We start from the raw sequence: 72089 nt of genomic DNA, 5'->3' as shown, positions 1-72089 counted from the left end.
CCAGTCTGTCCTTTGTCCTTGTGTTTTGTCCCCATCACTCCAGTCTCTGCCCCATTGGCTTGTAGTCTTCTCCCCTCCATGTCTAGGTCTCTGGGTCTCTCTTCTCTTTCTATAAGGACACGATTCATATTGGATTGGGGCCCACACTTCATGAGAGTCCCTACACTGGTCTCACACCATGGGGATTGCAGGGGAGTCTATGGGACCCAATCACTGGGAATTGGACTATGGTGGAGAAAGGGGGAGGGGCTTGCAACAATCAGCACATGGACCTTGGCAGGCTGAATTCATACCTGCAGTGTCCAAGTCGTAATTCCAAACAGTGGCTTTGCTCATCTTTGCAGAACCAGGTCAGAGAACTTGTTGGAGTGCAAATCTTCCTGATTCATATCTAGAACAAGGAATTTTGCTGTCCCTTGAACCTCGTTTTCTCCCACCCAGGCAAGGAGCTGAGTTATAGCACCATCCACTGGGAAGAGGGGACTGGTGAGAGCACCTGGAAGCTGTGTAGCCCAGCAACACTCAGGCTGAGGGGCAGAGGGGCTGCTGATCCCCTCAGAGCAAACCCAGTGTTGGGTGTGCTATGCCTAGGCAGGGGGATTAATTCATAGCCAAGGCTAAGGGTAGCTCCTGGCCCCTCTCACCTAGAAAGAGAACAACTCACTTCGGCAGGAAAATGAGAGGGGAAGACGGAAACTCCAGACACTATGTTCCATCCCTAACTAGTAGCCAAGGGAATCCTGGGGACCAAGACCTGGGCTCCCTTGAGTCCTGAACCCACTGCCCTGTGTCGGGTAAGTCCCTCACCTTTTGAACCCATTTTCAATTCTGTAAACTTGAAATAAATCTCACCAAAGCAATGTGAAAATCACACAAGACACAAAGGGGGAAGATACGAAAGTAGGCCACTGTAATAATTATAATTCATCAGAGTAATATTTTCCCAGCACTTTACACTCTCCATGAATTTTTCACATCTTCCTTCCTTTGATAAGAACAAAAGCAAGGACAACACACCCAGGTGCTTGTGCTGCCCTTGTGACTCAGCTCATTCTTTTAATTAGTCAGCAATTGTGGCTGGGGCTGGATTAACCCTGCTACCACCAGCAGAACCAGACTTGGTGGGGGGTTTTCAGAGGAGATCTGGGTGATGGGCTGGGAATGGGATCTAGGATACAGAGACAGTGTCCTGGGAGGAGTGAAACTGAACATGGATAAACAGCCCCTTATTCATACTCTGTGGTCCAGCTCTGCACAGTCCAATAGGGTAGCCACTACCCATGTAAGATTATTTAAGTTTAAATGTGAAATAATTAAAATTAAATTAAATAGAAGTCAGCTCCTCAGCCCCACTAGCCATATGCTCAACAGTCACATGAGACTGGTGGCTACCACATTCGACAGTGGAGATACAGAAATGACCATCATGGCAGCATATTGGACAGCATTATTTTCCACTGCAAAATGATTACCAGGTGTTTTTTCTCTGCCTGGTTCTAGGGTTACAGAGGCAATGCCCACACCCAAGAGAGCCCATTCCTGTATTATGGTATAGAGAGAAGAGTGAGGCAAGCCTGCAGGGCACAGGTCCCACACAATGGGAGGCACTTTGACTAAACCACCTGCAAGTGTCTCTTAGAGTCAGATGTCATTGTCTCATTTGATGGATTATAAAAACAGATGCTATTAAGCATAATAGGATGCATCAACTTGGCTCTGAGTGCAAATTCCATCCCTTTGCTGAGCCTTCTCGAATAGGCTCTTGTCTCAGGATAGTGTTTCTGCCCTCAATACTTACACTTTGGTAGGAGGCTGTGAATTGACACACTCCAGCCCAGACAGCACATATTGCTTGTTGAGGAAAGTGTCAGTCCTGTGGGTATTTCACAGAACAGCTCACACATTGCCAGGCACACAGTAAGAGATCACACTGTCCACCTTATGCATACTTGGTCTTTTTGCTTCCCAGATGGCTGTTTAAATTGAGGTAAGATACTTGATATTTCTGTAGTTTGATTCCTGCCAGTGATACTGGGCATCGGTCTATTCCAGATTTCTGATAATAATAGATCCAGTAATGTGTAAATGAGTTGTTTGAGGTTCTGAGCAAAGCTGTATTATAAGGGTTACCCAAGTCACTACCAAAGTCATAATGTTCTGACTACTAAGGAGGTTAATGAAACCCAAATCAAAGACATAAAGTACAAACAAAAGCTCTTTCTCTTTTCTTTTTTTGAGTGTTCTCAAAGAAGTACTCTACTTTCTTCTAGTTGTTCCTGTGTGTTTTATAGCTCCTGCCCAGAGATGCAGCACCTAGGTAAAAAATTGGCCCTGTCCGATGATACCAAGAAAGGCCAAGGGACTCAGACACCTTCTAGAGACTATGAGGGGTAGCCCTGGTATTGTAATAGTGCACATGGCCTTGAGTACACTACTCTATGAACCTGAGTTTTATTATATGTGAAGTGGGACAACAAACTGGTGAATGATACAGGGGAGGAGGTAGGGAATGGGCAAAATAGGTTAAGAGGAGTCGGAGATCTAGGCTTATAGTTTTGATCTGTATATAGGGGTGTAAGGTACAGCATAGGGAATATAGTCAATAATGTTGTAATAATGTTGTATGGTGACAAATGGCAGCTATACTTGTAGTGAGCACAGTATAATATACAGACTTGTCCAATCGCTATGTTGTACACCTGAAACTTATGTAACATTGTGTGCCAATCATATTAAAAAAAAAATACAAAGACATAGAATTAGCAGCTGTGAGACCAGGCCCTAATCCATGGGCCTTCTTCAGGAAGACAAAGGGAAACCCAAGTTCATTTCTCCATTTGTACAAAGCTATTGCCACCTAGGGAAAGGTCTTCTTCACTAGCTTACATATTAAAAAACAAGAAACAAAATAACAAAACTACTGGAGCAATGGTGATACTGGATTTGAATGATTTTTAATTCTTACTTTTGGTCCTATTAAAATCCATGCAAAGAGAATGAATAGAGAACAGAATTAGGTGGAGAATGATAGACCAGTTTCAAGCTAAACGTCAGTAGCTCTTCCTTGTTTTGAAAATGACATTTAAGTTCTGATACATCTGTAGACATGAAAATCAATAATTTTAGTTTAAATATAGGGAAGAAAAATCCACAAATGACAAAGGAAAGCAAATCAGACTATTTCCTCTATTGTATTTACACTAACTTTAAACATAGATTCAAGGGGGGAAATGTCCCCCAAATGAAGCTAAAAATTTAAGCTGCATCTTTAAAATCATCTTACAAAGATACCTGCTTTCAGTGGGTAACACTTTGAACTCTAGAACTGTAAGCTGCCTTGTGCCTCAGTTTGGTCAGTTTATCCTTCTGCAATTGCTAGTTCAGATTGCATTTGGATACAAGTGACAGAAAACCTGAAACAATACCCTAAACAAAAAGTGGTTGTTTTGCTTCATATGAGAAGTCAAAGTAAGTGGTTCTTGCCATTGGTTCAGTGATTAACAATGTCAAAACTGATGGATCTCACAGTCTTTGGACCCTTCCTTCACATTTGCAAAATGGTGGCTGCAACTCCAACAATCACAATTGTACTCAAGGTGGGGAAAAAAAGGTGGGAAAAAGGAAAGTCAGTGTACGACACATCTGTTTCCTATTATTGATAAAGCAGAAGGTTTCTGAGAAGTCTCCAGAGAGTTCCTTTGGCTTTTGTTGGCCAGAACTGGGTCATATAACTTCCCACTCAGCTGCAAGGTAAGCTGGGAAAGCTAAAAACAGGATGATTGATTGCCTGGGGCTACAGGAATAAACTTCTAAAATTATGGTCCTGATAGCAAAGAGGACAAGGGATGTATGTTAGGTTGACACTTTCAGTCATGTTTCTTAGAAACAGAGTTATGGGTGCTTGGGTGGTTCAGTCTGTTGGGCATTCGACTTTGGCTCAGATCATGATTTCTTGGTTTGTGGGTTTGAGCCCCACATCGGGCTCTGTGCTGACAGTTCAGACCCTGGAGCCTGCTTTGGATTTTGTGTCTCCCTCTCTCTCTGCCCCTCCCCTGCTACAGGTCTGTCTCTCTCTGTCTCTCAGTAATAATTAAATGTTAAAAAATTTTAAAAAAGAAGCAGAGTCTTAGATAGGGGTTCTTGAGAACTGACTTATTGAGGGAGGGCTCACAGGAGAAAACCATGAAGAAGTGAAGGAATCAAGATGGGGGTAGGCAACATGTGATTTCATCAGAAACCTAGCCTCTGCCTAACACTGAGAACTACATTCTGTGACTTCTCACATAAAGAGGCAAGACCTGTGGTTCCTCCCCTGGCATCTGGGTGCATCTCTGACTATTTTGACAAGAGGATGTGGTAAGAATGATGTTATGCTAGTTTCCAAGCCAGGCCTCAAGAAACTGGTGGTTGGCACTCCCTGTCTCTTGGAAGGCCTGCTCTTGGAGTCCTGAGCTGTTACATAACACGAAGCCCAAATGGGGGTGCCTGGGTGGCTCAGTTGGTTAAGCTTCCGACTTCAGCTCAGATCACAATCTCGCAGTTCGTGAGTTCAAGCCCTGAGATGGGCTCTGTGTTAACACCTCAGAGCATGGAGTCTGCTTCAGATTCTGTTTCTCTCTCTCTCTGCCCCTCCCCCACTTGTGCTATCTCATTTTCTCTCTGAAAAATAAATATTAAAAAAAAAAGAAGACCAAACACCCTCCTGGAGATACCACATAGAGAGATCCTGAGGTACCATGAAGAGGGAGAGGGGCCCATCCAGGCCCAACTTTCCAACTGTCCCCATCAAGGCATTAGATAATCGACTGAAGATGTCTGACCCTGGGGACTAGTACATTTATCAGATAAACACCCCTTAAACTGCAGTCAACACTATGTGGAACAGAATTGCCCACCTGAGCCCTTCCTGAATCCCTCACTTATGAACCATGATATGTAATAAAATGTTTTAAGCTGCTTAGTTTGGGGTGGCTGTTGGGCCACAAAGGAAATAGATCCATGGGGAACTCAAGATTATAAATGACATCTGAGGGTTGTCCCACCTGAGGCACGAAGCCAGGCCCTTGTGCCCCAGGATTCTTTACAAACAAGAAGGCCCTGGGGTGAGGGAAACAAACCAAGGGCAACTCCAGGACAGGCATTTCCCACCAGCCGAGGGCAGCTCTCTATTAACCCAAGGTAGTTTTACAGAAAGGGTATGGCTCAGGAGCTTACTGGTACACCTCCTGGTGGAAGGGAATGGGCACACCAGTTGAGTAATGGGGATCTGGGTGGGGGCATCAGTGACATTTCCACAGGGGATGACTAACAGTGCCAGCCAGAGGTGGATGCACACACACACATGCATGTATATACACACACATCTACATGTATACACACATGTGTGTACATATCTACATACATACATGCATGTTTATTTAGGTAAGCACACATAAGTGTATACCAACATCAATAAAAATACTTAATTGCATTCTTTTTCAGTTCTGAGAATCAAACAGTATATGTTTAGTCTTCATTGTCTTTGCTATTTGCTTGCTTTGTGTGTCACCTCTGTCTCTGTCTCCCTGTCTCCCTGTCTCCTTCTGTGTGTGTTTGTGTGTGTGTGTGTCTGTCTGTCTGTCTCCATGTATCTCTGTCCCTCTATTTTTTACTCTTTCTCATTCTTATGATCTCTTTCTCATTTCTTTGCTTTTTCTCAGCCAACTATGGTAATTCACTAGGCAGGAGGAGGTGCTTGTCCATAAGGAGTGAACAACAGTGGGCTGATTTTTCTGAATACACCTGCTTGGTGAACACAGTGATGAACACTAACATATTGATTTCATTACAGAGGCTGAATCCAAGGCATCAGAAGAAAGGAGCAATGCTCCAGGGACCTTGACATATTATCACTTAAAATATATATTCCCATGTGGGAAATTCCAAGGTGGACTACACATCTGATAATAAGATTACTTGAATGATTCTATCATTCATACACTTATATATTCATTCATAGGTCTTTTTACTGAGGTCTTACTTGCTACTGTTGAGGGAGGTCATTAAGAGGACAAGACCGCTGGTTTCACCCATGAGCTGGACCCTGGAGGTTCCTCACCATCCCTGTCCTTGGAATGTGCATTCCGCTTGCCTTCCCTGTCCCCAGAGGCTTGCCCAAGGACACAGACTTGATATAATAATGTCATATTGAACTCATCTGTATGGTATAACTGGAAGAACCCAGTTAAGGCCTGTATATAAATTTAGGATTATGGTGGGCAGGTGCAGACATCTACTCATCTTGCAGTGGTCCAAGATAAGTCTCATATGTAAGTTCCCTTGCTTAATAAAACTGACATCTACCAATCTGGAGTGACTTGCCTCTTTCTTTTGTCTCTCCCCACCCTCCATGAATGGAGACCAGTTTCAGATTTTGTCAGGGAAGCTACAGAGGAGCTTACAAACCACCAAATACCTACCCAGAAGGTCAGAATAATGTTCACACTCTGTACGGTGCAGAAAATGCTATGTTTAGGTGTTAGTGTCTACTGAGCACCAGGTCTGACTTAAAGAGACAGACTTGCAGGTGGCTCTATTGCTTTCATGCCATGTAACCAACTCTTCTCTCCTTTGCAGAGTTTTGTGCAGATTTAGTACAACATGGGTGTGGTGTCTAGTGCAGTTTCTAAAATACAAGAGGGACTTAAATGATTATCCTGCTCTTTCTTATTATATTTTACATGATGCCAACTCATAAAAATATAGAAGACCCAAGACCTCACAAGGAATCCTGCTTCCAGTCTTAAGATTGGTGGTAACTTCTTTTTAAATAAAATCTTTAAAAAATAGATCAACTTTGCTTCTCATTTTATACAAGGTGAAAGATGTTGCATAAAATAAAGCCAAAGTGAAGAAGGTGAAAACAGAGAAAATCAGTAAACAGATCAAGAAGGTATAATTTATTGTATAGAAAATGGCAGTAAGGTATATACTCATTTTCTTGGGCTATTTAAATACATGTTTGTAAGTATGGCCTGTGACAACACTATGCCTTATCTTTAAAATGGAATGCTGGACTGGGATCCTGGGTGGCTCGGTCAGTTGATCATCCAACTCTTAATCAGGTTACAATTCCAGGATTGTGGGGTTGTGGGATCAAGCCCCATGTTAGCATTCTCTCTCTTCCTCTAACCCTCTCTCCAGCTCTTTCTCTCTCTCTCTCTCCCTCTCTGTCTCAAATTAATTTTAAAAAAACAGCGTGCTAGAGATTTTGTGCTTAAATTAAAAACAAAAAGAGAGATTTGCTTTTGAAAAGAGGGAAATTATAAGAGCTCCTGAGTGGGGTAATCAATTAAACCCTTCAGATCAGCACCTCTGCCCCTTGGATGGACTCCCATGTGGATGGGAGTGGTCTCCTGAAGATATTGGGAAGCACTGAGGAGAACATACATGATTCTTCTCTCTGACATTCATTGAGACAAACTCTGCTCCTCTTCACAGGCAAGTTCCCTCAGAGAGCAAAGGCCAGAGGGTAGGAGAAGCTCTGGAAATTAGTTTTCCCCCACATGCCTCTCTTTATCTCACAGAGAAGGGACCAGGGTCCTGCAGAAGGTCCTCTGTTAGCCACCATGGTAGCACACAGTTTTTATCAGCACTTACTACAAGTAAACCATTTCAAGAGCAGTGCACCAGGATACACAAGAGCATCAACACAAGAGACAACTAACCCTATACTTCAGGATCTGAAGGAAAACCAAGTTTGGTTTTTTTCTCCTTTTCTGACCTCTCATTTCTAATAGTCTACCCAATTTTCAGCACATGGCACCAATGGATCCTCAAAAATCATGAATTGATGGTGGTAGTCCTTATATAGCCAATTCTACATGAGCTTGAGGCGTGGTCCCACACAAATATCGAAAAGGTTGTCATAATTTTCATATAGGAACAGGAATGGGACTGACTTGGCCCTTGAAAAAAATTGTAAGTGGATGCCAGCATTTTCATTTCTAGCTATTTATCTCACTAGTCTCTCTTCAAGTAATTCAAATATTCAGAAAACCCTTTAAGCTCCTCTCTCTTCCCCTCCCATCCATGTCAGGTTGTGTGTTGTTGTTTTTTTTTTTCCAAATGTCAAGCACCTGCCCAGATAAGCCCCTAACTCACTCACTGTTACAATCAGCTTTCATCTTCATTCATTTGGATGTGTAGGTTAACACATCATTGTACCTTCCCTCCTATAAGTTTAATAGACTTTTATAAACAAGGATGGTTCTGATTCCTAACCTCAGTGAATGTCAGAGTGCTGTCTCAAGTAGATCAAGTAAATTTATAGGATCAAGTAAATTAGCATGGCCATGATAAGTCCTAGAACCCATCCTTATTGCTACATCCAGCCAATGGTGGATTTCACTGTCTCCTCCCCATTTTTCAGAATCTGGAAGAATTGTAGCACCTGCTTAGGCTGTCAGCAGAATAGCATCCTCAGATAACCTGCTTTGTCCACATTCCGGCAGTGACAGGAGGGAGAGGTGACATTCATTTTGTCAAAACACATGGGGACTTAATCTTTGGCTGATGACTATATTACTACCTGTTACTTAAAAATAATATTGCTAATTTATTCAAAGTCAATCTCTTGCATGATGAATGATTGGATGTTACTTTTGCTCTGGGCAAAACTAGAAAGAAGAAAACTCAACCCACATGGTTTAAATGGGGGAAAGGATACCAAAATTATAAGATTAGACCCAACTGTTTACCTGAGGGGCAAAAAAAAGATCTTTCTCTTTAAGCCAAGTGATTGGACAACAATCTTCATTGAAAAGCTGGTAGGAAGAAAATGGATATTCCATTTGCCCTAGTAAATGACTTGTGTGTATGCTCAACTTACCACTTTCACTTCTACTGATAAGTGTGTCCCCTCCTTATTTCTCTCCAGCCCCTGAAATCTGGTCTCAACAATTTTAATCTCTTCCTTCCATCCTGTCTCCAAGAAACTGAGGCAGTGGAAAAGACCACTTTTATGGCTCTTATGAAGCACCAGCCAGGAGTGCTGGGCACACAGCCAGCTCCTCATTCCTTGCTTGTCGCTGGAGATTTATTCACATCAGAAAAGAGGATCCTCAAAGGCAATCACAGTTTAAGCAAAAGCTGTGTGTGTGTGATATATTATATTCAGTATGAAAATAAAACTCATAAGACAGGTTGATTTTGGCTTATGTTAGACAAAACTCAGGTTTCTTTATAACCATGTTCTACTTTATAGGGTAAACAAATAATGAATCAAGTGTGGATGGGGATGTAGGGATCAATTTTTTCCAAAATCTGAATGCCCATTATGAAGCCCTTCACCTGTATTGGACTCCCATAGTCCTATATGAGGAGAGAAGATTGGGGGTTGATATGGGAGATAGTATTACAGAGCTGCATTAATTTTCCCATAGCTTTTTTAATCTACTTATGGTCAAGATGTTCTCTTATGAAGCTGTTGCATTGTAGGCCTGGGTGATATCTCCAATCCTGGGCCTGGGTGCCTGGTGCTACCAGAGCATCCAGCACTGCTGTTTGTCGATCCCCTGATGTCTGCCTCATCAACTTACCCAGATCCTGCAGCTTCTTCAAATCAGTGGCATTTTTTGAAGTTACTTTGCATTTTTTTGACCTATCAAAAATTAACAACTATCAACAGAAGGGTTGTGACACAAATATTAGGGGATTAGTAGAGAAAATATGAGGATTGAGCAGAGAGAATGATGGAATAGAGTCTCATTTTCCAATTAACTTACAGCTCATGGTGGATTGTATTCAAGCTATAATGCTTCCCTGTGAAACCATGTAACTGTGTGGCATCAGAAAAAAACAAAATGTTGTCCAATCCTGAGAGCAACTGGCAAAATTCAGGCATCCACTCCCATTATACAGAAGAAAAACGGACTTAGAAGTTAAAGGCCTTGTATAAGTTTGTTCTGCTTGCCCTTGCTTCCTTGCCAGAGGCCAAAATGAAACCCTCCACGTCTGCACTGTAATAAGCCAGACCTCCTTACCATGACTAAGCAGTCATCTTGAGCACTCTAACCCACACCTTCCCAGCTCACTCAGCATCTCCATCCTCCAACATGATCTGTCTCACCAAATCTGAATGCCTCCAGAGGGAACATCCTCACCTGGGTGCCCCAACTCCCCCAAACTGCAAGTGACCCAGACAATAATAAGCACCTTCCACCCAAAACAAGTACCTGACCCCACTCTTCCAATCTATCCCTTTAGCAAAATGGCACCAACATTTACTCAGTGCCTGACCAAGAGACCAGGGGTCTTCCTTCCTCCCTCTTACCCATCCCCACCAACTCTCTGTTTAATCTTGTGTTTTCACCTTATGCTTATGCAGTCCATGCCTTCCCCTCTAAGCATCATCTGTCACCCAGACAATCCTGATCATCATAGATAATTAGTCAACATGTCTTAAGTCTTTTCTTTTTTTTTTTTTTTTTTTTGATTAAGAGTTGTGGGCAGTTAAATTTTTAAATATGAAATTTATTGTTAAATTTATTTCCATACAACACCCAGTGCTGACCCAACAGGTGCCCTCCTCAATATCCACCACCAACTCTCCCCTCCCTCCCTCCCTCCCACCATCAACCCTCAGTTTGTTCTCAATTTTTAAGAGTCTCTTATGGTTTGGCTCCCTCCCTCTCTAACCTCTATTTTTTTCCTTCCCTCACCCATGGTCTTCTGTTAAGTTTCTCAGAATCCACATAAGAGTGAAAACATATGGTATCTGTCTTTCTCTGTATGATTTATTTCACTTAGCATAACACTCTCCAGTTCCATCCACGTTGCTACAAAAGGCCATATTTCATTCTTTCTCATTGCCACGTAGTATTCCATTGTGTATATAAACCACAATTTCTTTATCCATATATCAGTTGATGGACATTTAGGCTCTTTCCATAATTTGCCTATTGTTGAAAGTGCTGCTATAAACATTAGGGTACAAGTTTCCCTATGCATCAGTACTCCTGTATCCCTTGGGTAAATTCCTAGCAGTGCTATTGCTGGGTCATAGCGTAGATCTATTTTTAATTTTTAGAGGAACCTCCACACTGTGTTCCAGAGTGGCTGCACCAGTTTGCATTCCCACCAACAGTGCAAGAGGGTTCCCGTTTCTCCACATCCTCCCCAGCATCTATATTCTCCTGATTTGTTCATTTAAGACACTCTGATTGGAGTGAGGTGATATCTCAGTGCGGTTTTGATTTATACTTCCCTGATGAGGAGTGATGTTGAGCATCTTTTCATGCACCTGTTGGCCATCTGGATGTCTTCTTTAGAGAAGTGTCTATTCATGTTTTCTGCCCATTTCTTCACTGGGTTATTTGTTTTTCGGGTGTGGAGTTTGGTAAGCTCTTTATAGATTTTGGATACTAGCCTTTTGTCCGATATGTCATTTGCAAATATCTTTTCCCATTCCGTCGGTTACCTTTTAGTTTGGTTGATTGTTTCCTTTGCACTGCAGAAGCTTTTTATCATCATGAGGTCCCAATAGTTCATTTTTGCTTTTAATTCCCTTGCCTTTGGAGATGTGTCAAGTAAGAATTTGCTGCAGCTGAGGTCAGAGAGGTTTTTTTTCCTTCCTTTTCCTCTAGGGTTTTGATAGTTTCCTGTCTCGCATTCAGGTCCTTTATCCATTTTGAGTTTATTTTTGTGAATGCTGTAAGAAAATGGTCTAGTTTCAACCTTCTGCATATTGCTGTCCAGTTCTCCCAGCACCATTTGTTAAAGAGACTGTCTTTTTTCCATTGGATGTTCTTTCCTGCTTTGTCAAAGATGAGTTGGCCATACGTTTGTGGGTCTAGTTCTGGGGTTTCTACTCTATTCCATTGGTCTATGTGTCTGTTTTTGTGCCAATACCATGCTGTCTTGATGATTACAGCTTTGTAGTAGAGGCTAAAGTCTGGGATTGTGATGCCTCCTGCTTTGGTCTTCTTCAAAATTACTTTGGCTATTCGGGACCTTTTGTAGTTCCATACAAATTTTAGGATTAATTGTTCTAACTTTGAGAAGAAAGCTGGTGAAATTTTGACTGGGATTGCATTGAATGTGTAGATAGCTTTGGGTAGTATTGACATTTTAACAATATTTATTCTTCCAATCCATGGGCACAGAATGTTTTTCCATTTCTTTGTATATTCTTCAATTCCCTTCATAAGCTTTCTATGGCTTTTAGCATACAGATCTTTTACATCTTTGGTTAGATTTATTCCTAGGTATTTTATGCTTCTTGGTGCAATTGTGAATGGGATCAGTTTCTTTATTTGTCTTTCGGTTGTTTCATTATTAGTGTATAAGAATGCAACTGATTTCTGTACATTGATTTTGTATCCTGCTACTTTGCTGAATTCATGTATACGTTCTAGTAGACGTTTGGTGGAGTCTATCGGGTTTTCCATGTATAATATCATGTCATCTGCAAAAAGTGAAAGCTTGACTTCATCTTTGCCAGTTTTGATGCCTTTGATTTCCTTCTGTTGTCTCATTGCTGATGCTAGCACTTCCAACACTATGTTAGACAACAGCGGTGAGAGTGGACATCCCTGTCGTGTTCCTGATCTCACAGAGAAAGCTCTCCACTTTTTCCCATTGAGGATGATATTAGCTATGGGCTTTTCATAAATGGCTTTTATGGTGTTTAAGTATGTTCCTTCTATCCCAACACTCTCCCAGGTTTTTATTAATAAAGGATGCTGAATTTTGTGAAAACCTTTTTCTGCATCTATTGACAGTATCATATGGTTCTTATCTTTCTTTTATTAACGTGATGTACCACATTTATTGATTTGCAAATGTTGAACCAGCCCTGCAACCCAGGAAGGAATCCCACTTGATCATGGTGAATAATTCTTTTTATATGCTGTTGCATTTGATTTGCTAGTATCTTATTGAGAATTTTTGCATCCATATTCATCAGGGACATTGGCCTGTAGTTCTCTTTTTTTGCTGGCTTTCTGTCCGGTTTAGGAATCAAAGTAATACTGGCTTCATAAAATGAGTCTGGATGTTTTCCTTCCCTTTCTATTTCTTGGAATAGCTTGAGAAGGATAGGTATTATCTCTGCTTTAAATGTCTGGTAGAACTCCCCTGGGAAGCCATCTGGTCCTGCACTCTTATTTGTTGGGAGATTTTTGGTAACTGATTCAATTTCTTTGCTGGTTATGGGTTAGTTCAAGCTTTCTATTTCCTCCTGTTTGAATTTTGGTAGTGTGTGGGTGTTTAGGAATTTGTCCATTTCTTCCAGGTTGTCCAGTTCGTTGGCATATAATTTTTCATAGTATTCCCTGATAATTGTTTGTATCTCTGAGAGATTGGTTGTAATAATTCCATTTTCATTCATGATTTTATCTGTTTGGGTCATCTCCCTTTCCTTTTTGAGAAGCCTGGCTAGAGGTTTATCAATTTTGTTTATTTTTTCTAAAAAACAAGTCTTGGTTTCATTGATCTGATCTACGTTTTTTTTTTTTTTTGTAGATTCTGTATTGTTTATTTCTGCTCCGATCATTATTATTTCTCTTCTTCTCCTGGGTTTGGGGTGTCTTTGCTTTTCTGCTTCTAGTTCCTTTAGGTGTGCTCTTGGGTTTTGTATTTGGGATTTTTCTTGTTTCTTGAGATAGGCCTGGATTGCAATGTATTTTCCTCTCAGGACTGCCTTCGCTGCATCCCAAAGTGTTTGGATGGTTGACTTTTCATTTTCATTTGTTTCCATATATTTTTTAATTTCTTCTCTAATTGCCTGGTTGACCCATTCATTCTTTAGTAGGGTGTTCTTTAACCTCCATGCTTTTGGAGGTTTTCCAGACTTTTTCCTGTGGTTGATTTCAAGTTTCATAGCATTGTGGTCTGAAAGTGTGCAGGGTATGATCTCAATTCTTGTATACTTATGAAGGGCTGTTTTGTGACCCAGTATGTGATCTTGGAGAATGTTCCATGTGCACTCGAGAAGAAAGTATATTCTGTTGTGTCGGGATGCAGAGATCTAAATATATCTGTCAAATCCATCTGATCCAATGTATCATTCAGGGTTCTTGTTTCTTTATTGATCCTGTGTCTAGATGATCTATCCATTTCTGTAAGTGGAGTGTTAAAGTCCCGTGCAATTACCACATTCTTATCAATAAGGTTTCTTATGTTTGTGATTAATTGCTTTATGTATTTGGGGGCTCCCGTATTCAACACATAGACATTTATAATTATTAGCTGTTCCTGATGGATGGACTCTGTAGTTATTATATAATGTCCTTCTTCATCCCTTGTTACAGCCTTTAATTTAAAGCCTAGTTTGTCTGATGTAAGTATGGCTACTCCCGCTTTCTTTTGACTTCCAGTAGCATGATAGATAGTTCTCCATCCCCTCACTTTCAATCTGAATGTGTCCTCAGGTCTAAAATGAATCTCTTGTAGACAGCAAAGAGATGGGTCTTGTTTTTTGTTTTTTTTTAATCCATTCTGATACCCTATGTCTTTTGGTTGGAGCATGTAGTCCATTTACATTCAGTTTTATTATGGACAAATATGGGTTTAGAGTCATTGTGATGTCTGTAGGTTTCATGCTTGTAGTGCTGTCTGGTACTTTGTGGTCCTGGGAGCATTTCACTCACAGACTCCCCCTTAGGATCTCTTATAGGGCTGGTTTAGTGGTGATGAATTCCTTCAGTTTTGGGAAGACCTTTATCTCTCCTTCTATTCTGAATGACAGACTTGCTGGTTAAAGGATTCTCAGCTGCATATTTTTGCTGTTCATCAAATTGAAGATTTCCTGCCATTCCTTTCTGGTCTGCCGAGTTTCAGCAGATAGATCCATCACTAGTCTTATTGGTCTCCTTTATATGTTAGAGCATGTTTATTCCCAGCTGCTTTCAGAATTTTCTCTTTATCCTTGCATTTTGCCAGTTTCCCTATGATATGTCGTGCAGATCAATTCAAGTTATGTCTGAAGGGAGTTCTCTGTGACTCTTGAATTTCAATGCCTTTTTCCTTCCCCAGATCAGGGAAGTTCTCAGCTATGATTTGTTCAAGTACAGGTTCAGCCCCTTTCTCTCTCTCTTCCTCTTCTGGAATTCCTATTATACGAATATTGTTCCGCTTCATTGCATCACTTAGTTCTGAAATTCTCCCCTCAGACTCCTGGATTTTTTTAACCTCTCTTTTTCTCAGCTTCCTCTTTTTCCATAATTTTACCTTCTAATTCACCTATTCTCTCCTCTGCCTCTTCAATCCAAGCTGTGGTCACCTCCATTTTATTTTGCACCTCATTTATAGCATTTTTTAACTCCTCCTGACTATTTCTTAGGCCCTTGATCTCTGTAGCAATAGATTCTCTTCTGTCCTTTATACTTTTTTCAAGCCCAGCAATTAATTTTATGACTATTATTCTAAATTCTTGTTCTTTATATTGCTTAAATCAGTTTTACTCAATTTGTCAGCTCTCGCTACTTTCTGGAATTTCTTTTGAGGAAAATTCTTCCATTTCATCATTTTGGATAGTCCCTGGAGTGGTGCAGAACTGCAGGGCACTTCCCCTGTGCTGTCTGGAATAACTTGTGTTGATGGGCAGGGCCGCAGTCAGACATGATGTTTGTCCCCAGCCCCCGGCTGGGGCTACAGTCAGACTTGTGTGTACCTTATCATCCCCTCTCCCAGGGGCAGGACTCACTGTGGAGTGGTGTGGCCCCTGTCTGGGCTACTTGCACACTGACAGGCTTGTGGTAGTGCTTTGATGGGATCTGGTGTATTAGCCGGGGTGGATCCACAACATGCACAGGGCCTGGAGGGGCAGGCTTAGCTCGCTTTTCCATTGGTGGTACCCTGTGGGAGAGGTCCTGCAGCACAGGGAGGGAGGCCGGCAGACCCGTCCGAGGGATGGATCCACAGAAGCACAGCATTGGGTGTTTGCACAGTGCAAGCAAGTTCTGTGACGGAAACTGGTTCCTTTTGGGATTTCAGCTGGGGGATGGGAGAGGGAGATGGCGCTGGCCAGTGCCTTTGTTCTCCACCAAGCTGAGCTCTGTCTTCCAGGGCTCAACACGTCTCGCTCCTGCTGACTTCTTACCCTCTTGCTCTCTGAGCAGAGCTGTTGACTAACATTCTAGATGTTAAGTCCCACTGGCTGTCAGAACTCAGGCAGTCCGGCCCCCCCCCCACTTTTGCAAGCCAGACTCGGGGTCCTGCCTTGCAGGGCGGGCTGCCCCTCCACCACCCCAGCTCCCTCCCACTAGTCTGTGTAGCACACACCTCCTCTCCACCCTTCCTAACTTCTTCCATGGGCCTCTTGTCCACGCTTGGCTCCAGAGAGTCTGTTCTGCTAGTCTTCTGCCAGTTTTATGGGTTATTTAGGCAGATGTGGGTGGAATCTAAGTGATCAGCAGGACGCGGTGAGCCCAATGTCTTCTATGCTGCCATCTTTTCCTCATTCCCCTGTCTAACTTTTTTTATTTCTCCTTCCCCTCTCCCATTGTCTTCTGTTAAGTTTCTCAGGATCCACATAAGATTGAAAACATATGGTATCTGTCTTTCTCTGTATGACTTATTTCACTTAGCATAACACTCTACAGTTCCATCCACATTGCTATCATGATATTTATATTTTTAATTGAAGTTTAGTTGACACACAATATTACATTAGTTTCAGTTGTAAAACATAGAGATTCAATAATTCTACATATTATGCAATGCTCACCTCAATAAGTGTAGTTGCCTTCTGTCACCGTGCAACATTATTACAATATTATTGACTGCATTTCCTATGTTGTACTTTTCATCTCTGTGGCTCATTTATTTTATAATTGGAATTTCATACTTCTTAATCCCCTTAACCTATTTTACCCATCCTTCCCAACCTTTCTGCTGGCAACACCAGTTTGTTCTTCACATTTTTAAGTCTGTTTCTCTTTTTTGTTTGTTCTTAATATTGTTAAAATATTCATACTACCCAAAGCATACTACAGATTCAATGCAATCCCTATTAAATACCAGTAATACATTCCTTCCTTCCTTCCTTCCTTCCTTCCTTCCTTCCTTCCTTCTTCCCTCCCTCCCTCTGTTTCTTTTTCTTTCTTTCTTTCTTTCTTTCTTTCTTTCTTTCTTTCTTTCTTTCCTTCTTTCCAAAAGTAAAACAAATAATCCTAAAATTTGTATGGCGTTACAAAAGATCCTGGAGAGAGAGCAAACTTTAGAGGTATCACAAGCTCCGGTTTCAAACTATGGTACAAATCTATAGAAATCAAAACAATATGGTACCGGAACAAAAATACACACATAGACCAAGAGAACAGAGTAGAGAGGCCAGAAATGTACCACTTATATGACCAATCACTTTTAAACCCCCATCCCATAAAATATAAACCACAGTCTTGTGAATAATACAAAACTTTTATTTCCTGCTGAAGCCCACCCTCTTAAGCTTCCTCTCCTATTGGCCCCATCTCCACACCCAGACTTGTCTCCTGAGATGGTCCCCCTCTTCCCAGAGCTCCCAAGTGTCAGTACAGGCTGACTCTGTCCACGTCACCTTCCAGAGACTACCTGGCATCACCATTGGGTTTATTACCTGCTGCAGCTCAGGAGACCACAGGCCAGGAGGACCTGGCATATCCCATTCGGAGGGTGCCAGGAAGAGTCTGTAACCAGGTCTGGGCTGGTGTTATGTGACCTGAAAGGGGTCAAGAAAACAAAGGTGTCTGGATTGGATGCTGTCAGAGGATGGGGTCACTCCATAATTGAGTCTCTTTTTTTGTCCAAGAGGTGGGAATATAGAGCACGACTTGAGCTAGAACAGGTAGAGAAGCAGCAGTCACTTCTCTGGAAGCAGAGAGAATGTGTGGCCCTGCCTCTGTTTTGCACAGTGTTCCTATTTGTGTCTGTGCTCATACATGATGACAGAGGGGTATTGATTTTGATTGATCCTTCATGGCTGCTAAATGGCCTTTCCTGATGTTGGTTTCTGTGAAATGGTTTAGGTTCATCCTGTCCTGGCCCTTAGCACCAGGTGAGCTGCCAGCTGTGCACAGGCTTTTTCCTTCTCTTACCTCTTTGATTTTCAGCTTCTTCTTTGTTTTTGGCGCCTTGGGATTTTCCTTATTTCTGAACGAGGTTAACTTTGCATGAAGAGGATGTTACTTGCATTTTGTCAAGTGTTCTTGGGTGTATTACAGTGAAAGGTAGTCTCAGGATATCTCGTCCCCATGTATTTGGAAATGGAAGTCTGATGTGCAGTGTTTTTCCCTCACATGCCATGGCTTAATGGGGTGGCTTCCATAGGCAACTTGGAGAGTCATGTTCTGTACACCTGAGAGCTAGCATCGCTCCTGAAAACTCACATGCACACCATTTTTTTTCTTTTCCCAACTTTTTATCATTGCTACCACTGCTAATCTAGATCAGAGAAGCTATTGGTTTATTATTTACTACTACACTGGTGGCTTTTTGTTTTGTTTTTAATGTCTTGGTTTCTCTAGTTAAGTTAGAAATCTGTATAAATTTAGTGTCGTGTATTGCAGGTTATAAATGGCCCCACTTTGTTCCATTTTTATTCACTTGTTGATTTCCAAAGTACATAATCATCTTCTTAATGAAGAGTAAAAAAAAAGTGGAAGTTGTAGTCGTGAATAACAAAATGCACCAATAAATTCTATCTGAAAGCAATGACATATTTAAGAGAATATATATTCACTACCGAGTGAAAAGAATTTGTCATGAAAAAAAATACTCTTATTTTTAAAGAATCACAAAACCAGGATTTCAAAGAGATTAATGAGAAGCTGCAGAAAAGGGGGCTGAAATAAATTAAAGGTAAATTATGTCATGCACATAGGGGCATTTAAAAAAATCAGCATGTGTTTATTTTATTCACAAATAAGGCAGCTGGGAGAAACAGATGAAGCAAAAGCAGGCAGAGGAACTGAAGAGTATGCATCAGGGAAAAAGAATCTAAATTGCCCAAAACCCTCCAGTTTAAATGGAACATATTTTCTTTGCCCTTTTTATTTTCTTTTATTTTCTTTGCTTTGTTTTTCTAATTTATTTATTTAAATTCAAGTCAGTTAACATACAATATATTATTGGTTTTAGGAGTAGAACTCAGTGATTCATCACTTACATATCACACCCAGTGCTCATCCCAAAAGTGCCCTCCTTAGTGCCCATCACCATTTAGCCCATCCCCTACCCACCTCCCCTCCAAAAACCTCAGTTTGTTCTCTATATTTAAAAGTCTCTTATGGTTTTACTCCTTCTCTGTTTTTATCTTATTTTTCCTTTCCTTCCCTCTATGTTCATCTGTTGTGTTACTTAAATTCCACATATGAGTGAAATCAAATGATATTTATCTTTCTCTGACTTATTTCACTTAGCATAATACACTCTAGTTCCATCTACGTTGTTGCAAATGGCAAGATTTCATTCTTTTTGATCATCTCCAGGATTTTTCTGTTGGGCATCTAAGGATATAAATGATAAAGGCCTTATTTTAAAAAAATTCTTTCTAATTCATAAAAGAATCACCTGTCCCAGGAGTTACCTCTCCACCTGTGCCTGGGATATAGGCTGGCATCTGTGGCCATGAGGGGCCTGCCAATATGTTCGGACAGAAAAACATGCAGGGGAAGGGTCAGCATGAGGGAACTGCATATTTATTGGAAGGTTTCTAGAGATAAGATTTCAGCTTTCACATCTTTAGGTCATTAATGACTTTAATAATTATGATTTAAGCCCAAATTGGAAAACTTTGGATCAGTGATGGAGAAAACATTTTGGGAAAGAAAAAGCACCTTTCGAACAGATTTAAGTCACCCTAGTGAAGGCAACTATCTGTGGAGTTGATTTTCTGGGTCTTCACAGCTCTGTCCCAGAGTCTTTCTGGCAAAGACAGGTCTTCTCTCTCATTGCGCTTCTTCCCTGAAATACATGTTGTCTCTTCAAAAGCCACCACCCACCATTGGGTCTCCCTCTCCCTGAGATCTGGGTTATCTCACAGATAAGGGACAGTTCCTTGGGTAACCTTGTTAGAATCAGCTTTCTGGGAAATTCCTTCTGAGGGCTTCAGTGAGTGGGAAAACATAGAGGCTTTCCTCCTCCTCTCCTCTTTCTGAACCCCTCTCTGAGTTGTCGCTGCTGCTACCTATGTGGGGGCTGCCATGGTCAGTGTCATGTGTGGAGGGGATCTCTTCCATCTTCAGTGGGGGGTGGGGTCTGGCTGGTTGTGGAGGAAATGCTCCTACCCCACTGACTCCTCCTCAGATAGGGAAAGGGGGGCAGAGGCTGTGGGACTGATCAGAAGGGGCCTCCATTGCTTCTCTTCTTCTCTGAAGATTCATGTGGGACATTCCATCCACTGTCCTCCTTCTGCTTCTCTTTCACTTTTCTGTTAGCAAAAACTGTCCAGTTCCACAGGCAGAGGACAGGAAGCCCTCTGCTTTCTCAGAGCTCCTTGTCAAATCCATATTCCCCAACAGCTTATCTCCAAGCTGCCCTTGCCTAGAGGGTCATTTGATACTTGCTGGGTGTCAACAAGATGGAATATTAATGCCTTAATCAGCTCTCATCTTTGTGAATAAGCTCCCTTGGTGTTAAACCCAAGGGGTGGGCAGTCAGAAGCAGACATCAAACCCTACCTTAAAGCTGTAACAAGACTCTTATTGAGCACATGTGGGAACCTGACATTTGTGTTCTCATTTATCACTCACAATACCAAGCAGGCCATTATCATCTTCATTGTCACCCATTTCACAGATGAAGACACTGAGGGCAGGGCATCTCAGTGACTTCACCACAGTTATGTGGCTGACAAGTGGCAGATTTAGGTTGCCAAAGCCTCTGATGGTTACACTATGCCGTCCTCCTGTCCTCCTTTCTGTCCTCCATTCCTCTGGACCCTGACCAATGTGAGACACAGCTAAACTGCTAGCCCCTTGTCCTGTCTAATGGCATGGCTTTCAGCTCTGCCTAAACTGCCCTGTAGACCAGTGCCTTCTTTTAGAATCACTGTTTTCTAGAGAAGGAAACCCATCTTCTTTCATGGTCTATTGACTCTGGGGCAAAGTTGGGGCTAAGCCATGCCTGGGAATGTTGTTACTAATCCTGTCCTGGAATGAGTGGTCAGGAACATATGGTCACTTGTACTCTGGCCTCTCCTTTACAGAGTGAGATCCACCAGGGAGATGGGGCTGGGTTCACTGTTCTCTTGATTTCCCATGAAACTGCAGTCACATCTGTTCCTCTTCCATTCCATTACCTCCATTACTGCCAAAACTCCATTTCTTTTTTTTTCTTTTTATAATTTATTGTCAAATTGGCTTCCATACAACACCCAGTGCTCATCCCAACAAGTACCCTCCTCAATGCCCATCACCCACTTTCCCCTCTCCCCAACCTTCCATCAACCCTCAGTTTGTTCTCTGTATTTAAGAGTCTCTTATGGTTTGCCTCCCTCCCTCTCTGCTTGTAGCTTTTTTTCCCTTTACCCCCCGCATGATCTTCTGTTAAGTTTCTCAAGATCCACATATGAGTGAAAGTGTATGGTATCTGTCTTTCTCTGACTGACTTATTTCCCTTAGAATAATACCTTCCAGTTCCATCCATGTTGCTGCAAATGGCCAGATTTAATTCTTTGTCATTGTCAAATAGTATTCCATTGTATATATAAACCACATCTTTTTTATCCATAAAACTCCATCTCTAAAGAAACAAAAAACAGACTAAATCTCCCCATGGTGCTGACTACTTATAGACCTCCAATCTTCAGTAAACAACACTGACCACTCATATAAAATTTAATGTCTGCAGGATACAACTCAGAGAGTGAATCCTCAGAACAACCCTACTGGGTGGGTGTTACTATGGCCACCATTTTGCATGTGGGAACTGAAGGACAGAGATGCTCTATAACTTGCCCATGCTCACACAGCCAGTAGGCCACAGCATTAGAACTGGGAAACAGGCTGCCTGTCTACAGAGCTACACTCTCAGTCAGGACACATCCCACCACACCACCTGCTAATTCAAGGATGGGTCACATCCTAGCACCTGACCAACTCTCCTGCCTCCAGGATGCCACTGCTACCTTGGATGGCGTCTGCTCCATTACACCAAACTACTTTAGTTCCCAGAACAAATTGATACCTTTAGCAGCTTCCTCTGTTTGAACAAGATGCTTCCTTCGACGATAATACTCTCCCCTTTCTGGGATGGCAAATTCTGATTCCTTCTTCAACTTGGGGACTCAGTTCTGCCTTCACCTCCTCAGGAAGTCGCCTTCAATCATGTCATAACCATGAGCCTTGCTCCTTTTGGGGGCAGAACCAGGGCTTCTCAAACTGTAATGTGCATGTGAATCATCCAGGGAGCTTGTTAAAATGCAGGATCTCAGGGTCTGACTGCTGGTCTGGGGCAGAGTCTGAACTTCTGCATTTTTAACAAGATCCCAGGTGAGTCCAGTGTGGCTGCTCCAGGACCACACTTTGAGCATCTCAGGTGGTCTGTAGCACCTTCTGTCACCACTCCCCCTGTTGTTGTGCTTGGACCTGCATGCTATCCCTGGAGAGCCTCTGAGACAGATGCCAAACTCATTATATTTCTACTACTAAGTCACCTATATCGGTACCTGGCACACTGGAGGAGTAAAACACGCACTTCAATTTCTTCCAAATAATTCTAAAAGGCATCTCAACACTGAAAGCTAAACAGCATCTCGATGAAATATAAATAATGGAGGGAGCATAAGCAACTTGCTCTTAAATTCATCTTTTTTCATGAGAACCAAAAATATGAGAAGAGACAGGAGTCTATTAAACATAATAAATCAAGAGTGGAAGCTAAGGAAACCAACATGAGACTTTTGGATATGGAAAGCCCAAACTTAATACATCTGCCCATAATTATCTTAGCCAGCAGCCCATGAAATAAAGACCTTCTGGTTTATAATTTATTCTATTTGTTTAACTTAAAGGCCTATGTACAACCATAAAATGTATTCTGTGTTGAGCAGCCAGAACTGATAAAAAGAACAAACATGAATTGTAACCACTAAAGCTTAAGAACCAATTTTAGCTAATCATGCTTCACACATCAGAAGAATTAGCTCACTGGTTTCCCCTTGAGGTTCCCCAAAGTGCACACCAGGAAGAGAAACAGGGTAGAAATTCACCTGCCACGTGGAAGGAGAAAGCAAGGAGAACTCATCTGTGTTTTAACTCAGCGATTGGAAACCCTCTACCCCCTGGAAAATTTGGCAGGCCCAGAGTCTGCATGGTCAGAGGCCCCAGGTGGAGACATCCTGGGAGCTATAGCATGTGAATTCTGGGATGAAGGCCTTGGAACAACAGAAGGGGTCTAGATACCAGAAAGGACTCCCTTAAACATATTATTTGGACAAAAGCTGCCTTGGGAACTTTGTTAAACCACAGACTTCTGTTCACAGAAATACTTTTATTATTTTAGGTAGTAGTGATTTTTCCATTTTAGGGTCACTGAGTTAATTGCATCTGATGTAGTAAACATCATATACCACCCTATGATTCACAGAGCTGTAGCTTTATGGAAGAAAAGAATGTTAGAAATAGAAAGGATCCAGAAATCACATTTTATTTTCCTCAAATGAGAAAAAAAATCCTGGGAAGGATGAAGTAGAGTCCCCAAGGTCACATCATCAGTGAAGGACAAAATCAAAGGATGGATCTAAATTTCTGAACTAATCCCTATTCTCATCTTGTCATAAGAAACTGAATGTAGAGTTAATTCTGAGGGAAATAAAGAATTGGAGATTTGAAGAACTTGAGAGTTATCTCTCTGCCTGTTGCCACAAGCCATGCACTGCATCCCCCAGCAGACTAACCGCCTCCTCCCTCTGTCTCTCATAATCACAGAATCCTGCAGCTGGCACCTTCCTCCTAGCTTTATTCCTATTATTTTATAGTCAAGACCATCTTGAATGTCAGAGGGGGAGCACTAGGCCATGTAACTAGGTAAAGGGCAACCTCCGACTTAGAAACAAACATTGTTCCCCATGTACTCAGTGTCATTGAATTATAAGACATGATAAAATGAGGAAAGTTTCCACACTAGCCACCCTCATGCTTTGTGAGCAGCTGTTCCTCCCTACAGTGGCGCCTCAGCACAGTGCCAGTCCTTCCCACAGTGAGCCTAATGAGGCCCTAATAATCCCTAACACTGACAAGTAGGGGAAGCTGCCCATCAGGTGTCACTAATGTCACTACAGGACCTGCCACTAAGCTGGAAAACTGTATTAGGAAAATTAAGCCTAGTCTACCTTGCTGGATGCATAAATCATATTATCAGAGAAAATGTGTTCAATCCAGTTTCAACTTTGTATCAGAATGCTACTGTGCTTTGTGATGCAGAAAATAAGCTAAAGTAAAATCATGGCCACAGAAGCTCAGAGAGGTGTGTGTGTGTGGTGGGAGCAAGCAGAGGCAGGGGTGCCTGTGGGCTTCAAGGGGTTGAGGAGGATGTTGTTGTGGTGTGATGCATGGGGGTGAGTGTCAGTGGTAGGAGAGTATGTGCGTGCTTTTCCCCCTTTCTGAAGCCTGACCTGAAGCAAACTTGGGCTGCATCAGCTCTGAGTGAAGTAGAGAGTGCTCTGATGGCAGTTCTCTCTTTCTGTCTAGCTTGCCCCTTCTTCCACACTTCATACAAATCAACAGGTCCCTTTGGAGCACTCTAAACCTACCCCTGGTTTGTTCCAGAAAAAAAAAAGTTACATATCTCCAGGAATAAACAGTTCTTAAGTCAGTCTGAACTTAGCCTAGGTGAAATATTTCACAGGTGGATCTTTATTATTATCAATAAGAGTAAGCCTCTATCAGGCACTTGTTCCATTCCAGGTGCTGAAATATGAAGGCCACCTCTTTTCTTCACTACAGTCCTACATGTGGAACCAGATTATACCATTATCCACGTGGGGAGACAGAGTCTGAGGCAGATGGGAGGCCAAGTTGACAGATGAGCCCAGAAGTGTTTGATGCCCAATCCCAGGCTTGAAAACCACAGACAAGGCAGAGATAGCAGGGCAGACCTGAGATCAAATCCTGTGGATTTGATTCCACAGAGTCAACCCCCAATTTGACAAAATGCTGTCAAGAATTTGTTGAAAATATTTCTGAGCCCCAGACCTCACACTTGTGAAAATGGGCCTGAACACACCAGTCCTGTGGTTTCCCATTCTGATGCATGTTAAGTCAGCTGTGGAGCATCAGCCCCAAAGGCTCTAGGCCTCCCTGACTGGAGAAGCAGGATGTGTGGTGAGCATACTGAAAAGCAAAAGTTAAGAACAAGGATCACTAAGCTCTGTGGCTCTCAAACCTGAATGACAGTCACCCTGAGGGCTCAGTATAGACCCAGACTGGTCTGGACTGGTCTGGAGTTGGTCCAGAGAATCTGCATTCTAAGTGCCAAGTGATGCTAATACTGCTGCTCTAGGGACTACTGCTATCATGTGAGGAATAAATGAAAAAAGGCAAGTAAAATACTAGTGCAAGGTCTGGAGAAAGTGGGTCAGGTAATGAACTGTGCAGGTGCTCTCCCTGCGCAAACTCCACCATGTTGTTGGCTCCTGGATGGACATGACCCAGCCTTGAGTACCATGTTTTTACTCCATTTTAAAGAAAGAATTCCAAGTCATTGGTTAATTCATAAGATCTCAGGAATATTTCAGGAGCACCTGTGTGGCTCACTTGGTTGAGCATCAGCTCTTGTTTTCAGTTCAGGTAATGAACTTGAAGTTTGTGAGTTTGAGCCCCGTGTTGGACTCTTCATTGGCAGTGTGGAGCCTGCTTGGGTTTTTCTCTCTCCCTTTCTCTCTGCCCCTCCCCTGCTAGCTCTTTCTGTCTCTCTCTCAAAATAAACAAACTTAAAAAATTAAAAAAAGAAGATCTCATGAATATTTCAGAAAGTAGAATATCTGTGCTCAAAAAGACAGTTTTTTTAACAAAATTTATTTACCTTCTTTAATGAGTCACTGGTGATTCAGAGAAAAAAAATGACTTGAAGGAAAGCAGATAGATAGCTACCAAAATGTTTGGACTAGAATCCAGCCTTTCTGGTTTCCAGATCTCTAAGAAAGTGAATCTGGCACTGGGTGCCTGAGATGCTCCTGGCTGGAATTCTCCATGGCCATGGCCCCTTGGACATGTCAGAGTGCTGTCTGATCTGTGGCCACTGACTGAGGCCCAGAGGCTCTGCTGTTCCTCAGGAATCAGTACACTTGGGTACTGATATATTTGTTGTCTCTCAAAGGGGGAAGTGTGGACACAACATGCACTCTCTGCCTGTCGTCCCATGGAGGTGACTCTAGAAGTCAGGAGCTAACCATCCTGCTCTGGCTCACATGCTTCTGGCTCATCTTTGCCTTCTTGTGCTCACTTCCTTCATATAATATTAGATATTTGTGACATTGTCAGTCGTCAGTCTGCTTAATTCACTCTCCCAGTATGCCTGAGATGGTGTATTTTTCCATTCTATTCATCTTAAACTCGTGTTTAAATTAGGCTGATCTGAAATGTCTTGTCTGAGCCTGTCTGGCCAATTTGCTAGTAATTACTTCTGCTCCCGAATACACTGACCACAAGGATGTGAAACCTATTTTGTTTGATCAGGAAGTGAGAGACTGCCACAGACCCAAACCTTTGGAAAGTGCTTTTAGGCACGCACAGAACACCCACATGGAAGGTGACCCTGGAGCCCAGAAAAAGGGCAATTAGCTACATGGGCACAGAGAGGTGGAAGAAATAAATGCTGCCTATGCCCTGAAAGAGTACGTGGGAAGGAAAACAGTGACTCACTTGAGAGAGTATGCAGACACACTGCCTTATCCACTGGGTCACAACTCCCTAGGACACCCTCTCAGTCTCAGTCTCCCCAGGGGGCTCTCCATCTGCCAGAGGTTGGGCTCCTGGTGTCAGAGCTAGATGCATGTCTCTGTCCATGAATACAATGCTTTCTCTGTCTGTAGGGACAGAGAGGCCTTGAAGTCACATCCTGAGGAACATGCTCTGTACCTTCACATGCTCATCATCTCTCTGAGCCTCAGTTTCCCCATCCATCCTCTGAAGCTGGTGGACTGATGACTGACTGCTGACTCTCATTGCCATATTCTTAAAGGTAAACCCTCAGGGTTTGTCCCTGGTAAGCATCATTGAACATCATTTGATGGCAAGGAGAGCCCTGTGGGGAGGGAGGGGTGAGGCGAAAGGGAAAGGGATGGTCAAATAGGGCCTGAATTAATCCCACAGTTCCTTCTCTTTCTTCAGAAAAGAGACAAAGACCACCATTGTTTTTATACAACTAAGATATGAGAGCTGTCATTTTACCCTCCCAACACCCCAACAGGCAGTGGGGTAATTGCAATTTTGTGAACAAGGGCTATGAAGCAGGAGAGTTTAGTATTGTGTTCAGGATGCCCAGTTGAGGGGCAAATTTGGAGTCACTTGTCTCCATGGTGGTGCTGCCTTAGGAAGGGGAGAACAAGGAGACCTTGGTCCCAGCGTCCTGAGAGAATCTTCTGGATGTGGCATCATGATAGACTCAGTAGAGCACACGGGAGGCCAGCCTCCTCCCTTCCCCAGAGGGTGACACCTACCGTGGAGAGAGAACACCATCTGAGGGGATCAGGAGGACGTTTGTAGGTAACTGTCACTTGTGTCCCTTGCAGAGAGGCAAGTGTGTGACAGGAAACATGGATGGGGATCAGGTTCAATGACATCTTGGGGATTTCCAGTTAGGCTCTGTAGGTGAGGAGCATAGAAGTAGGTAGTTTCTGTCAGGACATCTTGAAGGGCACTAGCGGAGTTCTGCAGATCTCTTACCCTCCCACACACCTCTTAAAATCAGCTTATCAGGCCTCATTGAAACCTCTTGTGAGGCTTTTGTTGGGATTGTACGATGTTGTGAGAACCATTTGACACTCTAGAATATTGAGACACTTGACAGGTCTAGAATACTGAGATTTTTTTGGCATATAAACAAATGTCTCTCCACCTAAGACTTTTATAATCAGTTTCAGCAAATCATGCATTTTCATGTTTAAAGTCTTACATTTAAAAACTTTATTTCTAGGTTTCTTATATGCATGCCATTGTAAATAAAATCTTTCAATTGCATTTAATTAATTACAGTGAGTACAAAATATTGTTGGCTATAATACACAGTCCTCATATTAACTAACAATATTAAATGCTATTATTTTCTTATAATTTGCCTATAGAATCTTTGTGGTTTCTATGTAAATAATCATAACATCTGCAATAATGGTAGTTTTCTTCCTTCCAGTTCCTGGGCCTTTGATGTGTCTTCTTGTTAGTACTGGCATATTCTACACAGTATGAATGGAAGTGTTAATTGTGGACATCTTTGTATTATTCTTCTTTATAAAGGGAATGCTTCTGACATTTCATATTTAAGTAGGAGTTTTTTTATACTTTTATGGAAGATATTATTTATCATTCTAAGATGTTTTTACTGATTTCTAGTTTGTTAAGAGTTTTTATCATGGATTTGTATAAAACTTCTCAAATGATTTTTCTGTTTTCATTGAGCTAACTGTATTGTCCTTTCCATTAATAATTAAAGTGGTGAATTATTTTTTCTGATGTTTAACAAATATTGAATTCTGTAATAATTTCAACTTAGTCATGAATATTATCTTTTTTTAATATAGTGCAGTGTTTGGTTTAAACATTTTGCATCTATGTTCCATGGAAATTGGTCTGATTTTCTTTCCCTTTATCTGGTTTTGGCATCAGAGTTAGGCACCAGCTTTTTTTTTTAATGTTCATTTATTTATTTTGAGAGAGAGAGAGAGAGAGCACAAGCAGAGGAGGGACAGAGAGAAGAAGAGACAGAATCACAAACAGGCTCTGTGCTGATGGTGTAGATGTGGGGCTCAAACTCACAAACGATGAGATCAAGACCTGAGCTGAGATCATGAGTCAGATGCTTAACCAACTGAGCCACCCAGCCACCCCAAGTACCAGATTAATGAAAGATCTCATTCTCTAGGAAGGACTGTGTACAAGAAGGATTGCTATTCCCAGGGAATCATCTGTGTGTCCAGTGCATTGGGGTGTTGCGGAGTTTGTATGTACCAATGTCCCAGATTCATATCCTGGCTCTATCTCTTGTGTGGTGCTGGGCAAGTCACATAACATCCCCATGACTCAGTGTACTCGCCTGCAGACTGGAATAGCATGCCACCTGCAAAATAGAGTCATTGTGACAGTTAAATGAATTGATATGTATAAGCCACTGGGAATAATGCTGACAAATGGCAAATATACATAAGGAAGAGTGACTGGGGGTCCTAAAATAACTTACCCATGAAACTAAGTAGAGAAATTCACTTGTGGGAAAACTTTAACTTGCTTAGTTCATTTAAGAACAAAATCAATAGAATTTAGTAGTGTTCTTTTTCTTATCCATTCAATTCTTGTCATTTGTATTTCTCTAAGAATGTATCAACTTTACTAAATTTTCCAACTCATGAAAGTGTTAATTCTTTGCTACACCTGTAATTATATATTACTTTCCATTCTCAATGTTGTTTATGTCATTCCTGTTTTCCTCCACCAATTTTGTCTCAGGCTTTTCAATTTTATTGGTCTTTTGAATATGTTGATTTTCTGTTTCATTCGTTACTACTTTATCCTTATTTCTTTTTCCCTGTATTTTCTTTGGGCTTAGTTTGTGGTTCCTTTTCTAGCATCTTAATTCTATGGTTGGCTTTTTTAATTCTCTTTTCTAATATATATGTATAAAACATGCATTGCCTAGTAGGTACTTCCTCAGCTACCTTCCCTTGGTCTTATGATCAGGATTTTATTTACTTCTTTGTCATAGATTTGCAGCAGTTTTTAGAGTTTCTGTTTTTATTTATTTGTTGCCTCATGAGTTACTTATATAATCAAAAATATAAAATATTTCTCGTAGTGTTGAGGGACTGTTGATCATGATGGTATTATGGATTTACAACAGAATCCCATCGTGTTCACAGATTTAAGTCTGTACAAGACAGAACCACTCAAGTGAGCTCATGGTGATGGAAAACTTATTCCAAATGTCACAGGAAGCTAGGGCACCAGTCTTGGTGGTTCTCCAGAAGAAGTCCTCCTTATCTCCGAGGTCACAGTTGTGGTTCCAGCCCCTCAGCCTTCTAGGACTCCCTCCATCACTACCACATTGCATTCCACTGACTTCCTCCTCCACTTCTTCTTCCCTTCTCATCTGTCCTTGACCAGCTCCCTGAAAGTAGGGCTCTGGTTGGCTCCATGTGCTACCAACCTGCACTGTGATTGGACCAAGTCTTTGTAACACCTTCTCATTGGCTGCTGGTCTTGCTTTGCCTGGGCTAAGCTATATTCTTGTCCTATCTGGCTTGCCGAAGATGACAGGGACCTAAGTTGCAAAGCATGAATTCTGTTTCCAATCCTTTGGTCTGCCTATGACAGACTTCCAGGGGCACTGGCTGTGACAGTCAATCTTGGGGGCAGGTGGGCCAGTCGTGATCTCCTTGGGGTTTCTCATCTTGGACAATACAGACCTCTAGGGTAATTGAACACAGCAAAATCCTGTTGTCAACTCCCTGAATTCTATCCCAAGAAACAAAATCATCAGACCATGAAGCATATGCAGTACCAGGAGGGAGACTTCATCCCTGCCTGCAAAGAGTGACTTTTGTATAAGAAAAGCGATAATACTAATATTCAAATGCACACACACGTCATTTTATTATGCTTCACAGATACTGATTTTTTTTTTTTTTTTGCAAATTGAAGGTTTGTGCCAACTCTGAGTTGAGAGACTCAATTTGTGCTATGTTTCTAATAGTATTTATTCACTTTGTGTCTCTGTGTTGCATTTTGCTAATTCTCAAAATATTTCATTATAAATAATTATGTATTATGGTGATCTGTGATCAGTGATTACAACTCACTAAAAGCTCAAATGATGCTTAGCATTTTTAAGCAATAAAGCACTTTTTAAATTAAGGTATATACATTGTTTTTTAGACACAGTGTTATGTTTCACACTTAATAAACTTTATCGTGTAAACAGTTTTTATATGCGCCGAGAAACCAAAAACAAAAATTCATTTATTTGCTTTATTGTGGTATCTGCTTTATCGAAATGGGCTGGAACCGAACCTGCAATATCTGAGCTGTGCCTGTGCTATTCTCATGTCAGAGGAAAAAGTGGCTGAGGTACTTGAAGTTCATGGAATAAAAATCAGGGAGCAGGACTCTGGGATGTCTTAGTTCCTCTTCCAACTGCACCAAATTTTCAAAGTGGGAGGGGATAATGACAGCAGTCCATCTGAAGGACAGTATAGATTCTCTCCAGCCCCCCTCATCTTTCTCCGATACTTCCCTGAGAGATGGCCACAAGCTTGTGATGGATACAAGCCTGCAGTCCCCACCTTCTTCTAGTCAGCAGGGGCTTCTTTCCTGTTATATTGATTGGTGCTTTCATAAGTGATACCTGCTGGGGCAACTCAATTTCTGCACCTGAAAATTGGCATCCCAGTGCCAGTTGCCATCAGAATCAAAAGGAAAAAAGGACACCATCTGCTTTGAAAAACTTCCCACTGTGATATCGGCCTGACCTTTTAATCTTAAAATGTGGACCAACTTGCAAAAAACGTTAGAGAGAGAAACTAAATCTTTATTCCAGAGATTTGACTTCCCTTGCTGTGTCCAGTTTAGGGTGGTTCAACCTTAGACAAGATTTAATAAGTTGTTATTTCTGGTCTGAAATGACATCATCACAGGAGGCACCTCTGGCCTCTGTTTATGATGAAGAATATAAAGTTTCTCTGAGAGATCATTTTTCTTTCTGGGGGAATCTATATTTTGCAATGTTATTTCATCATGGCCAAATAATGTTGATATTAAGTTAAAAAGTTTCCTTCCTACACTACATTAGAAGCTGCATTACTGAGGAGATGGTTTTAATTCATGTGTTGTACTAATAGATTTGGGACAGTATCTTATAACCACTTAATGAATATTTTCTGAAGTAATTGTGATGTAATTGGAAAGGCAAATACCACATTCTAATTCAAGTTTGTTTTTTTCTGCCATGTGGCAAAATTTGTCAACATAGAATGACTATATAGGTGGCTAAACTGTGAAGTGCACAGTACAACTGACATCATTTCTGTTAACTTTGGGAAAAACCATCCTTGTCCTTAAGTTGAAAAGAGAAAAAAAAAATGCTAATGGCATTGTTTTGTCAGGGCCAGGACCTTCTGGGGCCTAACAGAAATGAATTTGGCAATAATCAATATTTCAAATCAGAAGGAGACTGGGCTTGATTTAATCTCTGAGGAAGTACTTGATCATGGATGGCATATAACTGAGAAGACCTAATTCCATTAGCAAAGTGAATTCTGCCCTGAGAGGAACAGGAAGCAGAGATGCCATGCGCACAGAGGGATCTTCACTGTCTAATTAAGCCAAAGTGGAGCCAGAAAGCTGCTGACAGCACTCCTTGCTCTCACTAATTAATCAGGGTGTGGCAGTGAAGGAATACGGGACTCATGTCTTAATATTTTTATTGAATGAATAATATAATAATCAAGTGCATTTTAGGGAGCCTCTAAAAAATAACCATATTGAGGCAAAATATATATAGAATATAATGTATCTATTTTAAGGGCAGTGTTTGATAGATTTTAACAAATGTGTTTACTGTGTATTCATCTTCATCATCAAGGTATCTGACATTTCTGTCACCCCCAAAATTCCCTTATGCTCTTCTGTGATCAGTACCTCTCTAAGCCCAGACAGAGTCAACCGCTGATCTGTTCTCTGTCATGGCAGATTTTTCTTTCCTGGAATTCCATACAAATGAAATCATATAGTATGTACACTTTTCTGTACCATCCATGTTGGCACATGTATCAATAGTCATCCAGTTTTATTTACAAGTGGATAGTTTTTCTCCAGTTTTTGGCTATAATAAATACTGTTGCACTGAACACCAGTGTACAACTTTCTGTGTGGGCATATGCTTTCATAACCTTATGGTAAATGTATGCTTAACGTTATAAAAAATTTCCAAACTGCTTTCCTAAGTGTCTGACTCCCATTTCTTTAAAATTCTAGCCAATATTTGGTATTGTCAGTCTTTTACAAAAAAAAAATCCATCCTCATGTGTGTGTGGTGGTGTCTTATTGTGGTTATAATTTGTGTTTTCCAGTAAATAATAAACATTTTTATGTACACACTGGTCATCCAGACTTTTTTTAATGGTTTCAGTTGAAATCAGAGTTTTATCAGAGCATTACTAAAACTCAAAGAATTAAGATCACATTAGCAAATGAATCAAATAGACCAGTGGTATCTTTATATATATATTAGTCATCTAGACTATTATATAAAGTATATATTTAAATCTCTTATAGGTATTATTAATACACTCTATAACTTAAGCCTTGACTATAATCAATGCTTCTGCATCAACTCTGCTCACTGGCTAATTCTCAAAACAAAGTGGTCAAATCACCAAATCAAGGTTTATCCTGTTGATACAGGTCATGATCAGAACAGAGTTTTCATTGTATTATGCTGTGTCGTGGCTGGAGGATGTGAGCCATGCTATGGCAATTATTAATCAGCTTGGGACCATAGTAAAACTACTTGAAATTGTAAAATTTTGAACAAATGATATCATCTAACTGGCTTCCACCACAACTCATGAATGATTTGTACACAAATGTAGAATGTATTAGCAGAACTCTTGGTGATATAAGTTCTACCCTGCAAAAATAGTCATAACATCCTCACTGCAGTTTTCAGTATGTGTCGCCATGAGCCTGTCTCATAACCAGCAAAGTGGGTTGCTTGACCAACAGTGGTGAAGCTTCTCCTTTTTCTTTCCACTATCCATGCTTACCAGAGCTGTAACTGCTATAAGAACAGCCTGCCTGGCTCAGGACCCCAAAATTCATGCTCCTATGAAACCTCTGCTTCATCTTGGGGAGTACTCCATCTCCCTACTCTGGAAGCAAAAGCGGGAAGATCCCTTCACCCTCCAGTGCTTCCAACCTCCCTGTCAGCCCTAGTGTCTCCCACAAGGGCTGTCTGTAAGGAGTTCTTGGGCCAGTGCATTCATCTGGGAGACAATGTCAGCCTGCTGCTCACCTGTCACATCGTTTGTTACACACCACAGCCCATTCGTTAACGAGATCACCAGTGCTGAAATAGTGGCCTCTGGAAAGGCCTTGGGCTTGCTGGGAATTTAAGTTGTCCCGACATTCCCAGGATGAACTTCCTGCCTTCCACAAAAAGCTGACTCTGTGCCCAAGTTTATATTTTTACCAAACATGTGATCTGTAGGCACTACATTTATATGTCACCATGAAAAATAAAGAGCCACTCTTGGAATCCCATAGTGTTTATTTGCAATATTATACTATTTCCCCCATCAATTCTAGTCCAGCCAGAGAGGAACAGCTCACAGCTTGTTACCATCTACCAGCATCACAACACCATCATTCTCTCAAAGGAAGCCATCCTAACTTCACACACAAGAAATGCAAACACCCTACACCCAGGAGGACTTCTTAAACCAACGTAATCAAAACCCAGTGGTTTTGGAGTGTGAGCCACTGGGTTTCCTGGTGCTTCCAAAACCCAGAATGCTTTAGTGTCCTACATATTAAGACAGATTTGCTATCCACTTATCATTCTGCTTTTGCAGACTGAATGAGCTCATAAAGAGAAGCTGGAGCACAAAAGTGGTCACCATAACAGACGCAGGCAATGGTCTGAGTCCCTAACTCCATGAGTTCTGTTCATGGATTCGTAGGGAAACACTCCCATTCACAGGAACTATGGGGTGTTGTCCTTGCTGCCTCTCTCCACCCCAGCACAGCATCACAGCCTTGCTTTGCTCTGGCCCTACTGATGGCACTGCACCTCCCCACATGTTCTTCCTTCTGGCAGCCCTTCCCCGTCACTGTGGGAAGACACATATTTCAAGACCAGGCCTGGAGTCAAATCAAGTGTCCTCTCATGGGCACCCATGGTGCATGGCCATGCTCATGTCCCAGGACAGACTAAGATGTCAGATCAGAGGAAGTTTCCCTCCTCTTTTTCCACCACTGTCTTCTGATTCTATCACCATCATGACAACTGTGGATGTTGTGAATCTCTCCAATTTGTCTCAGGCCTGAGCTGGTGCCACTCTAGATCAATACAAGTGTCACAATACAAGTGTATTGATCTAGTCTGTGCTGCAGCAAGTTGTCCAATTCAGGCCACAGTGAATCTCAGCTCCATTTATTGTGTGATGTTGTCTCCACTCCTGTCAAGATCCTTTCCCTCTGCCCCTGAACTTGAGTTCCCTTTTTCCTTGCTCTAACTGATGAAGTGTGGGGCAGGTTATGCTGTGCAGGCTCCAGAGCTTCAATTTGGTCACTGCTCCTACCTTCACCCTCCTGTAACCTTAGACTCACTGTGTTGTGGAGATGCCTGGGCCAGTCTCCTAGAGGATAAGAGACCACTTGGGAATACACCAAGGTGCCCAAGCCAACAGGCCATGCCATCTGCCCCAAGGCTCAGTGAAGCCATCTGTGATATCAGTGAGCCCCCAGGGACTAACAGAGGAACTCCCCAGTGGCCAGCCCTCAGATTGGAAGAAGCAAATAATTGTGAGTTACAGGCATCTAAATATTGAGGGGTTGTTGGTTATCTTCCAATACAGTTTTTAGGATGTCTGGCTTTCTTTCATCACTCTGGACTTCTGATCCACGTAGAAAGGGTGTAAACTGGGACTCAATCCCAAGGCTCTGGGAGCATTGCCATCTGGGCATTTGAGGTATTTCATGTCATCAGTCAGTGAAAGAGAGACTCAGGCTCAACTATCACTACCATCTTATCTCTGACATAATAAATAAAAAATCTCAGTTTCTCCACATGTTGAGAAGCAGGTCATCCATGATGGAGAACCTGGGATATTTGACAAAAAGCAGAAGAGGAATTCAGCTCTTGCTTTATTTCTCTGTTATCCTTAATTGGGAAAATGCTTTTCAAAATTTGTATGCACAGAAATGCCTTAACAGAGAAGCATCCATCTGTCTTCCATCTACCCGTTTTCTATCCCTATACCATACTCTGGTTTTTATTTTGTTTTAAATTTTCCAGAGAAAGTCCTAACAAGACAAAAGAAAACGACACAAAAACTATTAAAATTATAGATTAAATTACTTTGAGAGAACCTGTTTATTCATTCATTTTAACAGATACTTTCTGACTAGAGTGGTACAGTCCACAGAAACAGTTCTGAATAAGATGTCCCTGTCCTCAAGAATCTGCCAGTCTCCTTGGGGAAAGAGATTATTAAAACAGTCCGAGAAGTGTTACCATAGAGGTTATTTGTGTGATAAAAGGCACAACAGAATTGCACAGGAAAGTCAAGAGTACAGCCTTCAGGGAAGTCAGACAAGGAAGTCATGAATAAATTCAGTCATTCATTTCTAAGAGCAATTTTGGGGCAAAGTCTTGGTAAAAAGATTATCATAAGAAGGAACAAAGAAGCAGGGGAGGGAGAAAATAAGATTGGAGGAACAAAGAGTTTTAGCTCTTATTTCATAACCTAAGAGTTCACCGTTGAAGTGAGATATGGAGGGTCATGGGGTTGGAGGAGCAGCAGATAAAAACATACTTCTTTTGCACTGATAACAAGTTGAAAACATTTTCTAAAGACAGTTAAAACCACTGAAAGACCTGCCAAGTATTCCGCTCCAATATGCATTTAGAAGGCTCATTTTGAATGCAGGGTGCATGAGATAGGCTGCTGCAGAGACTTGCTGAAATTCAGGAGAACTGAAAAAGGCCTGGCAGTGGGGATGATCAAAAGAGGTCAGATTTGAGCCACGTTCTGGAGTCAAATAGATGAGGACTTGTTGACTGGAAGTAGGAGTGAAAAAAATCACATTTGGTGGCCTGGCTTGGCCCCAATAAAAACACCCTCAGCCTGCCTGCAACGTCTGTCCAGAGACCAACAAGAGCCCCGTGCCAGCTATGTGTTCACCTGCAGCAGTAATGTCCACGGCTTCTGAAGCTTTTCCCTTCCTTTATTGGTGTCTTCATTTTAGTATTTCTGCCCACACAGGCCCCTCAGCACAGAGGGGGACACCCACCCAGGCAAGCCCTACAAAGACAGGCTGCAAGACACTCTGAGCTGGTGGTGGTTTTATATCTACAGATGGCTCTCCTATTTTTGTTAATTCTGACTCTTCCCAGTGTAGGAATTGTCACAACATGAACTAAATATAATGAGATTCATGAATTAGCAGGATTTGCTAAGGCTTGACTGGGATTGACTCTAAATTGATTAGGACCTGGAACTAGAAGCTGAATGAGTGGGAGAATGGGAGCTTCTTGTTCTTTTGTTTGCTTCTGAGATTTCATTATTACTCTTTGTCTTAACTTCCCAGCTTGGCTTGCTCCACATCTTGCAATCACCACAAAGACAGAAGGCTCTGAATAGCTGTAGAGCATACAGGTTTAAGGACAAAGGAGGAAGCATTTAGGTTTGTTCATTTGTTTGTCTCAGCTGTAGATAAACCAATTTCTAAATTTTAACTTGCAATGACAAAACACATTCACAAGTCTAAAACACTTTATTATTTGAAATTCCTATATCTTTGCATCTTTGTTATCTTAGGAAACTTAAGTCTCTACCCCTGTTTTCCCTTTGAAAAAAATTTGTATGCATGCGATTTTTGGGTAATAGAAGGACACTTAGCAATGAAATGTAACCTAATGTATTTTCCAGGCCTTTCAGAGGGTCTCTGTGGAATTAATTACAATGAGACTGGACCAGCAGAACTTCTTTCTTTCCCAAACCTTTTGTTTCTGTTTAATCTTTTTTTTTAAATCTTTCTTTGCTTTCTAAAAACCAGCCCAATACCTACTGTTCTGATGGACCCAAGAAAGATTTAAATTTATGGGCCTTAGTAATTCCCCCTTTGCCAAGTCTCCTCCACCAAATCAAATATGATGTAGAATTAAGTAACATTCCTAGACCAAGATCAAAGTGTCAGGGGACCCCCAAATCTCGAGTCTCCATTACAACAGATCCACCCCAGAGAAGGGCATACAGAGGGTGAGTCCTGATTATTCTTGGAGTTTCCACCTCCCAATGTGGTCAGAATTCTAGGATGCTGATTTTGCCTGAATGTACCCTACTTGGTGCTGACCAACTTCCCCTACTGGTTTTTTGGGCCTTGTCTTCCTCTTGAATGACTACAGCCCTCAGAGAAATCAAGTCCATTATAATGGGGCTTTGCTACCAGTTCTCTTACACAAAACACTTTACATCATGGCAGCGTGGGCACTGCACACCTGAGGACTCCATAATGCTGTTCCCTGGAGTTATACAGTGTGAAACAAGGACAGTCATGTAAAAAACCCTGCCATCTTTTCCAATTCATTTTCCAAATCAGACCCTGGGCAGTGCCCCCCACCACACACACACAATTTCACAGAATGAACCTCTCCTTGTCTGATACTTGAGTATTTGACTCTGATCTCATTTTCTGCTTAAGTCTTTTGATCCAAATAGCATCTGGACATTAAAACCATTCCACTCCCTTAGTCATTGTGCCTGAGGACTCAGCTACATATATTGACTCAACCCCCCAAAAGCTAAGACAGGACTCCCAAGATTAGCACACATGTGAGGCCCAGCTCTGAAACCAAAAGACTACTCATTTATTCAACAATTGCCACCGAGCACCCCTCCATGCTAGTTTCCAGTTTCCCACCTACAAACCAGCATTGGGAGTTAATAAGCTGTCACTTACATAATTCTTCTGATTGATTGCTTCCACTTCTTCTTTGACCTTTCAAAGTCTTAACTCATACCAAGTAGATTAGCAACTACACAAAATTTTGCCTACAAAATCAATTTGTTAATTTTGCCTAATTAACAAAGCTGTGACTTAAAAGGTCAGTGTGGCATACAATGGAAAACTACTCAGCAATAAAAAGGAATGAACACTTGATATTTGCAACAATTTGAGTGAACCCCAAGGAAATTATGTAGAGTGAAAAAAAACTAATATCAAAAGAATACATACTGAATGATTCCATTTATGTAACATCTATGAAATAACATAATTACAGAGATGGATTGGTGGTTCCACAGTTAGGATAGGGAAGGGATGGGGAGGGTAGGTGTGGCTATAAGGATGTAGCAAAAGAGAGCCTATGGTAATAATAGAGTTGAGAGTCTTGATTGTGGTGGTATTTACACACATAATAAATTTGCATAGAGCTATACCCCACCCCACCATACACGCACATGAGTGTATGGAATCCACTGATATCTGAATACATTCTATGAATTGTGCAAACATCATTTTCCTGGAGGCACCTCTGTGTGCCTGCATATTCTTATGGGGATGATAATAATGGCATCAACCTCATAGAGTTTTTTGAGGGATTAAATGATAAAATGGATATGAAGTAGTGAGCACTATGAATGACACATCATACTCATAGTAAATCTATCAATATTTCCACCTATCTGTCTGTCCATTCATCAACCCAGCTCACAACATGAGCTGACCAGTAGAGCAAGAAATTCAGAACAACACTGACCTGGTAACAATATATATAGTTTCATTTTTCTTTTCTCTTTCTGCCATAAAATTGTTGTCCTCTTCTCTGAATCCTCAGAGTTCACACTTAACCTTCTATACCACATGTATAGTACCCACTTAGGAATAAATATAAAACCATTCAGTCATATTTCCCAGAATATCTAATTTGTCAGCCATGGCATTTGTGTTTTCATTTGATCTTAACACCCTCCATCTGTTGATCAAAATGTCCAAACTTTCATGCTAATCTGCATTTGAGTCCTTTGGGAAAGGCCTAGGATTCCCCAGAAAAGTGTGTTGATTATCAAGCAAGATACTGCCACAAATACTAATCAGAGAAGTTATTGGTGATGCTTATCTTAGAATTGTTCTCCTATGTCTTCATTTAATAAAAGGAGATCCCAAGAGTCAGTCAAAATCAGGGGTTTGGAAGGAATGAGAGTCAAGAACCAGAAGCTGCTAGCCAAACCATTGGTAATAATGGAAAGTTCATTTCAATGGGTGGAGCTAGATTAGGAACAGAAGAAGATGATGTGGGAATAGGAAGTGAAGTGTCACTTGCCAAGCAAAACAAGTTCTTTTAGTTCTCTTTTTATGGCTCAGGTATGAACTGGTGGCTTCCACTTTGACAGAATACTGTTATGGGAGGTACCAATCAGGTAGCCATGCCACCTGCCTTTCCTTTCTTTATGCCCTGCCACTACCCCAAACCATTTGTACTCTGCAAATACCTTTACTCTTTTATCCATTATAATCTGTGAAATAGTATCAGAAATAGCTTTATATTTTATTTAATAACATTAATTTGACTTAGCCCTTGCTGAAGGCTTACAATGTGCTAGGTACATATCTCAGCATTTCACAAGCATTAGCTCATCAGCAAGATAGCCTCACTGTATAAATGGGTAACCAAGCCACAGTGGGTTTGAGTGACTTGCTCATGTCACCCAGATAGTCCAATCCATGCATTCTCTGACCTCTTGTGCAATTTCCAAATCCACTTTTTTACCCCGCTGTATAAGTTCAGAGATTATCTTTCTTTAAATAAATTGTGAAATTCTCCTCACTTTCCTCACTGTCTCTACTATACAAGTTGGTTTTCTTCCCAAACTTCTGGCTTCTACACATTTTTTAGGTCATCGCCTTTCTTAGCTTCATCATTCTTTGACCTTAAGTTCCTATACTCACACAAGCATTTTCAGTGGGCTTTAATTCACCTGACTGCTCATGTAACTGTTCCCATTTCATGGGTGGCTTGGCCATCAGTGTCAATAATGGTCTCTATGCAATACTGAATGGCTTCTCATTTTTAGGATAAATACCACTCTCATTAGCATAAAAAACAAAGTCAGTCACCACTGTTTCTCATCTATATTAACAGTCTTCTTTCTATTTACTCTGGTGACTCAGCCTCCACTCTAGCCATCCTTAATTATTCATCTTTCCTTTTATAGCCATGCACTTCTAAGGATATAACTTAGATGACTGGGTGGATGGATTTTAAAGAAAAAAAATAACTGATTGGAAAATGAAAGGAGAAGGAATTGATTGGGATGTGAAATTAACAGTTCTAAAGCATTGACTGTATCCCACTCATCCTATGAATAGTCTTACTGAATTCTCATGAAGTGCTTTAAGATGGGCATTATTGTCTCATTGTATAAATGAGGAACCAAGGTTTCCAGAGTACAGTAGCTTATTCAAGTAAATGCAATGCCAGAACTGGAATTCAAACTCAAGTGAGATGTATCAGAAATTTATGCTCCTTCAATTACACTATTTTGAATGATTTAGGTTGGGGGCATAATGACTTACAGATGCTTCAGTACCTTCTGGCCATATCTAGTATATAGACACATATTCAAATTCAGTGTTCAGAAGAAAAGGTCTCTGGAGATAAAGATTTGGGACTCATGGAATGTAGGTAATAGTTGAATCCATGCAAACAGACATATATGAAGCACATACTATATGCCAGATATTATTCTGAGCACTGAATGAAATGGAAAAACTGGTAAGAGGACCCAGCACAATGACTAAGGAGAAAAAAAAGTGAGAACACAGGCCTTTAAGCCATGGTGTGGAAGATGTCCAAGGCATGTTCCTGGCAGATGAGTGGAAGTGAAAACAGTGTTCCAAGTGGTGAAGGGAGCAGGTATAGTCCGAGGGAGGAGAGAGACATGTAGTCCTTGAATGTAACGAGAAACTATGATTGTGTCTCCAGATGAAACTTGTGGACTCTGTTAGGGAATTTGGCCTTTAGAACAGTGGAGAGTTTCAGAGGGTTTCACATAGATGAATGTTGTGATTAGGTCTGCACTTTTCCAGGTGTACTCTGGGAAGACATGGGCTTCAGGAAGCATTTAGGGTCACTGCGGTTGTCCAGGGTACAGCGTGGCTACTGGGACAAAATTTCTCTGAGCCTCCCTCAAGTGTTGCATGGCTCTGAAGATTTGTACTTCCCATCTGCTCCAGATTGTGGACTTTGCATAGCAAGCGCAAAATTATTTCATCTTTTGTCAGAAAACCCTGTGTTTCTTTCTTTAGCAGAAGCATCACCGCTCAGGACATAAAATCAAACCCTGTCTCTGCTTTAAAATGTTTATGTGAACCAACTAAAGCACCTACATGCCCCTTGAGTTCCACAGCTATTGTTTACAGACACCATGGCTGAATGTCTCTGGTGGGTAGAGACTGAGGGAGCAGTCTATACTGCTTTTGTGGCTGGCATAGCCATCCCTCAATTAACATGCAATGGCTTCTTCAATCTGCTGTTCCCTCCCCCCATTAATCTAAGAACTTCCAACAAGGTTCATCTCAGCCAGTTGTGAGCAAGCCTCTCAACATCTTCATTAAAATCCTGGCAGAATCAGTTTTGTTTTAATTAACTTGTGCTCCTCAGGTCCTCGGTGGCCTACATTCAGTTTGAGGATCATCACTGTGACTGGCCAGGTCCCTTTCAGGATGTTGGCACCTTTTAGATACAAGTTTTATCAGTCCTGACCCCACTTTTCACCAGAGACCATGTTTTTGACCTGAACTATGGATTTCTTTTATTTCTTTTCTCTTTTTTTTTTTGATGTTTATTTATTTTTGAAAGAGAGAGAGAGAGAGAGAGAGAGAGAAAGAGCACAAGCAGGTGAGGTGCAGAGCAGGAAAGGGAGACACAGAATATGAAGCAGGCTCCAGACTCTGAGATGTCAGCACAGAGTCCAACGTGGGGCTCAAACTCATGGACCACGAGATCATGACCTGAGCCGAAGTTGGACACCCAACCAACTGAGCCATCCAGGCGCCCCTGGATTTCTTTTAAAAGAAACATGTTTTAAAAATTGATTTAGGGGCACCTGGGTGGTTCAGTTGCTGGAGCATCTGACTTCAGCTCAGGTCATGATCTCCCACGATCTCCCATGATCTCCATGATCTCCCATGATCACTCACAAGCGTGAGTTTGAGCCCCTTATTGGGCTCTGTGCTGACAGCTTGGAGCCTGGAGCCTGCTTCAGATTCTGTGTCTCCCTCTCCCTCTAACCCACTTGCATTCTGTCTCTTTCAAAAATAAATAAACACTAATTTTTTTAAATAAATAAATAAAAATAAGAGATGATTTAAGAAAGCAGGGGATGGGAAGGAGAGAAAAGGGATTAAGCAGAAAGAAAGCCAATGGAAATGAGTATTGGAAAGACAGTTATCAAACTGACTTTTCAAAGCCCCATAACAAGCTGTGTTCTTATTGAAACTCCTGAGAAGTGTTCTTGGGTCATTTGTCTCCTCAACTAAAAACACAAAAGATCACCTGATACACTCAGGGATTGCATTTTGGTCACATCTAAACTCAATGCATGAAAGTACAAAAATGAAGCCAAAAGCAAATTTATTATCAGTTATAAATTATGAAGAAAAATTTGAACAGTCAGTAATGGTTGTCAAGGCCTATCTTGAAGGCACACATATTTTCAGTAGGACGAATGGCAAGGGGAGGGCATTTCAGTCCAAACTGATAAACTTACTTCATCGTGGAATTTATGGGCTAAAAGGAAACTTGACAATCATGTTTCTATCCAGTTCTAGAATTTACTCTTTAATATCTTTATGAAGTATTCACATTATTGATACCCTCATGGTGCAATAGTTTTAAAATCAAAGATTAGATAAATGCCAGAATAATCATTAATAGAGGAAGCAGAATCAAGGCTGGTGTTCATTTGGGGATTCCTTCAGCCAAAGCAGGGATGGGGCAGTTTCTGTTACAGAGAGAGGACCAACTCTTTCCTGTGGGGAGATTCATCTCACTGAATGTTTCAAGCCCTTGTTCCCTGTGCATCTTCCGGGGGGGGGGGGGGAGCAGTGGGTGATTCAGTAGTATATATGCCGTCAGCTACATATGCACTTAAATGCTGGAATAGACCCATGTCTGAGTTCTCCTTGGGAAAAAAAAAAAAAAAAAAACAAGGACAAAGCATGGAAGCACAGCTCAGTAAAAGAAATTTGGCAAGAGCAGAAGAGATAGTCTAATGACCAAACCTAAGTCAAATTAGGGATTAAAATATCTAGAGAAATAGATGAGCTGCATAGTTTTTAAAGTATTTTGCAAAAATGTCTTTTCAACCAGGTTTTATGTATGTACTACCAATCAGTGATTTGAAGTCAATCTCTCTGGGAAAGATGGGACTTGCTTCAAGAATAAGAACCTGATTCATATGCTTTAAGGAACAGGAGATAATGTGAGGAAGCTGAAATTCACTCATGAGAGAGGATCACCAGGATAAACTTCAGGAAGTTAGGATGTCACAAAAAGAATATTTTCTCCAAAAGTTGTTTTTTACTTTATACAACTGCTGAACAGAACTAACAATTAAGACTCCATAGAGCATGGATGTGATTCTTATGACCTAAAATATTTTCAAAGTAGAAATTTTTATGTTCCAGACAACACAGAAAAATCTCAGTGGTGCTTCTATTAAGAGTCTAATTTTGAGAGATTTTTTTTTTCCTGTTAGAATGTATTCATGGCTGAACATGCACATCTCCATGCATTTTGGATATGGGCCAACTGGTTTTTGGAGAACAATTCTGCTTCTGGTTTGGGATCACTGGTTTTGGCATTCTATGCAACACATGTTAGACTGTAGGCTGTCCTACTTAATGATGATAAGACCATATTTCCAATATGTAAACATAAGTTGCCCAACAATCTTTGGGAAGGATACCCAGATAGTTTTCCAGATCTTTAAGATATGTGTTATGAAAGAAAAGAGGAATCTCAGCCCTGCTTTCCCCATCTTGGGGTGTGATGGGACCCATCAGTCTGCTTTGTATCCATAATAGCAGACTTTCAGGGTATCTTGAACTTTTGAGTTAGATAGTTTGTAGAATCCTCAATAACTAGGGGCCTCTACTTGTTCAATTTAACCTGAGAACAGAATTAAATAACAAAGAAGAGTCAATTAAAGCTATCCAAATTGTTTTCTTTAGTTGTAACAGATTTTACAGTAAAATGTTAGGAAACCTGACACCCACCAAGCACAGCAGGACTATGCTGAGTCCCATGCCTGAGATGAACTGATTATGCAGAACCAGACTGGGAAAAATTAAGTGGAATGAATGCCACTTGAGTATTGAGGTAGAATAAACTCCATTTTTGAAAATAGAATGTTCAGCAATTTCATATTTTTGACATGTCCAATCAGGATAGGTGCTAAGATTATGATGAAGCAGGTAGAAAAATCCCTATACAGTAAATAAATATAATTTAAGATGATGTTGAGTGCTATTAAGGGTATAAAGGTTGTTATAACAGTGAAGGGGTCACCTCCTAATTTAGATTGGATCATTTAGCATAGGGAATTTTACTGGAGACCTGAGTAAAGGGAAGACTGTTATGTGATGACACTTGCAATAAAAGGGTCCCAGACACAAGGAACAAATGAGCCAAGGTCCAAAAGCAGCAATGAACTCTGTGTGTGTGACATCACAGGAAATAAGTGTGGCTGAAGCATAGTGAGTAGGTGGAGAAGGGTCAGGGGTGGTAAGGGGAGGCAACCAGAGCTGGAAAACTCAGAGACCAGAATGAAGGGTTCAATTCATTTCTCCTCTAAGCACAGTTGGAGGCCTTCTGAGGGTATCAAATGAGAAATAGTTCCTTCTCACATTTTTGAAAGTGTGTTCTTGCTGCTGAGTGAAGAATGATATGCTGAGAGCAAATAGTGCCTTTGTTTGATTTGAGTTTTATTTTATTTTATTTTTTTAAGCAGTTACATAGGAGTTGGCATTGGGTCTCAGAATGAGAGGTACTTAAGCTTTTTTATAAAATTCAAGGTTACTTTATTAATATGAAGCTGCAAGGAGTACCCCAGGGGTCATTTAGTATAAGAACATACCTAAGTCATAGTATTCCTGACTTTCTTTTCAAATACTTCCTTCCTCTGGACAGCAGACCCTTTCTGGGGTTTTGTTGGATGCTGAGGGCTAACACGTTCTCCAGAGGAGGGGTACTGGTGGAATAGATAAAGTGATCATGAAAACTATCAGAAAGGACAGAGTGGAAGAGGAGATGTCCTGCTGAGCTAAGTAATAGGAGAAATGCTTGATATTACACAATTTGGATAGGTCCTCACATGGCCAAAGAGTGGGTTTTTACTCCCATCACATTTCTAACATTGAAAACTCCAAACAAGAGCTTGGGGTCCTCACAAACAAGGGGGGTCCTCACACCACATGCCAAATGTCTTAAGTCATAAATCAAAATAGCAAATGGCTAAATAAGCGTATTCTAACCTCCAACCTCATCAGAGGCATCTTCAAAACAATGAATTAGAAAAATATATTTAAGTATATGTTTTTCATGACTAAATGTCAGCAATGTACCAAAAATTGGGGGAAATCTCCCATGAAGAATTCCAAATGATTTATGTAGTTAAGATATATATATATATATATATATATATATATATATATATGTATATATATATATATATATATATATATATGGATATACATACATATATATATCCATTCATTAAGGGTGGGCTGTGTATCCTGACTTTGTTTCAAGTCAGAAAACGGGTGGGTAAATTTACTAGGGAGAAATTCGACAATCCTGACCTCAGCCAGGTGACCAGGTTCAACACTACCAGTCATAAATTATATTGATAGTGTGATGTGATGAGAAGGGCAGCTTTACCTCTAGGGTCTTCCTTCCCAAAACCTGTAACCCCAATCTAATCAGGGGAAGAATATCAGACAAATTCCATTAGATGGGCAACCTGCAAAATATTGTGCTAGTACTCCTCAAAACTGTCAAGGCTATCAAGAACAAGAGCAGTCTGAGACATACTTATAGTTCTGGTATAGCCTATAAGGAACTTACCAGTCATTTTTCTAACCTCACAATAAAAAAAAAGCTAAGCAAACAAAAATCAACAACTCTTCTTAGAGCTGTCAAACAATTGAGGTGCACATGGATGTTTATAGCAGCTTTATTTATAATCAACAACACTTGGAAACACAAGATGTGGATGAATATGTAAACTGTGTTCCATCCAGACAATGAGATGTTATTCAGCACTAAAAAGAAATGAGCTGTGATGTCATGAAAGGACATGGAAGAAACTTAAGTGCATGTTACTAAATGAAAGAACCAATATGAAAAGGTTACAACAGTGTACGATTACAACTATGTGACATTCTGGAAAAGGTAAGACTACAGAGACAACAGAAAGTTTGAAAGTTTCCAAGTGTTGAGAGATCCAACATGGCAGAGAAGTAAGGGGAACCGAAGTTCCCTCGTCCCTCAAACACAGCAGTGTTGAGGCCAAAGGACTTTGAATTTCAAGAGTCTGGGCTACAGAGTGACAGAGACATCTCCAAGGACCCACAGGAACAACCAAGTGAGCCATAGGTGCATGATTGTGAACCAGGAGAGATAAAATGGGTGGCATAAGCATGGAGGGGAGGGATCCCTTTCTGCAGAGAGGCAAAGGGAAGAGAAAGAGAGGCTGTGAAAGCATAGGACAGTATCTGGACAAGAGAAAAACCATGGATCGGGGATAAAGAAATATCCAATCTCTAACTGTGGGGCTTTCTCTAGACAGGGGCTGGCTACCCTGTTTGCCCACCTGAGGAGGAGAGGAGCCAGCCCCAGGCTCAGTAACTAGTTCAGAGGTGCAGTCCACAGTAGGAGAAAGCAATCCCCTCCCTGGAGTGCTGTGGGAAGAAGGTATATAACTGTTCAAAAGACAAAGATTACCTGTACCTGCCATCCAGAGGCCATAAATCAGTGGCATGGAGCAGCATATCCCCAAAACTGGGGTGCATGGAGGGGGACACTTTAAGACACTGGGGTTTAAATCCCAGCCGAATGCCAGCGAGGTGCAGGAGTCACAGAGTGGGACAAATCTCCTCATTCACTCCTGTGGCACTGTGAGGATTGTCTGAACAGAGTGGTTTGGGACACCCAGTCGATGGAGGAAACACTAAGGTGTCGCCATTTTTCTCCTTATCACCAACAAGGTGGGGATTCAGGGAATGGACAGCAGGCCCACAATGGAGGTGGGACCTGCCTACACCACACCATGTCCTTCTGTGCCTGGAAACTGCATATCCACTGGAGTGGGATTGACGCTGACAAACCAGACAGCCCCTCCTCCAGACCAGCCCTGCCACTCATTCCAAGGTACCCAACAATTTTGTATTTTCTGATTTAATTCTTGGATAATTCTTATTATATATATATATATATATATATATATACATGTATATATATACATATACATATATATGTATATGTATATATATATATTATTATATTATATTATATATTATAATTATAATATATATTATATAATATATTATATTATATATAATTAATAATATATATACTTATAATATATTATATGTTATGTATAATATATAATATATAATAATATATATTATTATATTATATATATTCTTCCTTTCTCTTTCTTATTTCTTCCCTCCTCTAGTCTGGTTACTCTATTTGTTGGTTTGTTTAACCAGACATATTTAATCTATTCTCTTTACACATGTTTTATATCTCCTTCTTTATTTTCTTCTCTCTTTCTCTGGATTAAGCCATATAGTTTCTCTGCCTGGTCAATTCTATTCCCTTTTCTTTTTCCCAGCCCCTGTCATTTCTCTCATTATATGGGATAAGGCCCCTTCAATCAACACTGAAACAAACCCATTCTTTTGTTGTAGCTGGTGGGGTTTTTTTTGGTTTTTGCTTGTTTTCTTGTTGTTGTTGTTGTTGTTGTTTGTTTCTTTTCTTTTCCAGGGCTACTTCAAAGAACAAATCAAAGCACACCTGATGGAGGGGCCAAAACATCACTATGAGTAGGGAGGTAAAGCAACCAATGTCACAAACACATAGAAGACATAACACACTCCAAAAAACACCTCCTGAATGGCCAGGACCTGGACAGTATGCGACCCCTCTTTAATAGAGAAGAATTTTCAGGTGCATCACACATAACAAGCTTTCAAAACACATAAGGAAAACTAGCCAAAATGACAAAAGAGAAGAATTCTCCACAAAAGAAATTCCAGTTAAGAAATTGCTACAAAAATGGTCAAAACAGATATAAACAATATAACTGAACAAGAATTTAGAATAATAGTCATAAGATTAATTACTTGGTATGAAAAAAGCACAGAAGACAGCAGAGAATCTATTGCTGCAGAGATCAAGGAACTGAAATATAGTCATGGTGAGTTAAAAATTGCTGTAAATGAGGTGCAAAATAAACCAGAGGTGGTGACAGTGAGGAATGAAGAGACAGAGGGAGGAATAAGTGGAATAGAATATAAAATTTTGGAAAAAGATGAAACTGAGAAAAAGAGAGATAAGAACATTTTAGACCATGAGGGGAGAATTAGAGAACTAAGTGATTCAATGGAAGGTAATAATATCCCTATCATAGGAGTTTCAGAAGAAGAAGAAGAAGAAGAAGAAGAAGAAGAAGAAGAAGAAGAAAGAGAACAGGGCAGGAGGTGTACTTGAACAAATCATAGCTGAGAACTTCCCTGATCTGGGGAAGGAAACAGGCATTGAAATCCAGGAAGCATAGAGAACTCCCTTCAGACATAACTTGAATCGATCTTCTGCAAGACATATTGTAGTGAAACTGGCAAAATACAAGGATAAAGAGAGAATTCTGAAAGCAGGTAGGGATAAACCTACAAGAGTAGACACATAAAGGCAGTAGCAGACCTATCTACTGAAACTTGGCAGGCCAGAAAGGAGTGGCAGGAAATTTTCAATGTGATGAAAAGGAAAAATATGCATCCAAGAATCCCTTATACAGCAAATTTGTCATCCAGAATAGAAGGAGAGACCAATGTTTTCCCAAACAAACAAAAACTGAAGGAATTCATCACCACTAAACCATTCCTACAAGAGATCCTAAGGGGGATTCTGTGAGTGAAATATTGCAAAGACCACAAAGGACCAGAGACATCACTACAAGCATGAAACCGATAGATAAAACAATGACTCTAAACCCATATCCTTCAATAATAACACTGAATGTAAAAAGACTAAATGCTCCCATCAAAAGACAAGGTATCAGAATGGATTAAAAAAGCAAGACCCATCTAACTTGCTGTCCACAAGAGACCCATTTTAAGCATGAGGACACGAGACCCATTTTAGACATGAAAGTGAGGAGATGGAGAGCCATCTATTATGCTACTGGAAGTCAAAAGAAAGCTAAAGTAGCCATGCATATATAACACAAACCAGATTTTAAACTAAAGGCTGTAACATGAAATGAAGAAGGGCATTATATGATAATTACAGGGTCTATCCATCAAGAAGAGCTAACAATAAAAAATGAATATGCACCCAATTCAGGAACACCCAAACATATCTAAAACATTAATCACAAACATAAGCAATCTTACTGGTAAGAATGTGGTAATTGCAGGGGACTTTAATACTCCACTTACAACAATGGACAGATCACCTAGGCAGAAAATCAATAAAGAAACTATGGCCCTGAATGATACACTGGACCAGATGGACTTGACAGATATATCCAGAGCTTTTCATCCTAAAGCAGCAGAATATACATTCTTTCTTGAGTGTGCATGGGACATTCTCCAAGATAGATCACACACTGGGTCACAAAACAACCCTCAATAAATATAAAAGAACTGAGATCATACCATGCACATTTTCTGATCACAATGCTATGAAACTTGAAATCAACCACAGGAAAAAGTTTGGAAAGCCTCCAAAGGCATGGAGGTTAAAGAACATCTTACTAAAGAACAAACGAAAGGGGGAACCAGGCAATTAAAGAAGAAATTTAAAAGTATACAAAAACAAATGAAAATAAAAACACAATAAACCAAACCCTTTGGGGTGCAGCAAAGGCAGTCCTAAGATGAAAATACATTGCAATCCAGGCCTATCTCAAGACACAAGAAAAACCCCAACTATAAAATCTAACAGCACACCTAAAGGAACTATAAGCAGAACAACAAAGAAACTCCAAGGCCAGCAGAAGAAGAGAGATAATAAAGATCAGAGCAGAAATAAACAATATAGAATCAAAACAAAAACAAAAACAAAAAAACACCCAGTACAACAGATGAATGAAACAGAGTTGGGTTTGTTTTGTTTTGTTTTGTTAAAAAAAATTGATAACTGCCTACCCAGACTTCTCAAAAAGAAAAGAGAGAAGAGCCAAATAGACAAAATCACAAATGAAAATGGATCTGTCACCACAAATCCTTCAGAAATACAAGCAATTATCAGATTATACTTTGAAAAATTGTATGTCAACAAATGGGACAACCTGGAGGAAATGGACAAATTACTAGACACACACTACTGAAACTCAAACAGGAAGAAATAGAAAACTTGAACAGATCCATAACTACTGATGCTATTGAATCAGTTATCAAAATCCCCAACAAATAAGAGTCCTGGGCCAGATGGCTTCCCTACGGAATTCTACCAGGCATTGAAAGCAGAGTTAATATCTATCCGTCTCAAGATTTTCCAAAAATGGAAGGAGAGGTTCCAGACTCATTCTATGAAGCCAGCATTACCTTGATTCCCAAACCAGAGAGAGACCCCACAAAAAAGGAGAAAATCAGGCCAATGTCCCTGATGAACATGCATGCAAAAATTCTCAATAAGATACTAGCAAGTCAAATTCAGCAAAATATAAAAAGAATTATTCGCCATGATCAAGGGGGATTCATTTCTGGGCTGCATGTCTAGTTCAATATTCACAAATCAAACAATGTGATAAATCACATTAATAAAAGAAAGGATAAGAACCATATGATCTTGTCAATAGATGCAGAAAAAGCATTTAACAAAATACAGTATCCTCTCTTAATAAAAGCCCTCAAGAAAGTCAGGATAGAAGAAACATACTTAAACATCATAAAAGCCATATATGAAAAGCCCAGAGCTAATATCATCCTCAATGGAGAAAAACTGAGAGCTTTTCCCCAAGATCAGGAACACAAGAGGGATGTCCACTCTCACCACTGTTGTTTAACATAGTGTTGGAAGTCCTAGCCTCATCAATCAGACAACAAAATGAAATAAAAAGCCTGCAAGTGGGGAAAGAAGAAGTCAAGCTTTCACTTTTTGCAGATGACATGACACTCTACATGGAAAACCCAAAAGACTCCACTAAAAGACTGCTAGAACTGATACATGAATTCAGCAAAGCTGCAGGGTACAAAATCCATGTACAGAAATTGGTTGCATTTGCATACAACAATAATGAAGCAACAGACAGAGCATTAAAGAAACTGATCTCATTCACAACTGCACCAAGAACCATAAAATACCTAGTAATAAACCTAACCAAAGATGTAAAATACCTGTATGCTGAAAACTATAGAAAGCTTATGAAGGCAACACAAAGAAATGGAAAAACATTTCATGCTCAGAGATTGGAAGAATAAATATTGTTAACATGTCAATACTACCCAAAGCAATCTGCACATTCAAGGCAATTCCAATCAAACTTTCCCTGGCATTCTTCTCATAGTTAGAACAAACATTCCTAAAATTTGTATGGAACCACAAAAGACTCCAAATAGCCAAAATAATATTGAAGAAGAAAACCAAAGTGGGAGGCATCACAATCCCAGACTTTAGCCTCTACTACAAAGTTGTAATCATCAAGACAGTATGGTAATGGCACAGAAACAGACACATATACCAGTGGACTAGAATACACAACCCAGAATTGGACCCACAAATGTATGGCCAACTAATCATTGACAAAGCAAGAAAGAGCATCCAATGGAAAATAGACAGTCTCTTTAGCAAATGGTGCTGGGAAAACTGTACAGCAACATGCAGAAGAATGAAACTAGACCACTAGACCACATTCTTACACCATACACACACACAAAAAAAAAAAAAACCTCAAAATGGATGAAAGACCTAAATGTGAGACAGGAAACCATCAAAACCATAGAGGAGAAAACAGGCAACAACTTCTTTGACCTCAGCCACAACAATTTCTTGCTTGAGACATCTCCAAAGGTGAGGTAATTAAAAGCAAAAATGAACTATTGGGACCTCATCAAGATAAAAAGCTTCTGCACTGCAAAGGAAACAATCAACAAAACTAAAAGTCAACTGATGGAATAGGAAAATATATTTGCAAATTACATATCAGATAAAGGGTTAGTATCCAAAATCTATAAGGAACTTACCAAACCCAACACCCAAAAAACTAATAATCCAGTGAAGAAATGAGCAGAAGACATGAATAGACACTTTTCCAGGGAGGACATCCAGATGGCCAACAGACACATGAAAGATGCTCAACATCACTCCTCATCAGGGAAATACAAATCAAAGCCACACTGAGATACTGCCTCACACTGGTCAGAGTGGCTAAAATGAATAAATCAGGAAACTACAGATGCTGGTGTGGATGTGGAGAAATGAGAACCCTCTTACATTGTTGGTGGGAATGCAAACTGGTGCAGCCACTCTGGAAAACAGTATGGAGTTTCCTCAAAAAAAGTAAAAATAGAACTATCCTACGAGTCAGCAATAGCACTACTAGGAATTTACCCAAGGGACACATGAGTGCTAATGCATAGGGGCACATGTACCCCAATGTTTATAGCAGAGCTTTCCATAGTAGCCAAACATGGAGAGAACCTAAATGTCCATCAAGTGATGAATGGATAAAGAAGATGTGGTTTATATATACAATGGGATACTGCTGGGCAATGAGAAATAATGAAATCATGCCATTTGCAGCAAAGTAAATGGAACTGGAAGGTATTATGCTTAGTGAAATAAGACAGCCAGAGAAGGACAGATATCATGTTTTCACTCATACGTGGATCTTGAGAAACTTACCAGAAGACCATAGGAGACAGGAGGGGGGAAATTGATACAGAGAGGAACGGAAGCAAATCATAAGAGACTCTTAAATACAGAGAACAAACTGAGGGTTGATGGGGGGGGGGGTAGAGGGAAAAGGGGTGATGGGCATTGAGGAGGGCACTCATTAGGATGAGCACTGGGTGTTCTATGTAATCAATGAACCATGGCAATATACCCCCCAAAGCAAGAGCACACTGTACATACTCTACATTAGCCAATTTGACTAATAATAAATTATATTAAAAAGAAAGAAAGTTGCCAAGTGTTAGGGAGGAGGAAGAGATGAAAAGGTGAAGCAAAGAAGACTTTTAGGGCAGGGAAAACATGTATCTGCATGACACTGTAATAGTGGATATATATCATTACACATGTGTCAAAACCCATAGAGTGTACAACACCAAGAGTGAACCCTACTGTTATCTATGTATCTTGGGTGGTAATGATATGTCAATGTAGGTTCATTAATTGTAATAAAATCTGATCAGAAAATGTTTATAGTATGATCTCAGTTCTTTTATATTTATTGAGGGTTGTTTTGTGACCCAGTGTGTGATCTATCTTGGAGAATGTCCCATGCACATTCAAGAAAGAATGTATATTCTGCTGCTTTAGGATGAAAAGCTCTGAATATATCTGTCAAGTCCATCTGGTCCAGTGTATCATTCAGGGCCATAGTTTCTTTATTGATTTTCTGCCTAGGTGATCTGTCCATTGTTGTAAGTGGAGTAGAGATAAGAGATAAGAAGGATAAAAGGAAGGAAAAATATATGTATATAGTAAGAATTGTTCGAGAATTAAATCCGGCAATGTAATAGCAGTGTTCTGGAGCAGGGGCTGTCTAGTTCATCAGTGTCAATCACGCTCCAGTAGATATGCAGTTACCAGGAGTGGAGGGGGGTGGTTTGGGGTAGGCAGGTCCTACTTCCACTGTGGGTGTGCTGTTTGTTCCCTGAAGTGCCCCACCTATGGCCCATCAGATTGTCCTGGTGGGTTCCCAGAAGCAACTCTGCCACTTTCCCTCTTGGATTCTTGGGATTCAAAGTCCTTTGGCTTCAACAGAGCTTTGTTTGAGAGAGAAGGGAACTTTGGATCCCCCCACTTCTCTGCCATGTTGGCCCCTCCTTCCAACCCCTCACTTCTGATGAACTGCAGCTTTGACCACTCAGATCCTCTGGGGGAAGGTCTCAATGAGAAATGGCTGGGTGCTGGCCCACCCCCAGGAATGTTCACAAGACCACGCTCGTGCCAATGCCCAGAGACTGCAGCTGGGTGTCAGCCCACCTCAGAAAAAGTTCATGCGATCTTGTAGCAGCAGCATTTCATGGATTATGGAAAATCACAACACACGTCTAGTACCAGGCTTCCCCCTTAACATCCTTGTTCCAACACCAGTGAATATGGTTGTTCTCTGGGGTCCACTGGGACCTTTGCCTGTGGGAGGGAAGGGTGCACAGCCTTAAGTAAATGTCCTCCCCACAGGGTAACCACCACTCCCTGTGTGGCCCAAGGACCCCTTGAACCTTGATCTCTGTTCTTGGGGATGTTCCCTTCCCACCAGAGCACCACCAACTATTGAGCTGCAGAGCCTAAGACTCGGCACTCCCCCTGTTTATAGAGTCTTGATAGAATTTAAACCCTTTTCTTTCTCCTTTCTTCCTTTTTTTTTTTTTGTTCAGTCCCTGCAGCTGTTTCCACTTTTCAACTTTCTCTTCAGCTGCTTATGGGGGGTGTTTTTCCTATACTCTCCCCCTGTCTCTGCCCTCTCTCTACAAGCAAAAACAGCTCCTTGCCCTCTGCAGTTTCTTTCTCCCCCAGTTCATCTCTCTGCACTGTGTACATGCCAAGTTCTGTGGTTCAGTTTGTGCAAATTGCTGTGTTAATCCTCAGATCAGTTTTGTATGTGCAATATGGCTTAGTGTTGATCTGGCTACATTTCAGAGGCCAGAGATGAAAACAAAACAAAACAAAAAACTTCCATGCTCTTCTGCCATCTTAGCTCCCTCCAAGGTTTGTCTTTTGAAAGGATCTTTGTGTGTGAAAGGGGGGGGGGGTGAATGGTTTTTCAAAGGTGAGAGAGAAACAGAATGATTCCTCCATGTAGTGTTATGTAGGATGATTATGTTCGATGGGGTGTGTGGTAGAGCGTTGCACTGTTTCCAGCTCTACTCATGGGTTCCTGTGGACGTGTATGACTTCTAGGAGCCTTGATCTTATCTGTTGATTCCAAAGGCACCTGCAGGCATTGGGAGCTGTAGTTACTGGCATAGAGAAAGGTCATTTAATGAGAGTTCTGGGAAGTTTGAACTCCTAACCATACAGTTACTAATGAAATTTCTTGGACTCTTTATAAATAATATGTCAACTTGTTCATTAGCTACTATGTTTCACAGATAAATAGAGTTGCCAAATGTATGTATATTGGCCATACCCCTTTTAATTTCAATGACTTATGGGCTCTATATGACCATGTACTCAAGCATCACTAGGACAAAGAAAATTCCCCTAAGGCAGAACAACTGTGTGTTTCAATGGATTATATTTGCACATAACAAATAATAGAAGGATATTTACTCTTAGCTCATTAATCACATATTGATTATACTGACTGATGGGTTGTTCTCAAAGAGTTTTTAGACAAAGAACAAAAAAGCTCAGTTGTGATTCTTTTTAACACTTCTTCTTTCTTTTTCTTTTTTTTTTTTTTCAGAAAATACATTATTCAACTATGATCCTCACCTTTGGACCCAGAAGATAATCATTGTGTGGTGTGCCTGGGATGTGGCCAACAAGGCACCCTGGCCCCATGTTCTCCCTGCTGAAACCAGGATTCATACCACTAATATTTATTATATAAGATGAAGTCATTCTTTTCTAGCTTCTTATTTTAAAAGTAAATACTTGGCAGTGTGGTGTATTTATTGAACAATGCTAATGTAGAACAGTCTTTAGGCCAAAAACCATTCTAATAATTTTATAAACATTAAGTTATTTGATGCTTCTAATAGCTCTCTGAGATCTAAATATGTGAAATAACTCACCCATAAGCACATACCTAGAGACACTGGCTCCCAATTCTGTGCCCTTCAGTACCGTGATCTATGTCATCCATACTCTGATAGATGGTTCTGATAGTTGGCTTTCTATCCATCAGAAAACTACTGAATGAGGGACCATAAAAGGGAAAGAAGACCAAAATTTATGCCAAAGGCAAATGTGCCTCCCTTGTCAGTTTGTCATGTAGAATTAATGAAGTGACATACATGGATCACTGTTTATGACAGGATCAGAAGCCAGCGGTTCAAAACTTGACTTTACTTTTTCACTAACTGTGTAAACAGTGGGCGATACTTTCTCTTCTGTAAAATTACATGAAATTCTTTCTAAAGTCCCTTTTCCAATCCTAAATCTTTGAATCTAATGATTAATATAATCTTTGTTTCCCAAGAATTCTTCCCATTTATCTTTATTCTCTTCTTTGTGCTGTTCTATTAAAAAAATGAATTGCAGGGACATTACAGGAATATTAATCTCTGTTTGATAATTCAGAAGGCACTTTGGAGTTTCACAGTCCTCAGGGTTATCATTTAAACATCAATTACCCTTGCTTGGTTGCTAAGCAGAAGACTTCATTAATAGAAATTTCTGTTTAATAGATGCCAAACAGCAGCAAGGTTTCTATAATTGGATGGGCCACAGTTAGCAACTTTTGAAACTCTGTGTGCCTTATGTAGATTAATCTGTTCCCTTGTGGGCAGGGAATGGGAAGGGCAGTGGAAGTACTAGATGGAAGGCAGGGAGGATTAAGTAACTGGTTTTATGGCTATGTACAGCACTGCTGCCTCATGAAAAGCACAGGTCATTTTTATGACAATGTAAGAAATGTCTTGGGGACTCTCACCACTGTGTGTCAGAAATCAATTATCCGAGGAACACACACCACTGTGTAGTTTTCCCCTGGGTAAACTCAATAATTTGGTGTGTGTAGGTAAGAATTTGGTATGTGCAAACCTTTGGTAGTTGAGGGAGGTAAGGGTAGAAGTAAGAGGATGATGAACAGATATTGTATGTTTAACTTACAAATCAAGTTACTGTACTTCTTGGCTAAGAAAAAGTCTTTGTCATAATAGGTACTTTGGGCCACACCTTGAAAATATCAGGAACCCTGGGCATTTCCAACGTAGCCAAGGCCAGAAGAAAGGACAACAGGTGCTGAGCACGACAGTACAAGGGTCCTGGCCAGAGCTCTGAGCACCAGGCAACCAATGCCCTGAAGCCAATGCATAAGAAACCAGACACAGAATACTTGGATGCCACAGCCCCATGAGAAGGGACAGTGTAGAAATCAGGCAGGCAACCCTGGGGCAGACACATATTAGGAAGGACTTGTAGGAGACCTGATATTCCTTTCCTGCTTTGTAGATATCTCTTAAGTTACCAAAAGCCAGAATATTTCTGGACCTTAAATCTCTGGGGAAAATGTCATGTACTGCAACCCCTTCTTTCAAGGCAAAGAGGCATCAGGCAGGAGATATTCATTTATCTGAAAGCCTGTCTGAAGGCTCCATTTAGGCAGCCCATCACCTGTCTAAATATGACTTGATGAGGCTGCATGAAGAACATTTATTTTCCAAGAAGGCTCAGAGAGCTTTAATCTTCTTCAAACCTGGAAAAAGGCCCTGCTGATGTTCATTGTTTTTGTTTTATGTGACTTATTAATCAAGTCTTCTTCCCTGTTATGTGGGCATTTCACAGATAATGATAAAATCTTCTCCACAGCAAGGAATCACAGTAAGAAGGCATCAATATTTCTGCAAACCCTTCTTCTTAGTTGAGTTAAGTCACTTATCCTTGCAGGTCCCTCTGTGCACATCATTACCTGCTATTTAATCAATAATAGTGATAAATCGACTTCACACATATACCTAGAGCCACACCCAGCACTACAGGTGGGAAGTTGACACAGAAATAGACTTTATGGTTACCAAGTAAGTGCTATACTGGGTAGGCAGAATCTACTATGGATAAGCACAGCATCATGCTCCAAGGAGTGTATTGTTCAATGAGGGAGAAACAGATAAGAAAACAAATCACAATTTAGTATCCTCCAAGCTAAGAGAGGGGACCCAGAGAAACAGACATAACCAACAATCATGAAAAAAAAATCAGAGAAAAATTAAAAACAAACAGTATTCTGCTCCATATCTAAGTAGCATTTGGAATTAACAGAGTTCAATTCAGCTTTGAGGTGGAGAGGTTTGAATGCTGTGGTGGACACCATCGGCCCCACCAGATGCTCATCAGTTAAAGCTGCTGCTAGGGGTGCTAGCTACAGATGGACTCGAGGTCAGCCCCTCCAGGGAGGGCCTGGACTGCTCAGGGCCTATATTCAATGACAGCGTTAATGCAGCAGTATAAGTTCTGACAGCTCAGGTAGGCCCAACTCAGCACAACTCTGAGGGGCCTTTCTGGCTCCAGAGCTCCCTATGGGGCCAACCTACATACTGCATAGCTGGACTCCTCCCTCTGCTTGCTCTGTCTCTCTTCCCCCTTTCTTCAGAAGCCAGTCCTAATGGTGCTCCTTAATGAACAGTCTGTGCACTAAGCTCCATCTCAAACTCTGCTCACTTACTTACAAACCTTACTTACAATCTGCAGCAAAGGCAGCCAAGGGTGAGAGCACTGGTCCAAGGGGATGTGGGATATCAGGGGAGGGTAGAACTTGATCTTCCAAGTCAAATCCATTCTTAGCACAACTTAGGTAGACTTCATGGAGGTATATGACTTGTTACGACCCACACATCTTTCTTTTACTCCCAACATAACTGGTTCATTGTTTGCCAAAAGCTATTTTCAGATTTATTATTTCCTCCCAAGGACAATCCTCCATAAAAAGAACATTTATATATACCTTTTCTCTCGATTTGGGTCCTGTGCTATTTTCTCCCTGGGGCATTGTGAAGGCCAGTTCAACTCCCAAAGCAGCAGCCATCACAGCCAAATTGGTTTTATCTAAAAATCTCATAAGGCAATTTTTTTTTTCCCTCATGGTTCAGACCATTCATGAACTATGCAGTTATAGGTGCACTGGAGACCACCTGGAAGTAAATCTCATTTGATACAGTATCTCAAGTGGTATCATCTCCACTGAAGCCTGACTGGTCCACACAGTTTTGAGTATCACTATATATATATATATATATATATATATATATATATATATATCACTATATATATATATATATATATATATATATATATATATTAAGAGACAGAGTTCAAGTGGGGAAGGGGTAGAGAGGGAGACACAGAATCCAAAGCAGGTTGTAGGCTTTGAGCTCTCAGCACAGAGCTGGGCGCAGGGCTGGAATCCACAGATTGCAAGATCATGACCTGAGCCAAAGTTGGATGCTTAACTGACTGAGCCACCCAGGCAGCCCTGAGAACCACTCTTACCTGCAGATTTCAAACTTTTCTTGGAATTTTAATAGCCTGTTATTTGTTGGATTGAATCACACCTGCCATCAGTGTCAAAAGATTTCTGTGGACAAGTGTATTTTTTTAATTGTAGAGAAAATTAAAATTAACCTTGACTTGAAAATTTTATAATACCCTTTTAAGATGAATTAACATAGCCTCTGGTTTCCTTAACCTAGGATTGAAAATTATAGTTAAAGATACCTTTTTTATCAGAAAATGGGCTGCATCTGTTGGGTTGTAGCCTCCTCACCTCTCTCTCCTCTGCAAATGCCCCCTCTCTGACCATATTATGTCAGGTTCCTCTGAGCCTTCTTCTCAAATGGGCCCCAACCTTGGCCTTCCAACCTGCCATTGGCCTACTGAACCCAGTTTTTTCAAAGAATCTTGCTAATGCACTTTATGGATTGTCCCCTGTTCTTGATATCTAATCAAGTTCCTCTTAGTAATTTTATATCCACCAACCCTCTCTTTCTGCTCACTGGCTATAAATCCCAAGCTGTCCTTGTTGTATTTGGAGTTGAGTTCAATCTTTCTCCCCTATTGCAATATTATTAAATAAAGTTCCCCTTGCTATTTTTAACAAGTATCCAGTGAATGGTTTCTCTTTAACACCTTTTTTCTTAAGCCAATAGCTCTTAAGCACTGGGAGATGCAAGCCACATACAGATGCATGAGATTTTCCTTAAAGGTATGCTGGGTTGTAAGTGCATATCCACATGCCTTTGTGGCATGTGTCTTTGTGGTGGTTCAGGATGTCCATAAAGTTGTCTTCAGCAGTATCCTTTCCATGACTGCAGTGGTTTCACTGATACGTTCAAGGATTAAAGAAATGTAAAATCAAGCAAATGCAAAGCCAATCCTCCAGGGGATTCTGGTGCTCATCAAAGTTTGAGAACACTAGAGATGTAGTCAAGGGTGTGGGCCCTGACTCCATCTCCAATATTTGAATTCTGATATGCCACTTGCTAATTATGACACTTTACACACTTTCCTAACATCTCTGTCCTTCAATTTTCTTACCTAAAATATAAGGACATTAATAGCCTTTGTCTTTAGATAAATAAATGGAACAATGCATTTTGGGCATTTATTACTGTGTCTGACCCATAAATGCTACAACCAGAAGGTAGAAAGCTTTAACAAAAACCAAAAACATAGACACATAGATATACACACAGCAGGCTGGGCCAAAGTTGGAAAAGCATCTTGTGAGGTTAATGTAGACAGAGAGAAAAGAGAGAAATAAAATTTAAGAAAAGCATAATGGAAAGTCCAGATGTTAAGAGATATAAGTCATATAGTCCAAAAAGGAGAGAAGGTAGGAAATTCCTTCTCGTTGATCTGGAAGTGAGCAAATAATTTCAGAGAAGAAAGATTTTAATAGCATTATCTTTCTCCTAACTTCTGATCTAAGGGGTCCCTTTAATGATAAAGGGACAGTCATTGGAGTCTTGTCATAAGTGCTACTTCATAGGTACCTACAATGTATTGATGTCAGACATCATCCTCCTTGGGAAGACTGAAAAGTGATAAAGGTAATCTTGATTTGGACCCTCAACTACATCAATCACTTCATTAAAGTTCAAGTCTGCCCAGCTGCACCTTACCCACCATCAGGGAGCCACCAATAGCACTGGGCATGATTTACCCAGCGAGTTTATTTTGTATGTGTATTTCTAGCAGACTGCAGAAAGGCAAGACCTTCATTTGTCTCAAACACCAAGACTGCAATGGAAGAAAAGTTAAAGCTTTCTTTTAAGTCAGGTGTCTGTTGGTAGCTTTCAAAAACACTTCTGCACGTATTTGCATCTCACCGCATCCCTGTGAAGAATATAGACATGGGTTTATTCCTATTTTGTTCATAGTCATTACTATGACCCAATTTATAGATGAAGAACCAGCTCTGGAAAGGTTAAGCAACATGACCAAATTTAAAGTATTGGAGAGAAGCCAGGGTCAAAGCCCAGATCATTTCACTGCAAGCCTTTGCACTCTTCTGCACTCTACTTGCTCTGAAATCCCAGCAATCTAGCCTCAGCCAAGGGGCTGAGTTCTAGATTCAAGTGGTAGTGAACAAAAACAGTCTCAATCAAAAGCCAAATTCTCATACAAGTCATTATATATTCAGGAACTGATGGGGCCAAGGAATTAATTCCAGTGGGGAAAAATGGAAGTAGGTTTAGTGACAACTAATAAAGTAAAATGACAGTTAACCAGAGAGAGATGAATTAGAGGAATATCATCTGTTCCTCTGAAGTTGGAATGAATTCAATGGCCATTGACCATTTTATGTCTGGCCACCATAATGTGTGAATGTGAGGCTGGAAATGTAAAAATGCTTAAATCATTCCATTAAGATCTTTCCTTTGCACCCTTAATTAGATGGTCATATATTATAATGGACCTAAGGGATATATTTATTTGATAAATTTGAAAGGTCAGTCCATCTGATTCAGGATACCACCTAGGAAGGTCTCCTCATATTTTTGATGGCTAAAACTATCAAAATAAGGCCAGATTGGGCCCAGGCCAGGGACGCCGGGCTTCATCGGTGTTATTTTGTCATGGTTCACACAACAGGTCCCAAGGAGCACTTGAACTCTCTGCACATATACCTAAGTCTCATTCTCTGCACCATGAATTCAGCAAGGGATTATTTTCAATATTTGTCAAAAAAAAACCCCTCACTTTTATTTAGGCTAAAACTTGGAAAGAATCTCAGGAGAAATGCTGCTGGTACTCTTGCTACACATGAAGACAAATGGAAAAAAAAGCTTGTAGTCAATGTCTTCTTAGCAAAGGGTTGCTCAGGGGAATGGGAAAATGACTACACATTTATTTTCAATTTTGGCATAACAAATCACCACACAATTATCAGATTTTTTAAAAATCACACATTTATTATTTTAGCATCTGTGGGTCTGGAGTCCAGGTACAGTTTAGCTGGGTTTTCTTGTCAGAGTCACACAAGACTATAATCAAAGTGTTGGCCAGGGCTGCATTCTGATCTGACACTAGACAGGGAAGACTTCTGCTCTTAACTCACTCATGCTGTTAGCAGAGTCCAGTTCCTGGAGGCTGTAGAATTAAGAACTTCAGGGTTTTTTTTGCTGGATGTCAGTCAGAGGCTACCCTGAACTCATAGAGGCCATTTGCATTTCCTCAGCCTCCCAACATAGGCAGCCACAACGTTGCAGCTTACTTTATTAAAACCAGCAAGTGCTGTGCTCTCATGCAAGTACATCTTTTCAAGTTTGCCACATTTGACTGGTTAGAAGCAAGTCCCAAGTCATACCCATGAAGGTGATCACACAAGGACAAAAAATCAGAAAGTAGTGATCATGGTGGGAGGGTAGAGATTGTTCTTTCTCTTCTCTATCTTTTTAGTCTTGATTCCAATCCATATGGTGACCCACACATGCCACTGATAGTAATTTTCAGGTACCTAAAACACAGGGGAGATCTGCCATTCCCTGAACAACTCCTGCATTTCCACTACACTGTGACTGCACTTACACGAGCCCATCAGTCTAAAAAGATATGTCCTCCCTTTATACACCAGTTCATTCTTTATAAGGTCTTTCTTGAATGCTAGGTCTACTCAGATCAAAAGAGTCTCTCACCTGCTTTCCCATAGCACATTTTACATATATTCATTAAAGCACAATTTTGTATCAGTGTAGTTTATTTCATATGCAGCCTATGAGTAAGATTGGGATCTCATAGAAAGCAAGGATCATCTGTTGGGCATGCTATTCCCAGCACCTTCCAGAGGGTTTAGGTCAAAGTTAGTTTTCAACAGATATTTGTTAAATCAAAGACAGAATGAGTATGCATAAACATCTCTACCACATTCAAATCAAAAAAGGTTCAAAGACAATTGGGGATACACTTTAGTTAGGATCATCTTGAAATAACAGAAAAAAACACACATTGTTATTCAAATGTTATTTTCATCACATATAAAAATGGCCTACTGAGGTTTTGCATCAATGTGACTTGACAATGACACTTCAAGGTGTGTGTTTTAGCTTTATTCTTTTAAAGAGTCAGACATTGTCTACATACATTTATTAGCATTCTTTTGTGTCCAACAGGAAAAAAAAAACAATGTTGGAAACAGCTGCCTGGTATGGTCAGGAATCATGGGGTACAGTAGAGTCCACAGACCCTCATGATATGGTCTTGGGTAATGGTGGTCAGTGGAGGAACAGAGAGCTAGCTCCCTGTCAATATTCCCCATCTTATTTCCTTAGAGGTCCTTACTGAGAGGTCTTGACAATGTTTATTTCTAATACAGAAAATAACATGCTTGAAGATCAGATCAGAAAACCAAAATAACTATATAAAATTAGATAAAATCTTAGGAAAACATTATTTACAAGTAGGATATCTTTAGGAAAGGGCCAGGTTCATTCCTGCTGATACAAGGAAAAGGGCACTCAGACTCTAACAGAATCATCAATCACTGAGCCATTATAGAGCAAAGTGGCCCCTATATGTGGAAGCTCTGCCCCGAGGGCAGTTCTATCTGGTCCCAAGCCTCTTCTTAAATCACCTACTGATATGCTTCTATGTGATTCCTTGACTTGTCATGGTTACTTAGGTAAAAATAGAATAGATATGTTTAAGCAGGTTCACCTTTATCTTAAGAATTCATTAGTATTTTAAGAGCTACTGATGAAGTGAATTTTTATAAAAAAATCACAAAGCATTACTTCAACGTCTTTCCTCCTAAGAACTCATTTGTGCCAGGAAAGGAGAAAAAATTATGGCAATTGAAACAGATATGTTTCAAGTGGCAGTCAGGTATACTGAGGAAGTCACCCAAACCATACTTTAATGTTAAAAATATTTTTCTTTCCACACTTTTGATCATCTAAGTAAAACAATCTCATTGGTTCTCAACATTAAAATGATAGTAGCTAACCTGAAAATAATGAGATTATGGATACAATTTCCTATCTGTTCCAATGGGCTGAATAGGTTTTGGCATAACTGCACCATTATTCTTTGATTCCATCTTCATTTAAAGGAAGCCACGTTGGTCCCTCTACTCATCCTAAAACCCAGGAAACTTAGAAAATTGAGAGCACTGTTGGGTATCTGTCCCTCCAGAAGACACGACAATGCTTTCAGAGAATGAATATGAAAACCTTCTCAGAAACAAGTGGGAAAAAAATTAAAGTATTTCTTTCCATGGTAGCAAAGAAACATTAATTTGAACATTTCTATTTGTGATTTTTTTTTTCTCATCTTACTGTTGTGCACCAAATGGGCCACAAAAAAGGTGGGGAAACAACACATAATGTGTCTTTGAATTTGATTGTTCAGAAAACCTGCAATGGTACATCTTTTGATAAATGCAGACATTTTTTAAGTTGTGTGTGTGTGTGTGTGTGTTTGGTGGGAGGAGAGAGTGTGCACACGTATGCATAAGAAGGGGAAGGGCAGAGGGAGAGGAAGAGAGAGAATCTTAAGCAGTCTCCATGCCCAGCATGGAGCTCAATTTCATGACCCTGAGATCATGAACTGAGCTGAAATCAAGAGTTGGACGCTTAACCAGCTAAGCCACCCAAGTGCCCCAATGCAGGCATTTTGGGGAAAAAAATTTGCTCCAGAGTGTGTAAAAACTTTGTAAGAAATAACAATTAATTAGAAATCTGAAGGAGAAGAATCTTCCAAGAAGAAAAAAGAATATATAGATATACTATCATTACCATTGTTACTTATCACATTTCTATAGAAATTTATTTTCTTTCAAGTCATCTCAAAGTGATGACTGATAGAGTTCAAAGTAATATTAAAGAAAATTACCCAAATTAGAAAAAAAATATCAGGATGCTTGGCTGGCTCAGTCAGTAGAGCATGAGACTCTTGATCTCAGGGTTGTGAGTTCAAACTACACACTGGGCACAGAACTTGCATTTAAAAAACAAAACAAAACAAAAAAACTCAAATAATGACAGATAACGCTCTTATTTCTATAGCCTCTTTCTCAGAAAACTATTAGCATCTGACTAGTCTGGAAGTTTTCCGGAAATTCCCACTGGTAGTGTTTGTCTTTATTTGACCTGACTCAGAGCTAACTTCTTGTGAACAGATTTTCCCCAGACTGTTTGTTGAAAACAATTGGCAACAACTGTTTAACATCAAAACTGCTTGACTTTGAGATACAGTTGGAACAAACAAGAAGCTGAACAAAAAAAACTTTAAAAGGAAAAGCTGGGGAATGAAGTATCTTTGGGGGACTCTAGAAAAAATTCAGTACATTATTGGAATCTAGAACACCATGCACATATTCAAGACTGTGTGCATGCCCAGAAAAAGTCTGAGAGAGCTCCAAACTCTAACCTATGGTCCAGGAGGTAATGGTGAAGGCAGAGCTGTAATCTCCCAGCCAGAATGTGGAAGGCACACACACACATAAAACCACTCAGTAAAGTCTGAGAGACTTATCGATTCAAGACATTTAAAGAAATCTCTGTCTAAGGGTGCCAGGGTGGGTCAGTCAGTTAAGCATCTGAGTTTGGCTCAGGCCATGATCTCATAGTTCATGGGTTTGAGCCCTGCATTGGGCTCTGTGCTGAGAGCTCAGAGCCTGGAGCCTACTTCTGTTTCTGTGTCTCTCTCTCTGCCCCTCCCTTTCTCGTGTTCTGTCTCTCTATCTCCCAAAAATGAATAAACATTATTTTTTTAAAAAAAAGAAAGAATTGTCTGTCTAATCATTAGCTAACCATGAAGGTAAATGAGCAGATACTTCAGAGGCCACAAAGAATACAGACTTTACTGGATTACCCCACAAAAACTCACTAAACAAACATAAACAATAACAAAGAGCAGAGAGAAAAACAAACCATGGAGAAGGAAGAATCTGGTTTCCATTATATTCTTTACAATATCCAGTTTTCAACAGCAACACACAAAATATATGACATGCAAGGAACAAGAAAAGTTAGTCCACACACAAGAAAAAAAAAGTAGTCAATAGACACTATTCCTTAAGAAGTCCAGACATTACACTTATTGTAATATATATATATATATATATATATATATATATATATATATATATATATAATTATACTTACTATATGTACTTATATAACCTATTTTTAAATAGGTTAAATATTTAACCTTTTTTTATGGGTTAAAGTGTCCACGTATTTTTAAATTGTTTAAATATTTAACCTATTTTTAAATATATTCAAAGAACTAAGGGAAACCATATCTGAAGATCTAAAAAAAGTAAGAGGAATATATAGTTCACTAAATGGATAATATCAATAAAGAGATTAAAATGATTTTTAAAAAGAATTAAATAGAAATTCTGGAGTTAAAACCATAATAACTGGAATGAAAAATTCACTAGAGGGGCTCACAAGCAAATTTGAGCTGAAAGATAAAATAATCAGTAAATTTGAAGTTAGGCAAATTGAGATATACAGACTTAGAAATAGAAAAAAAAATAAGGATAAAAAATAAACAGAATCTCAGAAGCCTGTGGGGTACCACCCAGTATACCAGCATATACATACTGAAAGTTCCTGAAGTAGAAGACAGCAAAAGGGACAGAAAGACTATGGAAGTATTTTTGAAAAATTATTTATTTGTGGCATCTGAGTGGCTTTCAGCTTAGTATCCATTTGGTTCAGGTCATAATTCCAGGGTCGTGGGATTGAGCCCCATGTCAGGCTTCATGATGAGCATGGAGCTTGCTTAGTATTCTTTCTTTCTCTCCCTCTGCCCCTCTTCCCAACTCATGCACTTGCTCTCTCTCTCTTTCTCAAGAAAATTTTTAAAAATTACAAAAAGATTATTGACTCTTATTTGATGTAGTAATGATAAGAACTTTACGAAGGTTGATGAACAACATAGATCTACACATTCGAGAAGCTCAATAAATTCCAAATAGGATAAACTCAAAGAGATACATAATAAGACACATCATAAATTGCCCAAGAAATATATAAGACCTTGAAAGTAGAAAAAGAGAAATGACTCCTCATGTATAGGGGATCCTTAGTAAGATTAACAGTTGTTTTTACATCAGAAACAATGAAGAACAAAGGGTAGTGGGATGACATATAAAAGACATTCAAAATAAAAAAAAATAAAACAAAACTGTCAACCAAGAATCCTTTTTTTTAAGTTTATTTATTTATTTTTAGAGAAAGAGAGCATGAGTGGGGGAGGAGCAGAGAGAGAGGGAAAGAAAGAATCCCAAGCAGGCTTCACACTGTCAGCACAGAGCCCAGTGTGGGGTTCGAACTCACAAACTGTGAAATCATGTCCTGAGCCAAAGTCAGATGTTTAGCTAACTGAGCCACCCAAGTGCCTCCCCCCACTTTTTAAGTTTATTTATTTTGAGAGAGAGAGAGAGAGCACCAAAAATTCTTTATGTGGGAAAACTACCTTTAGAAACTGCATGAGAAATTAATACATACCCAGAATAAAAAAAAAGAATCTGTCATAGATATATCTATTTTATAAGAAATATTAAAAAGGAATTTTTAGGTTTAAATGAAACAACAGTAGATAGTAAGAAATCCACATGAAGAAATAAAGAATACTAGCAAAGGCAACAACACAGGTAAATATAAAAGACAGCATAAATACAATTTTGCTTAACAATTTCCAGCAAATTTGATTAAAAAATAAAACTACATAAAACAATAATTATAAAATTGTATTGGTGGGTTTATAATATATAATGATTCCATTTTCATAACAATAGTAGCACAAAGTAGGGAGGGATGAGCAAAGTTTTTCATGTTATAACTAAATTGGTATTAATACAAGCTAGATTGCTATAAAATTAAATAGTAATTTTAATCCTAAGGGCATCCATTAAAAAAATAACTCAAGTTATATGAAAAATTTGACAAAAAATTAAAATAGTACACAGAAAAATATTTATTCAACACAAAAAACAGTAATAGATGAACAGAACAAAAATACATAAGATATAGAAAACAAATAGCAAAATGCAAGCTGTAAATCTTCTTATCAATGATTACATAAAATATAAATGTTTAAACTTTCTAGTCAAAAGGCTGACATGAAAATTATAAATGAAATAAATGACTTAACTATATGCTGTCTATTAGAGACATACTTTAGATTCAAATACATGAATAATTTGAAAATTTAAAAAAATGGATTTCCCACGTAAATAGTACCTAAAGCAGAAGGGGAGTCCCTCTACTAATACACAAAGTAAAGTTCAAGACAAAACTTATTATTAGAAACAAATCATAATGTTTTTATGATGATAAAAGTGTCAATCCATCAGGAAGGCATTATAATTGTAAAAAATAAAATGTATGCACTAGGCAACACAGGATCAAAATACAAGAAATAGAAATTTATTTAATTGAAGGGAGAAAGACAATTCAACAATATTAGCTGGAGACTTCAATATGTCACTTTCAATAATGGATAGCACAACTAGACATAAAAATAATTAAGTTTCAAGACACACACTTCTCAATTTCAAAACTTGCTACAAATTGATAATTGTCAAGACAGTATGATACTGGCATAAAAACAGACATATAGGTCAATGAAATGGAATTCATAAATTGAAAATAAACTCTTATATTCATGGAAATTTGATTTTAGACAAAAATGCCAAATATTCAAAGGAGAAAGAAATGTCATTTAGCAAAGTGCTAAGACAACTGGATATACACATGCAGGATACCTGATTTCATACCATATTTAAAAAATAATGAAAAAATTAATTCAAGAGTTAAATGTAATAACTAAAGCTATAAAATCTTAGAATAAAATTGAAAGAATATACATGTAAATCTTTGTGACCTTGGATTAGGCAATGGTTACTGAGATGTAATACCAAAAACACAAACAAGAACAGGAAAAATAAATGAGATAAACTGAACTGTTCAAAACTTGTTTGTGTGCTTCAAAAGTTGTTTTCAAGAAAGTGAAAATGCAACCTACAAAATGGAAGAAAATATTGCAAAACATGTACCTGATAAGGTAAAGAACACTTACAATTCAACCAAAAAGGATACATAATTTAATTTTTTAATGGGTAAACAATTGAATAGAAATTTTCCCCAAAGAATATATACAAATTATCAAAATACATCAAAAGATGGTCAACATCATTAGTCATTAGGCAAATGCAAATTAAAACCACAATGAGATATCACATTGTAGCCACTAGGATACATATAATAAAAAATATAGAAAACACAGGTGTTGGAGTGAATGTGGAGAAATTGAAGCACTCCTACATTGCTGGTAGGAATGTAGAATGGTGTAGCTGCTTTGAAAACATTCTGTCACTTCCTCAAATAGTTAAACATAGAGTTTACATCTGACTCAGGAATTCCACTTCTAGATACATATCCAAGAGAACTGAAATATATACCCACACAAAAACATGGCCACAAATATTCACAGCCACTTTATTCATAACAGACACACATTGGAAATAACTCAAATGTTTGTTAATTGGTTAGTAGATAAACAGAATGTTTTACACATACACAATGAATTATTATTCATACATAAAAAGGAATGAGTGGCGCCTGGGTGTTTCAGTTGGTTAGGTGCCCAAACTTTGATTTTGGCTCAGGTCATGATCTCATAGTTCCTGAGTTCAAGCCCCATGTTGGACTCTACTCTGGCAGTGGGACCCTGCTTGGGATTCTCTCTTTCTCTCTCTCTGCCCTGCCCCTGCTCTCGCTCTCAAAATAAATAAATAAACTTAAATAAAAGAAAGGAAGTGTTGATACATACTTCGACATGGATAAATGAAAGCATTATGCTGAGTAAAATGAACCATACACAAAAATTCATGATTCTTTTTATATGAAACATCCAGAATAGAAAAATCCATTAAGAAATCAGATTAGCGGTTGCCAAGGGCTTATGTTAGAGTAGAATAGGGAGTGACTGCCAATGCAGTCAGAATGTCTTAGGGGAAGGTGGAATTTTCTAGAATTAAATGGTGATGATGGATCACAACTTTTTGAAAATACTAAAAATCATTTAATTGTATACTTTAGAAAGATACATTTTAGGATATGTGAGTTCTATCTCAATTAAAGTAAATTATATTTTAATGAAAGAAAAACATCAGTTGAATCAGTTGAACAACATAAATTATTCATAATTAATGATGGAAATAAAAATCATTACGCCTCTTAAATTTGCACCAAACTCAGGTTATGTAAATTCAAAAGGTAATTTTGACAACTCATTTTTCTTTCTTTTTTTTTTTAGTACTTACCAGAGTCTAATATTGTTCAAAGAACATTATATCTCATTTCATCTCACAACAATCCTATGGAGAAGGTGTTTTTCTGTCCTCCAATTTACACAACACAATAAATGCAGAAAGAAGTTAAATAACTTGCCCAAAGTCATTGAGCATCAGTCTTCTGTTGCCAGGTGAAGAAGTTTTAAAACAAAGTAACTCCACCTAGTTTATATTATAGGATCCCAAGGGCAATGTATTCTTTTTACTTTTATCATTTGAGCTTTTTTTATTTCAAAAGATAAGTACTCCATAATTCTCACTT

Source organism: Panthera tigris, chromosome A3, assembly GCF_018350195.1.
Source record: "Panthera tigris isolate Pti1 chromosome A3, P.tigris_Pti1_mat1.1, whole genome shotgun sequence".
Taxonomy (NCBI): domain Eukaryota; kingdom Metazoa; phylum Chordata; class Mammalia; order Carnivora; family Felidae; genus Panthera; species Panthera tigris.
This window is presented reverse-complemented; position numbering follows the sequence as displayed.